The following is a 70,293-nucleotide window of genomic DNA, read 5'->3' on the forward strand; positions in this document are numbered from 1 at the left end:
CATTGCACTGGTCAGCATAATGTTGACTAGAAGTGGTGAAATCATACATCTTTGTCTACTTCACCATTAAGTATGATGTTAGCTATAGATTTTTTTGTAGACACTCTATCAGATTGAGGAAATTCTCTTCTATTCCTAGATTACTGAAAATTTTAAATCATGAATACATGTTGAATTTTATTAAATGCTTTTTTTCTCATCTATTGAAATGATCATGTGGTTTTGATTTTCTAATGTTATATCAAACTTGTATTTCTGGAATAAAGCTCACCCATAAAGTGACTTCTCTCTTTTATATATATCCCTAAACTTTTCTTAGAGACTTCTGTTGTTTATGTTCATGAGGGGTATTGACCTGTAATTTTTCCTTCCTTCCTTCCTTTCTTCCTTCCTTCCTTCCTTCCTTCCTTCCTTCCTTCCCCCGTCCTTCCCTCACTCCCTTCCTTTTTTTTTTTCTTAGAATCTCTTTATCTGTTGCTTTTATCAGAGTAATGCTTGCTTCATAAAGTGAGCTGGTATATATTCCCTCCTTTTCTATTTTCTGGAAGAGTTTGTGTAGAATTGTAAATATTTTTTCCTTACATGTTTGGTAGAATTCACCAATGATGTCATTTGGGTCTGGAGGTTTTTGATTTTTCGTTTTTTTTTGGCAGGAGGATTTTAAACTACAAATTCTATTTCTTTAATAGATATAAGGCTGTTCCTGTTACTTCTTTCTTTTTCTTCTTCTCCTTCTTCTTCTTCTTCTTCTTCTTCTTCTTCTTCTTCTTCTTCTTCTTCTTCTTCTTCTTCTCCTTCTCCTTCTTCTTCTTCTCCTCCTCCTCCTCCTTCTTTTTCTTCACCTTCATTTAATATATTATTTCTTGTTTATTAAAATGAAAAAAATTCAAGACCCAACAAAACAGCTAAATGATAAGTTTAAATGATATGTTATTTAGTGAATTGAGAATCTGTCCAAAAATATTTTCTGAGAAAAACAATACTTGATACAAATGTGAGTACAAATTTGTCTCTTTTTAAACTTTAAAGCATATTGTTCAAAGTTTTAGCTTGTGTGCATGATAGAAAATCCATATCAATGACAATAAAAAGCACACTTTATTAAAAACTGAAGTAAAAATAAAAATAGCTTTTTAAAAAATTGGTCAGTTTTATCATTGGTATATGGAGGTTGTTCCAGGGACCCATCCAAAGCTCCTCATCATCTGAGTGTCTGTGGTCACTATAGAATTCCAAAGTCTCCTAGATGTTCTTACTGTCAACCACAGACTCCTGTTCAACTGTGCTTTTCAGCCTGTGGCCCAATGGCTTCCCTACTGTACTGTCAGTCCCCAAAGGGCAAAGGACAAACGTAACCAGAGTTGGTCTCGTGTTCATCTTCTCAGTAGAAATTGGCCCCTTTGATAATGTGTTCAGGCGGACATTTTCCTCATGTGTCGCTAACAACTTCTCAACTTTCTTAAAAGGCCTCCCCAGTCAGACAGGAGAAGTAGTTTTTAAGGTATCAGTGAGGCAGACACAGTGGGTTCTCACTATGGAAACGTTCTCTCTCTCTATATATATATATTGCAGTATATATATTGCCATTGATGTTACTGTGTGTTTTTGGATGGTGAAGACATTTTCTCTGACATTCTGGAGCAAAGTCTTCTCCAGTGGAGCTGGTTTCATACTCATGATTGACAACCAACCTGATCATTCTTTATCTTACCCACTGCCAAAATAAAAAACAATGAGTCACTGTCAAAGGAATTAAAAGGGCAAAGATTACAAGAGGCCTGTGAAATTCAAAACCTTCCATAGAAAGCTATCAAAGGTAAAAAAACTCAAAAGAGGTAGAGAAAATCAACTCTTCATTAACATCAGATTCTTTCCCGATAACTGTCTACTGGTTTTAGTGCTCAACTTCTGAAGAAAGTGTTGCTTAGTTAAGAAGCAGACATTTTAGGAAGCACTTATATATTTGTTTCTTCTTGAATGTTCTTTGGTTATTTGTGTCTTTCAAGGAACTTGCCCATTTTATCTGAATTGTTGAATTTGTTGGCATGAAGTTGTTCATAATATTTCTTTATCATTCTTTTAATGTTTGTAGAATCTATAGCGGTGACCACTCTTTCATATTTTATATTTGTGATTTGTGTCTTTCTTTGATCAATCTTGCTGGTTGTTTATCAATCTTATATGTTTTGTTAAAGAACCAACTTGGTTTCATTGACTATTGTTCATCTATTCTCTAGTTTTGTGGACTTCTGTTCTTATCTTTGTCATTATTTTTTTTTTTTAAATTTAGATTCACTTTGGTCTTTTTTCTAGCTCTCTAAAGTAGAAGCTTAGATGATTAATTTTAGAACTTTTCCTTTTCTAATAGAAGCATTTACATCTATCTATTTCTATCTAAGCACCATTGAGCTGCATCATAAAATTTTATGTTGTGTTTTCATTGTCGTTCAATTTAAAATATTTTCTAATTTTCCTTGTGACTTTTTTTACTCCAGGCTTATTTATAAGTGTGTTATTTTCCAAATATTTTGTTTTTTTTCCAGGTATCTTTCTTTTTTTTTTTTTCTTAAAGATTTTATTTATTTATTTGACAGAAAGAGACACAGAGAGAGGGAACACAAGCAGGGGGAGTGGGAGAGGGAGAAGCAGGCTTCCCACCGAGCAGGGAGCCCGATGCGGGGCTCGATCCCAGGACCCTGGGATCATGACCTGAGCTGAAGGCAGATGCTTAACAACTGAGCCACCCAGGCGCCCTGTCCAGGTATCTTTCTATTGTTGATTTCAAGTTTAATTCCACTGTGAAGAGAACATATTTTGGATGATTTCAATTCTTTAAAATTAATTCAGATTGGTTTTATAGCCCCAAATATGATCTGTCTTAATGATGTTTCATGTGAACTCAAAAAGTGTGTATTCTGTTCTTGTTAGGTGGAAAGTTGTATAAACGTCAATTGGGTCAAATTGGTTGATAGTATTTTTTTAAGAATTTATTTGTTTGAGAGAGAGAGAGCACATGAGCAGGGCAGGGGCAGAGGGAGAGGGAGAAACAGACCTGAGCAGGGAGCCCAATGCGGGGCTTGACCCCAGGACCTCCGAGATCATGACCTGAGCTGAAGTCAGATGCTTAACTGACTGAGCCACCCAAGCACTCCAGTTGATAGTATTGTTAAAGGCTTTTATATCCTTAATAAATTTTTTGGTCTATTTTTTCTATCAGATTTACTGAAAGAAGGGGATTGAAATCTTTAGCTATAATTACAGATTTATCTATTTCTTCCTTTAGTTCTATCAGTTTTGCTTCATGTATTTTGAGACTCTTACTAAGTGCATGCATATCCATTTAGGATTGATAGATCTTCTTGAATTGGTGCCTCTACATTATGAGATGCCTTCTTATCCCTGGTTATATTCCTTGTTTCAAAGTCTATCTTGTCTGACATTAGTATAGCTACTCAACTATCTGTTAGTATTTGCATGGTATATTTTTTCCATCCTTTTTACTTACAAAAAAATATATTTTTACAGCAGTTTTAGGTTCACAGCAAAATTAAGCAGGAAGTACAGAGAGTTCCCATATACTTCCTGTTTCCTGCCCCCACCCCCAAACCTCTCCCACTATCAACATGTGGCACCAGAGTGGTACATTTGTTATAATTGATGAAACTGCACTGATACATCATTATCACCCAAAGTCTATAGTTTATGTTAGCGTTCACTCTTGGTGTTGTATATTCTATGGGTTTTGACAACTGTATAAGGACATGTAGTATCATACAGAATAGTTTCATTGCCCTAAAATCATCTGTTAGTTATTCATCTTTGCTCTTCAGGGTTATTCATCCCTCTCTCCCTCCTAATTCCTGGCAACCACTGTTGTTTTTATTATCTTCATAGTTTTACCTCTTCCAGAATATCATATGGTTGAAATCATACAGTATGTAATCTTTTCAGATTGACTTATTTTACTAAGTAGTATGCATTTAAGTTTCATCCATCTCTTTTCATGGCTTAATAACTTGTTTCTTTTTAGTGCTGAATGATATTCTATTATTTGGATGTACCACAGTTTATTTATCTATTTACCTATTGAAGGACATCTTAGCTGTCTCCAAGTTTTGGCAATTATGAATAAAGCTATAACCATCTATGTACAGGTTTTTTTTTTTTTTTAAAGATTTTATTTATTTATTTGACAGAGAGAGACACAGCGAGAGAGGGAACACAAGCAGAGGGGGTGGGAGAGGGAGAAGCAGGCTTCCCACCGAGCAGGGAGCCCGATGCGGGGCTCGATCCCAGGACCCTGGGATCATGACCTGAGTCGAAGGCAGACGCTTAATGACTGAGCCACCCAGGCGCCCCTACGTACAGGTTTTTATGTAGAAATGAAATTTCAAATGTGGGTAGATACTAAGGACCACAATTGCAGGGTCATATAGTAAGAGTATATCTAGTTTTATAAGAAACCACCAAACTGTCTTCCAAAGTGGCTGTACTATTTTGCATTTCCACCAGCAATGAATGAGAGCCTTTGTTACTCCATATTCTCACCAACATTTGGTGGTTAGTGTTCTGGACTTTGGGGATTCTAATAGGTGTGTAGTGGTATCTCATTTTAATTTCCCTAAGACATCTGATGTGGCATGTTTATTTGCCATCTATGTATCTTCTTTGGTGAGATGTCTGGTAAGGTCTTTGGCCAATTTTTAAATTGGTTTGTTGATTTCTTATCACTTAGTTTTAAGAGTTCTTTGTATATTTTGGATAACAGTTCTTTATAAGATGTCTTTTGTGAATAGTTTTTCGCAGTCTGGGGCTTGTCTTTTCATTCTCTTGACCATGTCTTTCACAGAGGAGAAATTGTTAATTTTAATAAAGTCTAGCTTTTTAATTACTTCTTTTATGGATGTGCCTTTGGTGTTTATTTAAAAAGTCATTGCCAAGCCACTCTGAAAAACAGTATGGAGGTTCCTCAAAAAGTTGAAAATAGAGCTACCCTATGACCCAGCAATTGCACTACTGGGTATTTACCCCAAAGATACAAATGTAGTGATCCAAAGGGGTACATGCACCCCAATGTTTATAGCAGCAATGTCCACAATAGCCAAACTATGGGAAGAGCCTAGATGTCCATCAACAGATGAATGGATAAAGAAGATGTGGTGTATATATATACAATGGAATATTATGCAGCCATCAAAAAAATGAAATCTTGCCATTTGCAACGACGTGGATGGAACTAGAGGGTATTATGCTAAGCAAAATAAGTCAGTCAGAGAAAGACAATTATATGATCTCACTGATATGAGGAATTTGAGAACAAGACAGAGGATCATAGGGGAAGGGAGGGAAAAATGAAACAAGACGAAACCAGAGAGGGAGACAAACCATAAAAGACTCGTAATCTCAGGAAACAAACTGAGGGTTCCTGGAGTGGAGGAGGGTGGAAGGGATGGGGTGGCTGAGGGATGGGGTGGCTGGGTGATGGACACTGGGGAGGGTATGTGCTATGGTGAGCACTATGAATTGTGTAAGACTGATGAATCACAGACCTGTACCCCTGAAACAAATAACACATTATATGTTAATAAAAAAATAGTCATTGCCAAACCCAATGTTATCTAGAGTTTCTCCTGTGTTATCTTCTAGGAGTTTTATTTTGCATCTTATATTTAGATCTATGATCCATTTTGAGCTTATTCTTGTGAAGAGTTTAAGATCTGTGTCTAGATTCATTTTTTTTTTTTGCATGTGGATGTCCAATTGATGGAACTACATTTGTTGAAAAGGCTATCCTTTCTCTATTGTATTGCCTTTGCTCCCTTTTCAAGGATTGACAATATTATATGGGTCTATTTCTGGGCTCCCTATTCTGTTTCACTGATCTACTTTTCTATTCTTTCTCCAATACCACCTTGTCTTGATTCCTACAGCGTTATAGTAAGTCTTGAAGTTGGGTAGTGTCAGTCTTCCAACTTTGTTCTTCTCTTTCAATATTATGTTGGCTCTTCTGGGTATTTTGCCTCTACCTATAAACTTTATGTCTGGTTTGTTGGTATCCACAAAATAACTTGTTAGGATTTTGATTTGGATTGCATTTAATCTATAGATCAAGTTGGGAAGAACTGACATCTTGATACCATTGAGTCTTCCTATTCATGAACATGGAATATCTCTCCATTTATTTAATTCTTTGATTTCTTTCATCAGAGTTTTGTAGTTTTCCTCACATAGATCTTGTACATATTTTTTAGATTTATACCTAAATATATAATTTGGGGGGGTGCTAATGTAAATGGTATGGTGTTTTTAATTTCAAATTCCAATTGTTCATTGCTGGTATATAGGAAAGTGATTGTTGTATTTTAAACTTGTATCCTGGCAACCTTGCTATATTGCCTGTTAGTTCTAGGAGTTTCTTTGGTTGATTCTTTTGGATTTTCTACATAGATAATCATGTCATCTGTGAACAAAGACAGTCTTATTCTTTTCCTATCAATATCAATATCAACTAATCCAAATCCACTTTCCTATGATATTATACCACTTCACAGGTAGTGCGAATAGCTTATGATAATGAAATAATCCCAGTTCTTTCCCACTGTCCATTTCACTTATATAAACACACACACACACACACACACACACACGAATAGATATTTGCTATTAATGTTTTTGAACAAACCTGTTAGATCAAATAAAAATAGAAAAAAATAAAGGTTTTTTATTTTATCTTTACTTATTCCTTCTCTGATTTCTTTCTTTATGAATTTCTGACATATATAATTTTCCTTCTCTCTAAAGAACTTCTTTCAACATTTCTTTCATGGCACGTATACTGGTAAACAATTTCCTCAACTTTTGTTTGTCAGAGAAAGTATTTCTTCTTTATTTTTGGTTGGTGACTTTTTCCTCTTGACTCTTTAAATATCTCACCCCATTCTCTTCTTTCTGAGAAAAAAATTGGATATAATTCTAAGCTTTGTTCCTCTATAGGTAAAGTGTTTTTTTACTCTAACTTCCTTCAGGATTTTTTCTTTATTTTTTGATTTCCTGCAATTTGAATATGATAGTCGTATCATATTCAAATTGCAGGAAATCAAAAAATAAAGGTTTGAGTGGTTTTTTTTTGGAGAGGGGTATTTATCTTGCTTCATGTTCTCTGAGACTCCTAGATCCATGGCTTGGTGTCTGATTAATTTGGGGAAATTCTGAGTCATTATTTCTTCACATATTTCTTGTGTTCCTTTCTTTCTTCTTCTAGTATTCCCATTATGTGTATATTACACCTTTGTAGTAGTCCCATAGTTATTGGATATTCTCTTCTGTTTTTTTCTTTTTTTTTTCAGTCTTTTTTCATTTTGTTTTTAATTTTGGAAGTTTCTATTGAGATATCTTCAAGCTCAGAGATTCTTTCCTCAGCTGTGTCCAGTCTACTAATAAGCCCGTCAAAGGCATTTTTCATTTCGGTTACAGTGTTTTTGATCTCTAGTTTTCTTTCTGATTCGTTCTTAGAATTTCTGTCTCTCTGCTTACATTATCCACCTATTCTTGTATCCTACTTTATCCATTAGAGTCCTTAGAATATTATTCATAGTTGTTTTAAATTCCTAGGCTGACAAATCTTGTCATATCCATGTCTGGTTCTGGTATTTGCTCTGTTTTTTTTTCAAACTGTGTTTTTGCTTTTCAGTATGCGTTGTGATTTTTCTCTTGATAGCTGGTCATGATGTACCGGATAAAAGGAGCTGCTATGAGTAGGGCTTTAGTAATGTGGTGGTGTGCAGTAAGGTGTGGGTGCAGGGGAAGTGTTCTATAGTCTTATGATTAGTCTCAGTCTCTTAGAGCCGTGTTTCTGGATTGTGAACTTCAGTGCTTCTCAGCTATGTCTACACCTCCCCTCCTCCCCATTAGGTGGGACAAGTTGGCTAGAGGGGGCTAGGGTTGAGTATTTTTCTTCCTCCAGATCAGTTTGGCTCCCATAAAATGCCGGTAGATTAGGTTCTGGTTTAGTAGTTTCTCTGAGAGCAGACCTTATTCAGAACAGAACTCTCTGATGTATTTCAAAACGGCTACTTTCCCCTCCCATTGCAGGAAGCATCAGGGGATTTTTCTCTGATATTCACTGTGAGAACTTAGTTGAGCCCTTGAAGTTAAAACTCACAGAAGTGTGGAGACCTTCCCACCCCATGACTCTGTCCCCCTGGAATTTTGGACTCAGACTTGTCCATACTGAGTTTCTAGGAATTTGTCAATTATTGTTTAAGTTTTCCTACCCTGGCACTGGTTCTGTCAGAGGTCTCAGTGGGTGGGTCTCATCTGTTGTGATTTTCTTTTTCTTTTTCTTTTTCTTTTTAAAGATTTTATTTATTTGACAGAGAGAGCACAAGCAGAGGGAGAGAGAGGGAGAAGCAGGCTCCCTGCTGAGCAAGGAGCCCGATGTGGGACTCGATCCCAGGAGCCTGGGATCATGACCTGGGCTGAAGGCAGCCGCTTAACTGACTGAGCCACCCAGGCGTCCCCTGTTGTGATTTTCTATATTAACCTCTTGGCCTTTCTTTTTTGGGAGCAGCAGTTTGTCTTGTGACCTCAATTCTCTTACAGATCCAAGGAAAGTTGTTGGTTTTTCAGTTTGTTCAGCTTTTTACTTGTTGTTAGGATGGAATGGTGGCTTCTGAATTCCTAATATGCTGAACTGGAAACTGGAAGTCTTACTTTCATTTTCAAAATCTATTTTCCCTTAGTTTAGAGTTCTAGATTAATAGTTCTTTTTATTGTTGTTGTTTTGTTTTTATTTATTATTACTTATCATTCTTTATTAGGAAACATTTCAAACATTTAGAAATATATAGGATAGTAGAGTGCCCGGGAATCCATTCCCAGTATTTAACAAATGTTAATACTTATGTATTGTAGATAATTAAAAAAATATAACAATTTCTTGATTCAGTTGAAATGGACCTGCATACCTTCCCCAAACCAATTCCCTTTTCTCTCTCTCTCTCTTTCCCCATCATGATAAGTGTACTTCTCAATGGGTAAAATAAGTGATGGGGACTAAGGAGTACACTGATATTTTTTTTTAACTTTAAAAATATTGTTCCATTTCTCTTTGGCTTGCTTAGTTTTTGATGAGAAATTTTCTCTCCTCTTTTGTTCTTTTACATGTAATGCTTTTTAAAAAAAGTTGTGGATACTATTAAGATTTTCTCTGTATCTCTGGTTTTCAACTATTTGATTTTGATGTACCTTGGTGTAATTATATTTATTCTTCTTGTGTTTCATTGTGCTTTTTCATTGAGATGTTTATGGCTTTCATCAACTTCAATTTTTTTGGTCATTTTTTTCCTTCAATATTTTTTCTGTCTCCTTTCTTTCTACTTCTAGTATTTTCCCACTTCTTTGTTAGACTACTTGATATTATCCCATAGGTGGTGGGACTCTGCTCAATTTTTTTTTTCCAGTGTTTCTTTTGTACTTCATTTTGAATAGTTTCTCTTGGTATGTCTCCAGTTTTACTCATAATTTTTACTACAATGTCTAATCTGTGTAAATCTCATCCAGTGTATTAAAAAATTTCAGATTTGCATTTTTTCTATATAAGTTCCATTTTGATCTTTAAAAAATATTTTCCAGGGATGCCTTCAGCTCAGGTCATGATCCTGGCATCCCAGGATCGAGTTCCGCATCAGGCTCCCTGCTCAGCAGGGAGTCTGCTTCTCCTTCCGACCCTCCCCCCTCTCATGGTCTCTCACTCTCTCTCCCTCAAATAAATAATAAAAAACCAAAATCTTAAAAAAAATTTTTTTCCATTGTTGTCTTCAGTATGTTCATGTTTTCCTTTATATCCTTTTTTTTTTTTTTAAGATTTTTTTCTTTTATTTATTTGATAGAGAGAGACACAGCGAGAGAGGGAACACAAGCAGGGAGTGGGAGAGGGAGAAGCAGGCTTCCTACTGAGCAGGGTGCCTGATGCAGGACTCGATCCCAGCACCCTGGGATCATGACCTGAGCCGAAGGCAGACGCTTAACGACTGAGCCACCCAGGTGCTCCTTCCTTTATATCCTTGAGCATAACTTTATATATATATATTTTATCCTTGAGCATAACTTTATATATATATATTTAAACATCCCTCAAGAGTGACTTTATATATAAAATAACTCTTTTAACTCACTTTTTTGGGTAATTCTTTCATTCTATAATTATTGGGGCTGTTTCTATTTATTAAAAGTTCTCCCAGTTATTGGTTACATTTTCATGCTTCTTTGCATGCCTGGTAATTCTTATTGAATTGTATTCCTTTAAACAAAGTTCAAATTGTTCTACCATACAACTAAATTACTTGGGATTAGTTAGATCCCTGTGAAGCTTACCTTTAAGTTTTGTTAGGGTGGGTCCAGAGGACCCTTTAGTGTGCAGCAAATGTAAATCCACTACTATGCAATGCCCTTGGTGGGAATTTTTTCATTGCCTCATGATTTATGTGGTCTCTCCAATCTGGTAGGTGGAAACGTGAACTGTTCCCAGACCTGTGGAGGTTTCCAGGATTTGTTCAGCTTAGAGTTTTCCAGTGATTCTTGACTTGTCTTCATAGGATGCATGGACTCACCATGGACTCAAAGGACCCTTCTGAGGATCTCTGGAGTTCTTTCTCTGTGAAGCTCCATCTTCTGTGGTACTCTGCCCTAGACAGCCTACCTGTCTTGGCTTCCCTTAACTCTGGTCTCTTTCTCTTCAATTCAGCAAGACTGTTGGTCTCCATCTGACCTGCTTCTCTGCTCTGAAGCCTGAAAACTGTTTCCACACAGTGAACTGGGGCAATCATAGTGCTCACCTTGTTATTTCCTTTCTCTCAGGGATGATAATCCTTTACTGTCTCTTGCTCAAAGTCCAAAGGAGTTATTCATATATTTTATTTGAGTTTTCTAGTTGTTTATAATGGGAGGGGTTTTTTCATAGCAGTTGATTCTTTGTGAGTAGAAGCACAATTCTCCATTAGTTTTAAATTTCAATAACTTCTAAAAATTGTTCTGTAAGTTTGATTTAGTTCTTTAAAATGTGTGGACCTTAATTTCTTAACATTATCTTTTTTGCTCACTTTTTATTTCTTTTTGTTTTTTTTCTTAATCATTTTAAACATATTTATTTGTATAACTTACCTATAATATTGTGTAAGTTATCACCCCAAAACTTAGTGGCCTTCTTATGCATCTGTTGATTGGCTGGGACAGCTCTGCAGAGCGAGGCTAGGCTCAACTGGGTGCCTCTGCTTAACACTGTGGTGGCTGGCATGGCTCCACTTCTCACTGAAGATCTGTGGTCAGCTGGGGCAGCTTTGCTTCTAGAGTGTTTATTCAGGGCCCTGGCTGAAAGGGCAACAGCCACTGAAGGGAGGAGTTTCTCATGATGATTGAAGAGACACAAAAGGACAAACAGAAATATATGAGGCTGCTTAAGGCTTAGTCTGGGAACTGATCCATGGTTACTTCCTCCACATGCCATTGGTCAAAACAAGGCATCTACTTAAGCTCTAAGTTAAGGGGTGTAAAAGTACACTCTGCCTTTGATAAGGCCATTGCAAGGGTGTAGATGCAAGGAGGGATAAAGTACTGGGGCCAATAATTCAATCTATCACAATTCAATCTGTTGAACCTATCCAATGGTTCAATGACTCGAAGTTTTGGGGGGTCATATTCTTTTGTATGTTGTTTTGCTTATTCTAATTCATAGTGCATTATTTTCTTGTGTGTTTTGTAATTTTGGATTGTGTGTTCATATATAGTGGGGCTTTTTCTATGGGATTTCCATGTGGCTTTGCTTGAGGAAACATCCCTCAAGAGTGACTTTCAGTTTCTTCCGGGTGCCCTAAGGCTCATATTGGTTAAAGACTACTCATCATGTTAATTTCTGAGCTTGGGGTATCTGGCTGTCACAAAGAGCAGAAATTGAACTCCATACTTGTGTGAGAACAGGTTTGTGGTTACTAAATCTCAAGGGAGGCATTATCCCCCGCTACTAGCACCAGGGCTGAGAGAGAGAGATTGAGAGAGATACTATTGGCTTTATCAGGAGTCTCAGTTCCAACTCTGCCACAATTGGGCCCAAAACCTTGTCTCCTGTTCCCATATCATTATTAAAGAGTAGGCTGGCCCTCTGACCTCTGACTTGCTGGCCTCCAGAACTGTGAGAAATAAACAATTGTTTAAGCTACCTAGTTTATGGTATTTTCGTTATAGCAGCCCACACTGACTAAGACATCATCATACCACTGGGCTCATCTCTACCTGTCCTGTGTCTAGGCAACCCTTCCAGGAGGGTCCTGGGCAGAAACATCTGATTGACTGAGCTTAAATTATGGTCTCTGGTTGCTAGGTTCCAGGGAAAAAGTGTTTTCTCTTCACTTCAGCTTCCATGATGGGAGGTAGACCCAGTCTTCAGTTTCTCCTAGGGCTCCTTCCACACTGGGAAGGGTTTGGTTGCCTGTTCAGAGGTGGCTGAACTTCTCTTATCTGCCTAGATCTCTGCCCCATTTCCCCCTACCTCTGCCCCATGCTCCATGGATGTAGCTTCCTTTCCTTTCCTTTTGTGACATTTACCTGCCTTCATGCAATATCTTGGAGTTCTCTTAAATTGGTTGTAAATCTCTTGCTCTCTACTTCTTCATATATTGCAGATAAGCTCATGGACTTTACTCTTTTGAAAGTGTTCCTGCTGTGCCCTGTCAGAATCTCTGAGTTCAGTTCAATTAAATTCTATAAACCTTAATGAAGTCATTTTTTTCTGGTTCAGAAAATGTATACTTTTTGTGGGAATTTCCTGATTGCGGGTTTTGTAGATGCATAGTACAGGCCCTCAGGGATCTCATGGTCTAGTGGAGGAGACCTAGAAACTCAGATTATTTAAATCCTTAGTCCAGGTTTCTCTTTTCAAATCTTTTCAGGAGTTGAAAATCCCGGGCTACTTTTACTTCTTGAGGCTCTTGCTTATTAGATAGTAAATAATTGTATATTACATTTGTGGTATGTTTCAAAGATGTAAATTTTGAATGTTTTTGACAGACATGCTAAAGCACAATTGTATGTATAATCTCACTTGGAAATAGTGTCAAAACTTCTACTGATGTTACTGATGGGTTGGTGTTCTAGGCTTGTCCCCTCATTGTCTCTACTCTAGGTATGTCTGGCTCAGATACAACCTGCTCTTATCTCTCAGTTCCTCTGGGGGCCTCTTTCAAGCCAATCACGGGAAGCTACCTGGGCTCCCTGCCATACTGTGTTTTGTTCTTTGCAGGGACTGACTGCTGTAAGGCTGAGAATGATTTTTCCTATAGCTAAAGCTTGGGTTGGGCACCTGTAGTCCTAACCTAATGCCTGGGCATCTGGTCTTGAGAAGCTTTATGGGTCCTGTGCTGAACTTGACTTTCCATGTCTGTCCCTCATTCCCCTTGTAAAAATCCACCATCCCCCAACCCTTGAGTTTCTGTTTCTGCTCTTAGAGATCCTCTGGGTCACAGCCAAGCTGGGCTGATTGAGATTCTCTGAGCTCAGGACATGGCCTAGGTAATCAGGTCTCCCATACCCTCAGATTCTCTGTGATACTTTGCTGTTCTGTGCTGCCTTCCCTCCTGTAGAGTGGGGTGGAGCAAGGGGTATGGTCTTTTAGAAATAGTACTTTGCACTTAACAAAGACCCTAAACATACAGACCCAGGAAGAAATGTTGACTGCACCAGGGAAAGCCACTTAATTGTATTAAACTCTCAGACTTACCAGATGAAGGATAAATCGGATTTATCAAAGCGAAGAGTGGCTAATACTCTGGATGAGAATCCAGATTTAAGAGGATGGTTCTTGTCAGTTGGCATAATGGGCTGAAGTGGACATGCTGACATTTTGCTGTTGTAGATTTCAGATGTGTCACTTTTATTGCCCAAATTCCCAATTACATAAGCTCATGGTTAGTAATAGCTTAGTGGCAGCCCACCAAACTAGTATAACTCTGATACAAAATTTCTCCACATGGCACACAAAGAAGCCAAGGAACAATCTTATTTAGGGCTTTTAGTTGAAGTGTAAGCAAAGTGAAAATAGATGGCATGATTACCTAAGGCTGCCCAAGCACCTAATTCAAATAGCATTTTCTTTTCTCTTTTTCTTTTTTTGTGGGAAAATATAAAGTACTAAGATTCATGAAGAAGGTAATCTGAGTAGGCAAATAGTTGCTGGAGACAGTAAAAAAAAAATTTAAAGAATGACATAAAAAGGCATTGAAAGAAGAGTTACTTATTCTTCTCAACTGTTCCAAAAAATAGAAGAGGAAGGACAACTTCCAATTCCTTCTATGAGGCCAATATCACCCTAATACCAAAATCAGATAAAGACACCACAAAAAAAGATAACTATAGGCCAATATCTCTGATGAACATAGATATAAAAATCCTCAACAAAATACTAGCAAACTGAATCCCACAATACATTGAAAAAATCATTCACCATTGAGCAAGTGGGATTTATTCCTGGACTTCAAGGGTGGTTCAATATTTGCAAATCAATCAATGTGATACATCACATCAATGAGAGAAAGGATAAAAACCATATGGTCATTTCAATAGATGCAGAAAAAACATTTGACAAAGTGCAATGTCTGTTCGTGATAAAAATCTTCAACAAAGTAGATTTAGAAGGAAAATACCTCAACATAATAAAGGCTATATATGAAAAACCCACAGCGAACATCATACTCAATGGGGAAAAACTGAGAGCTTTTCCCCTAAGGACAGGAACAAGACATGGATGTCCACTCTCACCACTTTGATTCAAAATAGCACCGGAAGTCCTAGACACAGTAATTAGACAAGAAAAAGAAATAAAAGGCATCCAAACTGGTAAGGAAGAAGTAAAGCTTTCACTATTTGCAGATGACATGACTATATATAGAAAACCTGGGGGTGCCTGGGTGGCTCATTCAGTTAGGCATCTGCCTTCGGCTCAGTTCGTGATCCCAGGGTCCTGGGATCGAGGCCCACATTGGGCTCCTTGCTCAGTGGTGAGTTTGCTTCTCCCTCTGCCTGCCACTCCCCCTGCTTGTGCTCTCTCTCTCTCAAATAAATAAATAAATACATACATACATAAATAAATAAAATCTTAAAAAAAAGAAAACCTGGGGCCCCTGGGTGGCTCAGTCGTTAAGCGTCTGCCTTCAGCTTAGGTCATGATCCCAGGGCCCTGGCATCAAGCCCCGCTTCAGGCTCCCTGCTTGGCGGGGAGCCTGCTTCTCCCTCTCCCACTCCCCCTGCTTATGTTCCCTCTCTCTCTGTGTCTCTCTCTGTCAAATAAATAAATAAATAAATCTAAAAAAAAAAAAAAAGATGAAAGACCACCAAAAATCTATTAGAACTGATAAACGAATTCAGTAAAGTCACAGATACAAAACCAATGTTTAGAAATGTTTTGTATTTCTATACACTAATAATGAAGCAGTAGAAAGAGAAATTAAGAAAACCCTCCCATTTACAATTGCACCAAAAATAATAAGATACCTAGGAATAAAGCTAACCAAAGAAGTGAAAGACCTGTATTCTGAAAACTATAAAACATTGATGAGAGAAATTGAAGATGACACAAAGTAATGGAAAGAAATCTCATGCTCATGGATTGGAAGGACACATATTGTTAAAATGTCTATACTACCCAAAGCAATCTACAGATTGCATGAGCAATCCCTATCAAAATACCAACAGTGTTTTTCAAAGAACCTCAACAAACAATCCTAAAATTTGTATGGAACAACAAAAGACCCCAAATAGCTGAAGTAATCTTAAAAAAAGAAAGCAAAGATGGAGATATCACAATTCCAGACTTCAAGTTATATTACAAAGTAATATAATCAAAACAGTATGATCCTGGCACAAAAATAGACACATAAATCAATCGAACAGAATAGAAAACCCAGAAATAAACCCACAATTATATGATCAATTAATCTTTGACAAAGCAGGGAAGAATATCTAATGGGAAGAAGACAGTCTCTTCAACAAATGTTGTTGGGAAAACTGGACAGCTACACGCAAATGAATGAAACTGGCCTACTTTCTTACACTATACACAAAAATAAACTCAAAATAGGTTAAAGACCTAAATGTGAGATCCAAGACCATAAAAATCCTAAAAGAGAGCACAGGCAGTAATTTCTCTGACGTCGGCTGTAGCAACATTTTTCTAGATTTGTCTCCTGAGGCAAGGGAAATAAAAACAAAAATAAACTATTGGGACTACATAAAAATGAAAAACTTCTGCACAATGAAGGAAACAACAACACTCAAAAGCAACCTACTGAATGAGAAAAGATATTTACAAATGACATATCTGATAAAGGGTTAGTATCCAAAATATATAAAGAACTTATACAACTCAACACCAAAAAAGCAAATAATCCAATTAAAAAATGGGCAGAAGACATGAATGGACATTTCTCCAAAAATGACATACAGATGGCCAACAGACACATGAAAAGATGCTCAACATCACTCATCATCAGGGAAATGCAAACCAAAACTACAATGAGATACCACCTCACACCCATCAGAATGGCTAAAATCAAAGACTAAAGATGTAAGAGTTGGGGAGGATGTGGAGAAAAAGGAAGCTTCGTGCACAGTTGGTGAGAATGCAAACTGGTGCAGCTACTGTGGAAAAGAGTATGGATGTTCCTCAAAAAGTTAAAAATAGAACTACCCTCTGAACAAGTAATTTCACTACTGGGTATTTATCCAAAAAGTGCAAAAACACTAACTCAAAGGGATACATGCACTCCTATGTTTATTGCAGCATTATTTACAATAGCCAAATTATGGAGGCAGCCCAAGTGTCCATTGACAGATGAATGGATCAAGAAGTGGTATAAATATAAAATGGAATATTATTCAGCCATAAAAGGAATGAAATTTTGCCATTTGCAATGATAGATGGATCTAGAGGGTCTAATGCTAAGCAAAATAAGTCAGTCAAAGACAAATACCATATGATTTCAATGACATGTGGAATTTAAGAAAACAGATGAGCAGAAGAAAAAAAAGAGAGAGGGAATGACAAATCAAGAAACAGACTCAACTATAGAGAACAAACAGAAGGTTACCAGAGGGGAGGGGGGGTGGGGGGACGGGTGAAATAGGGGAATGGGATTAAGGAGGGCACTTATTGGGATGAGCACTGGGTGATGTATGGAAGTGTTGAATCACTCTACTGCACACCTGTATGTTAACTGTACTGGAATTAAAATAAAAAAATAATAAGTGAAGGCAAAAAAAAAAAAAAAAAAAAAAAAGACATCGAGTCCAACTGGCTTTAAAGGCAAGTTTGTTCAAACCTTCAAGGAATCATGCTATTAAAACAATTGCAGAGTGTATAGTCTACCTAAATCAGTCGTTGGCCTGGGTATAGAATTCCAGGTTGAATTTTCTTTCCTCACTTGCCTCAGAACTTTGAAGACATCCATCGTCCTGTAGCTTCCAGTGTTGTTGCAAAGTGTGATGCTATTTTGATTCTTGAGACCACATATAGAACTCTGTTATCTCTCTGCAGACTTGTAGGCTCATCTCTTTGTCTCCTGTGTTCTGAAAATTTCCACCTGTGTGGTCCTATATTGTCCATTGGGCTGGGCACTCAGTGGTTTGTTTCAGACTCTTTCATATAAGGTGTTTTCCTCGAATGCTTGGCATTCTTGGCTGTGTGCTCATATTAAGGAAGGGTCACCAAAAAAATCTGGGATGCTCAGAGTGAATGGGTGGGGCTTTCTGACTGCTCTTCATCTCACGGCCATGGAGTAGTCTGTTTCCTTCGGCAACCCTTACTGACCACATCTTTAGGTCTTTTCTTATGGGTCTGTCAGATTCCACTGAGATGATCTTCCAAACAGCTGCCTAGAGAATTTATACATGGATTTCAGGATTCTGAAGAGAAGTAAAAAAATAAGAAAAGAAGGTATTCTACCAGATTTTAGAATGTGTTACAAAGCTACACTAATGCAAAGAGTGTTAGTATCATATAAATTAATAAATCAATGGAATGACATTTTAGGTAGTCCAGAAATGGATTGTTTCATGTATACAAATGTAGTGTATGGTCAAGCTGGTATCACAAATTAGTGTAGGAAGGATCATTCAGTAAGTGCTGCTGGAATCATTAGTTAGTGGGGGAAAAAAGTTAGCACCTCACCTTATATGCTAAAATTAATTTATTTGTTCATTCTTTATATTATTCAACAATTATTTATTTGTCTCCTATTATGTTCCAGACAGGTCAAACATTAGAAGCTGAAAAATAATTCTAGAGAAGGGAAACAGTATAAACTTGAAATTATTATACAGAAAGAAATTGATAAATTTGACTACATAGAGATTAGAAAGGACAAAATAACACACTAAGGAAATTTTTTATAACCAACATGCCCGATAAAGAGTTGATATCCTCTCTCAATAAAGAGCTTAAACAAACTGATCAGAAAACACCAAAACCCGAGAGAAGAATGGGCAAAGAAAATCCACAGAAGAAACATAAGTGCTGAAGAAGTAGTTTTAAAATGTCCAGCCTCACCAGTAATCAGGGCTTATGTGTTAAAAGGTGATATCATATTTTTTTTCTGATTAATAATTAACAGAGGAATTAAAAATTTTTAATAATGTTAGTGCAGGTGCCTTGCATTGGGCACTTTCATACAATGCAATTGAATATATAAAACTTTTTTTTTTTCTGGAAAGGAACTTGCAGATCATATAAAAAAAGTCCTGAGCAATGAATAATATATCAAGCCCCCTTCTTTCAGAGCCTGGAGAATGCTGTTCCCTCTGCCTGGGATGCTCTCCCCATCTCTTCCCTGAGCATCCCTCCTCACCTTTCGGGTGCTGAGGCTCACTTCCTCAAGGCAGCCTTCCAGGGCCTGCAGTCTAAATCAGGTTCTCTTTTTATAGCCTCATCTAGAACCAGCATTCTGGGAGCCAGCTGTGGGGGGAAAGAGGGTCTCACCGTTGAGTATGTAAACTTCCATTCAATTCCCCTGTGTCCTTTATGCTACTCCCACCCTGCACTCTGCATGGTGTCTCCCCCTGCACCTCTGCTTTGTTGTCTCCTGAGAACAAGCTCCCATTTCTCTAAGGATGGGGGAAGGAGGATCCTCTGTGCCCTGGGCCTTCAGTCAGCTCTCCTGTTTTCAGCTCCACCTTCTCCCCCACGCAGAGGTGGCTGGTGCCTTTCCTTCTTAGGATTTGCTTGTGCCTTTCTGCATTTCTGAATCATCCACAGTGAATTACTTCCACAATCAGAAAAAAAGCCCCTAACTTTTTAAAATGAAAATGGACCTTTAAAATTACTGGACCTTTGACCCAGTAATTTCACTTCTTGGAATGTCTTTCTTTTAAGGAAATAGGCAATTTGGAAAACACTTATGTTCAGGCGTCTACATCACAGTACAATTTATAGTAGAGGATAATTAATTGCAAACAACTTAAAGATCCAATATCAGGGTCATGGTTAAGTAGATAATGATAAAGCGATTAAGTAGTGTATCCAACTTGATGACATGGGGGAAAAGGCTTATGATTTATGTAAAATGAAAAAAGAATACAAAACTGTAGGTACACCTTCATTCAGATTTTATTTAAAAATATTCACGGAAGAGCCTGAAAGGAATTATTTCTGAATATTAATAGTTATTATGCCTGCATGGTGGGATCTCATTGTCTACAATGATCATGCATGCTTTTATAATCTGAAAAAAATTTCTATATATGGAAAAGAGAAGAAAATAGACAAGTTTATATAATCCTACATTGCATTAATAGCGGTAGAAGTTTTGAGTCAAGAGAGGTGATAATCTGGACCCTGACCACCTTGACCATCATGTCTAGCACCCAGGAGAGTGAGGCGCATTTTAAGAGGAAAGTAGACAGATTGCTGATTGGCCAGGGACTTCGGGAAATCAGAGTCAGCTAGAAGAATAGGAGAAGAGCAGACTCAGGACCAGCCTGGTGGCTGTCTGTCTGTGGTTACAGTGCTTGCACGGAAGGACAGAATGGTTGAGCCTGGTGTGGCACTGGGGTCAGAGCCAGGGCTGGTGGGGGAAGTTGTAAGGTAGAAAAAGAAGTTCTAACGACCCGTGATGGAGATCCCTTCCTACAAACGTCAGCGGTCATGCTGAGGTTAGTGTAGAACGGAAACGAAGGATCCTCAGCGGAGGCACTGGAGGCTGGTGGTAGAATCATGAGGTCAGCACCCCAGTGGCCAGTAAGCCAGGACGTTAGAGCCAGCACGTTAGCTTGGGAAGGGGTTTGACATCACCCAGCCCGACAGCTCTGTTTATGTGCAGCCCATGATGTTCACATGCTCCCGTGGGTCATAGATAAGATGACCTTGGGTTATGCAAAATTCCCACTGCACTCCACATAACCCCGTCCCTTTCTTTCCTACTCAGGAAGGCAATGTGAATTCAAGTGACTGGAACTGATCTTATATAGGAACAAACTGGAATCCGTTCTGATTGATGAAAATAGCACATCACTCACGAGCTTTAGACCAGTGATTAGTCACAGGTTACTTCCTGCAATGCTCCTCATACCTAATTGCCACATACCTGTTTTTCAGCTGAGGCCCAGAGAGGGACAAGGGCCAGAGTCAAGTCAGTGTGAGGAGTGGGAGGCGGGAGTCAAGCCTCCTATGACTCTTTCTGTGACTGAGAATTGCCTGTTACCATCTTAGATTTTGGTGGTGGTGAGGAATAGGCAGGTGGGAGGAAGAAGCGACGTGGAATGTGCTGGGTTCCATCCAGGCCCACATCACCAAGGAGATGCCCGAGTCCAGTACATACTGAACATTCTCCTTGGCCTCGCCCCGCTAGTGCTTAGAGGTGAGGTGGGGCTGGTGGGGTGGCGGTGTGGGTTGTGTTCCCCCCAAAGAGGTATGCTGAAGTCCTAACCTCTAGAACCTCAGAATGTGACCTTATTTGGAAATAGGGTCTTTACAGAGGTCATCAAGCTAAAATGAAGTCGTTAGAATGGCCTTAAAATCCAATATGGCTGATGTCCTTATGAAAAAATGTGGACACAGAGACAGACACACACAGAGGGAGAATGCCATGTGAAGATGAAGGCAGAGATGGGGGTGATGCTTCTATAAGCCAAGGAATGTCAAAGGTGGCCAGCAACCCACCAGAAGCTGGGAGAGAGGCCTCGAACAGACTTTGCCTCAGCCCCCAGAAGGAACCGACCCTGCAGACACCTTGATATCGGACTTCCAGGCTCCGGACTGTGAGAGAATAGGTTTCTGTTGAAGCCACCCAGTCTGTGGTGCTTTGTGACGAAAGGCCTAGGAAACGAGTACAGGTGGGTTGGAGCTTATAGCCACTCTTCCTCCATAACTCTTCAGCCTACTGCCCTGCCCCCACCCCACTCTGTGTGTGTCCCCATTCCCATGACAGTGTTCTCATCCTTAAACCACAGCCCATTTGCCTTTGTGTTTATGTGGCCACAAGCGTAGGACCCAACCCCAGTCTTGTCCAAGAGCCAAGTCCCTGGCCTGACCTCAGACCCCAGACCAAGCTCAGAATGGATGAACTTCGAGGGAAGGGAAGGAAGGATACCCTCCTCGCTCATCTAAACCTTTCTTCTCTCACCTTTCCAAGCTAGGACAGGTAGGGAATACCTACTGGAAGCACAGGCTTCTAGAACCTTCAGGTTGGGCTGGCTATAAGAGACTACCCTCTAACCCACAGATCTGCCCTTTCACCCTGGCTGGGGGAGAATCTCTTGGAAGAGGACCTCAGCCTCTTGGATCATGCCCTTCTTATGCACAAACAGCCTACTTTCTGCCAAGTCTAACTCAGTCCCTCATTTCATAGACAAAGTGAATGATGGGCTAGGCCCATGGGGAATAAAAGTGACTTCCTGGTGATCCTTAGAGACTCACTGGGGAGATGAAATAGGCTCATACTAAGCAGTGGTTCAGTTTCCTGAGGTAGAGATCATCAATGGGGACTGGCTGGAGAAATCAAGGAGGGCTTCCTTGAGGAAGAAGGACGTATGATAGCCTTGCTGGAGGCTGAGCTTAATTTTATTGCATGACTGCTAGGATCCAGGGACAGTCTTGTGCTTTCTCTTGTTTTTATGTCTTGTTGTGTGGCAGGCAATGCCGTCTGCATATTATAGATGATAGAACAGAGACTTAGAGAAGTGAAATGATTGACTTAAGACCACATGGCTTTGTACATGTCAGAGGCAGCATTGAAATTGAGGACCCTCTGATGTCAAAGCTCATCTTTCTCTCCGCACTCAGGTACTGCCTTTTTCAGGGTGGTGTAGTGTTTAAAGGGCTGGTGGGGTTTGGAAGTGGGGGGAAGAGGCACTCTGGGCTGGCAGAGGACCAAGGTAGGAGCACACCCAGATGAGTCTGGGGAGCTGTGAGGAGGCTGGTCTAATAGAGCTCTGGGATTCAGAGGGAACAATGGGAACTAGAGCTGAAGGAGTTATAGGGCTGTAACTTTTCAGGCTGAGCATTCAGACTAGATGGGTAAGTAGTGAGTAAGTTAGTTCTGGGCTGAGGGATGCAGAGCTGGTGTTTTGGAGACCTGTTTTGATGGGAGTGGGGACAAGTTGCCAACCTGCTGCAAAGGCTCTCAAGGAGAGGTATTGGCCACTTGAGCTGGACCCAGTCCCCCCTCCAACCCCAGCCCCAGATCTCCCTGGGTAGGGGAGGACAACCAGCTTGTTTCTGAGGGCTACTAACTGAGTGCTCTCCTCCTCCCATGTCACCTTCCATGAAAAGTCAACTCTGCCAACACTGGGCTCATCCTCAGCCATACCTCCCACATCCTGGATGGCTCATCAAGCCCTGAACCCCTTAATCATCCCTCTTCTCCATGCTTTTGCAGAAACAATTTTCTCTGCCCAAATACTCTGTGTTCTCTTCACCTTCCCAGTGAACTCCAATCCACCTGTCAAGATCCAGTTCCACTGCTTCTTTTTCTGCAAACTTTGTGACTTGGGCAAGATTTGGTCCCTTCATAGTCCCTTCCACTTCTCTGTACTGCCATCGTCTGTTCTTACTGAGTTTTCAGTGCATGGGGAGGAGATATGATGCAGACCCGTAAGTTGCTCCTTCTGGTGGGCAGACTAGAAAGGGCCAAGGTAGGAGAGGGCAAGTGATCTAAGCCTGCCTCCCCAAATACCCAGGGGTCCAGGATGAGGTCGAATAGGAGTGCAAGGCCCATTTGAGCTGGACTGGGAAGGGCTGGCAGGCATGCTTGGGTAGCAGAGTGTCCAGTATGGGGGTGCACTGCACCCAGTGTGGCCAGGGCACTGAATGGCCATGGGGCGGGGTGGGGACTGACGCAGCTCTGGCTGTTTTGGGGGGCTAGGTAGTGGGGATGGAAAGAGGAGGACCATGGCAGAGGCATTTCAAAAAATGAGTGTTTAGGACTCAGGGCTGCTGAGAAGCAGGATGTAGGGGCGTGAGGGTTTAAGGTGCTGGGTGGAGTTGGGGTTGCAGAGGTCAGAGATCATGCATGACTGCAAAGAAAAGGGAGATGGGCAAAGCAACTGCCCCCCAGCCCTTGGAGGCACATCGCGACAGCATCGGTACACACCTAGCTTGTGATCAAGTCTTGTTTATTTTAGAAGCATAAACAGTGGAACTAAGAAGGAGTGAGAACGAGACACCCTGACAGGGCCAGCTCCAGCACAGGCTCTGTGCGTGTGATCAAGGCCGACCCAGCAGCCTCGACCAGCCTTCTCCTGTGAGGGCAACGTGGGCAGAGGTGAATCTCCCATGAGGGTGGGGTAAAATTGGCTCCGGGTTTGCTCTGAACCAGGTGAGAGAGTCCAGAGGTGCCACAACACCCTTGGCCAAGAGCACCCCAAGCTAGCTCGGTCCATGCCTGGGGCAAAGTCATGTTCTGGAGGGGAAACCATGGTGCCCTCTGCTCACCAGGAAGGCCCTAGGTGTTCAAAAACAGGCTGCAATGAGGCCCCCGTGGCCAGCAAGCATCTGCTTCCCCTGCCTCCCTCATCCTTGCAGTCTTCCAGGAGAGGACATCCAAGGCAGCCAGACTTCCCGGGGCCCCTCTGCTGGGTGACAGAAGCCCCAGGCCCCTACACATACTGCTTCTTGGAAGCAGAGCTGCTGGGGCGACTGGGGGATTTCTGGCCACTCTCGGGAGGTGGGTCCAGGAAGAGGGGCGCCCTGGAAGAAGCCAGCCTCTCTTCTGTCGTCAGATTGGCCCAGTTCTGCTCACTGGATGAGAGCCCATTGTAGGTGGGGCACGGTGGGGACGAGGGTCCCTCGCCCATGGGGAGGTAGAAGAAGACCTGGTCAGCGTAGGGCTCCGAGGAGGTGCGCTGGGTCAGGGGGCCATCCTGGCCGCGCTGGGCCCTCATCCCCCGGCTGAGGCAGCGGCACAGCAGGTGAGCCAGCTCCAGCAGGTTAAGCACCAGGGAGACGAGGCCGACCACCAGCATGAAGATGATGAAGATGGTCTTCTCCGTGGGCCGCGAGACGAAGCAGTCTACGAGGTAGGGGCAGGGTGCCCGTTGGCACACAAACACGGGCTCCATGGTCCAGCCGTAGAGACGCCACTGGCCGTACAGGAAGCCGGCCTCTAGCACGCTTTTGCAGAGCACGCTGGCCACGTAGGTGCCCATCAGTGCCCCTCGGATGCGCAGGCGACCGTCCTCCGCCACCGAGATCTTGGCCATCTGACGCTCGATGGCTGCCAGTGCCCGCTCCACGTGTGGGTCCTTGGCTGGCAGCGCCCGCAGCTCCCCCTCCTTCTGCCGCAGCCGCTCCTCGCGCCGAGACAGGTAAATGACATGGCCCAGGTAGACCAGGGTGGGCGTGCTGACGAAGAGGAACTGCAGCACCCAGTAGCGGATGTGGGAGATTGGGAAGGCCTGGTCATAGCAGACGTTGGTGCAGCCCGGCTGGGCCGTGTTACACTCGAAATCGGACTGCTCGTCGCCCCACACCGACTCACCAGCCAGGCCCAGGATGAGGATGCGGAAGATGAAAAGCACCGTCAGCCAGATCTTGCCCACCACGGTGGAATGCTCCTGGACCTGGTCCAGCAGCTTCTCGAGGAAGCTCCAGTCGCCCATGGCTCCCCGGCCTCCGTCTGCAGGGAGACAGAGGATGCTGTCAGCATGGCATCCTCAGTTGTCCTAGCAACAAGCCTGCGGGGAGGTTGGCCATGCCCATTTTGCCTACAGAGACACTGAGGCTCAAGGAGGGGGAGGGACTGGCCTGGGGGCTCACACCCAGCGGGGTGGTCAGGACTAAAAGCTGATCTTTGGATGATGGCTACTAAGCTCTGACAAAATACAGCTAGGGTCCTTGTCTTGTCATACACCTGTGTCCCTCTTGTTCCCAGCCATTGTCCCAGGATGACACAGCTCAAGAGTTGGATCAAGTTGAGCCTCCTGAGCTAATGGGAACAGAGAACTTGAGGAACTTACCTAAGGTCACACAGCTGTGCTATGCCCCTCCTTCCTTTGCTCATGACAGGCTGTCTGTCTCCAGATTGTGGGGGTGGGGGTGGTGCTATCTTCAACTTCTCAGGGGGCCCAAAGCCTCGGCTCCCCACTCTTCTGCCCATTGTAGCTCACCCAGCTGCCCTCACTCTAACCTTTGAGCTTGTGGGACGGGTGTTAGATGCTAAAGGCAGCATCTTGTAATAGTCCCACCTGTCAGCAATAGTGACCACCTGCCACTTAAGCATGGACACTGATACTATCCCCTTTCTCCATCCTTCCTCCATCCCCCAAGCTGTTGCTGCCATAGGCACAGGCCACAAAGTTCCCAGAACATTGGGGAAGGGAGGGAAGGGGAGCGGAGAACTGGGGGGAGAAATGCAGGGAAGGATGCAGAGGAGGTGCTTCTTCCTTGGAGCAAGGCTGTTTAGAGCCAGGCTGTGGAATCAGACCTCGGTCCTCACTCCCTCTTGTGAACTAACCTTGGGGAAGTGTCAACCTTAGCACCTGAGCATCCTCTCCTGTAAAATGGAAATAATACTCTTACCTCCTAGGGTAATAAGAACACACTGAAAGAAGGTTGGAACGTGGCTTAGCAGAGAGCCTGGCCACAGGCAGGCTGGGTAAGCCTAGCCCTTGGGGCTCCCCCCGGACCCCGCAGCCACCCTCAGCCCCTGGCCGGAGGCAGACGTGTCCCCCGCTCGCTCGCTGGCAGGTGGCGCCCCGGTCCGCCCCCCCCCGCCCCCCAACCCTACTCACCGCCTGCCTGCTTGCCTGGCGGCCCAGTGGCGGCGGGGAAGCGCGACGGCGGAGCGGCGCCCGCGGGAGCCCTGCTGGACGGCGCTGGGCGGCGGGGGCGCCTTAAATAGCGCGGAGGGGCGGGGTGGGGGCAGGAAGCGCGGCGGGAGGGCGGCGGGGCGCTTTTCAGAGCGGGGGGCGGGGGCGAGGAGGTGCAGACTCCGTGAAGCCGCGCTCAAGGAAGGGGCCCTGAGGTGGCACTGAGAATTCGGGGGGGTGGAGGGGGCTCGAGAAGCCTCTGGCGTCCCCTTCTTCGCCCTCGGCGCCGTCTTCCGGCCGGTAACCCTCCCAGCCTGTTTCTCCGGGGAGTTCAGGAGTTCTCCGGGGCCAAGTGTTTTCAGGGTGGCTGGATTTGAAAGGATCATAGCAAGAACTTTCTGATCCTGCATCTGACCTGAGGGCTGTGAGGGACGGGCAGACGGGGATGAGGGTGTGGGGGCCTCCAGGGAAGGGCCTTTCCTTGACTTGGGGGCCTCTTGCCCTCGGTGGGAAGAAAGGAGGGAGAAGGTCACTCATTTTTTAGGTGGCCTCAGTGTGCCCCGCACTGTGCCAGGACTTGGCAATGGAGGCTCATCAGGACCTGGGGAACCACACTGGGAGAGAGGGGTTATATCTGCCTTCCCTAGCATCTGTGGTGGAGCTGGGCTCTCAACCCAGCCTGAATTCTTGCCGAATTCTCAAACATCCCCACTCCTGGGCAGGCGATCAGAGGTCACTAAGCAACTCCCAGAAGTCACTGGAGACCGAAGAGGAGGGGCTCCCCACCTTCAGTTTGGATCCCATCCTCATGCCTCTAAAAGGGGTAGGGGCACCCAAAACAATTAAAGAGGTGGGCGGAAATCCCCCCCCCCCCCCCCCCCCCCCCCGTTCACTCAAGCATCACCCTGTGGATGAACATCGATGGGGGGCTGCTGTGTAGCAGGCATTCTAAGTGGAGCCGGGGACTTGACCATAAACCAGCCAGGTGTGGTCTCTGGCCTCCGCTCACACTGGCTGGTACAGGAGGCAGGAACTGAGCATCTCAGCCCTTGGGTAAGGGTAAAGTTGTGAATATGCAAGGTTTTCCTGAGAACTACAGGGTGACTCAGAGTGGACTTGGTTAGGAGCACTTCCTGGAGGAGACTCAATTAGCTGGTTGAGGGGGCTGGGGGGATCGTTCTAGTCTGAAGGAGCAACGTGAGCAAAGGCCAAGGGTTGCAAAGACCTTGGCCGCTGCCCCAGGGTGCTGAGACTTTGCTGGGCAGAGGCAGAAGAGCCTAGAAGTTGAGACTTTGCTGTTGACTCCTGTGCCTCAGTTTTTTCCTCTGTAGAATGGGGATAGTAATGGTTCCTATTGTGTAGGGTTGATAGGAGATCCAATCAGCACATAGCATAATATTGGTACACAGAGAGTTTTCAAGTGAGTGGTGGCTCAAAACGTGGCAAAACAGTTGTGGCCAAAAGGGGTCTGTGGGTTGGTCTTGGTGGGGGCAGACAGGGCTGAGGGGAAGGAAGCTCAGGGGTGGAGCATTGGGGGGACGGGGCAGCTAAGGAAAGGGAATGTGGGAGGTGGGGGCTGAGACCTGGGGCAGGTGGCAGAAAGGTCCTTGTTTTTCCACAACAGGATTCAGTCCTTGGACTCCCAGTGCCCCAGGGCTGGGGCCCTGAGGATCCTGCCTTCAGCCCTACTAGTAGGGAGACTTTCGGGGCAGCAAGTGTGGTGGGCTTGGCTCAGACCTCAGAACTTCAGGATCAGGCTGAACTGGCTTCTTCTTCCAGGCCGGTCCCTCAGGGCCAGGCTGAGCAGAGCCTCCTGGATTTCCAAAGCTGACAACTGCGCCCACTTAGTTCTGACCCCTGAGGGCATGAGAACGGAGGTCCCTGGAGGCGGCTTCTTACCACGCCCCCAAGACAGCCTAGGCTCCCAGAGTTCCCCTCCTGCTGCTGGGCCCAGGCTCTCCCAAGCCTTTCTGATCCCTTCTACTGGAACGAGGGAGGAGCAGGTAGAGACAGCAAGGCCCCTCACCCTATTCTCAGCCCTTCCTCAGGGACTCTGGGGATCAGGGTTTGAATGACCAGGCCCCTTTCTAAGGAAAAGCAGAGCAGAATCAGCCAAGACAGTAATCCCCACAACCTGGCCAGTCCACCTGGGGGACATCCCTGGAACGCCACACCTCCCTCTCTTCCCACTGCTCTGATCCTGTTTATGGGCCACTGTCTCAATGGCCTCCTAGCTGGTCTCTTGGCCTCCAGCCTCCACCTTTCCCCAGAGATCTGACTGCACACTGCCTTGCTTAGAACCCTTCTGTGGCTCCCCATTGCCTTCTCCAGCCTCATCCCTCTCCCCATTTCACTCTGTGATTCAGCTGCCCTCATTACTGTGGTTCTCCATGCACTCTGCCTGTGTCTGCATGTTCCCTCTGCCTGGAGCACCCTCACAAGCTGAACCTGGGAGTCTTCCAGGATTTTGCTCTATGTCACCTTCTCCCACAAGTCCGCTTGCTGGCCTCCGCCTCCACCGGCTTAGGTGAGCCTTTGTGCTGTCAGCGGCTCAGGTACTGCTCCTGGGTACATTGTTTTATTTTGGGAATTTGTTGTTGTTTTTTAAAATTCTTTCCTTAATGTTTTTTTTTTTTTTACCAAAAAACATGTAACATAGAATTTACTGTCTTAACCATTTAAAAATGTACCATTAGTAGTGTTAAGTACATTCCCACTGCTGAGGGACAGAACTCCAGAACTTTTCCTTTTCTTTTCTTTTTTTTTTTGAAGATTTTATTTATTTATTTGACAGAGGGAGACACAGCAAGAGAAGGAACACAAGCAGGGGGAGTGGGAGAGGGAGAAGCAGGCTTCCCGCTGAGCAGGGAGCCTGATGCGGGGCTCGATCCCAGGACCCTGGGATCATGACCTGAGCCGAAGGCAGACGCTTAACGACTGAGCCACCCAGGCGCCCCTCCAGAGCTTTTTCATCTTGCAAATCTGAAACTCTGTACCAGTTAAACAACTCCCTGTTTCCCCTCCTCCTACCCTAGGTGCATCATTTACCTGTGTCTACCCCCTCCCATCCTGCCGCATTAGACTGCGGGCCCCCTTGAGGGCAGGCAGCTGGGTCTTGCTTACATCCCCAGCACCTAGCAGGGCACCAGGCCCATGTATGAATTTACTAATTCAACAAATTTGGACTGAGCACCCACTGGGTGCTGTGGCACTGTCTTAGACGCTGGAGACCATCCAGGGGATGACAACCAATGTCCCTGTCCTTGTGGATTTTATACTCTAGCTATGGGGAGACAGAACACAGAACCTGCTCGATGGTGATAAATGCTATGTGGAAAGCAGGGAGGGAGGGAGGGTGGAGGGTGCAGGGCGTGCTGTTTTGATGTTGAATAGAAGAGAGGAGATACTCTCACTAAGGGGCTGACATCTGATGCATAATGTGAGGGAAGGGAGGGAGCCCTGTGGCTCTCCGGGGGAAAGAGCCTGTTGGAGGAGGGAACGGAAAGTGCAAAGGCCCTGAGACAGGAGCGTGCCTGGTGTTTCCTGCTTGAGGGACAGCAAGGAGGTCAGTGTGGCTGGAGTGAGGTGAGCAAAAGAAGCATGCTGGAGAACATGGAAGGTGTGGGGTGGGGCAGATCTTAGAGGTCCCTCAAAGCCCGTGTGAAGTGTCTCAGGAGGTTTGGGCAGGGGAGCAACATGGCCTGACCTGGGTTTTACAGGCTCACCAGGACTGTGGTCCGGAGAGTAGACTGAGGGCGTGAGTGGCGAATGCAGCCCTCCCCCTTCATGGCAGGTCTTGTTGCCCCGCTGCGGGAGTCTGGGCAGCTGACAGCCTCCAGCTGCTAGCTCTCTTGGGTCTGCTCCAGCTGTGGGGTGGCCCCAGGCAGGGACTGAGCCAAGCGGGGGTCAGGGACTCCTCTCAAGGACCATCTTTGTCGAATGGACACTGCGCCCTGCCACATGTCTTGTCGCTGCATCCTGCTCCCTCCCCTTCCCATTCTTCTGCTTCCCCAGGGTCAGGGCAGGAAGCAGGGGCCTTGTTGTAGTAATCCAGGGGTGAGATGATGTGGTTGTTTTAGCTCAGGCTGCTAGAACAGAATACCGTGGGCTGGGGGTGGGGAGCAGACCATGGAAATTTACTTCTCGCAGTTCTGGAGGCTGCAAGTCCAAGATCGGGGTGCCGGCATGGTTGGGTTCTTGGTGAAGACCCTCTTCCCGGTTTCCGCAGGGCTGGCTTCTCATGGTGTCTCACATGGTGAAGAGAGAAAGCTCATCCCTCGTGTGTCTCTTCTTCTAAGGGCACTCATCCCATTCTTGAGGGCTCCATCTTGAAAGGGTCCCACTTCCCGATGCCATCACATTGGAAATTAGGATTTCAATGTATGAATTTTGGGAGGACACAAACATTCAATCTGTAATAGGAGGCTTGGACCTGGGTGGTGAATACGAGACAATGTTTACCTTGGGCTGTGTAGTGGGGCAGCTTCCTGCAGTAGGTGGGGCTGTGAGCGCTGTGTATCTGAAATCTAAATCTATCCTATCCGTGATGGAAGGAAGCTTGCAAGTGAATCCTCATGCGATGGGGAAGGAGGAGATAGAAGTGTGGGCCCCGAGAAGAGAAGGCCGGGGGACATGAGAGCCACCTTGTGGTGACAGCCTGGTGTGCTGGGGACTCTGGATGGTGAACACATCCTGGATGGGAAGAGTGAGCTGCCCCGCTCAGAACAGCTCTCAGGCCACAGGTGGGACACACAGAGCAGGGACATTCCATCATCCACGGTCCTCGTCCACAACCTGGAGAAGATCAGTTGTGCTGGGATAGCTGATGACATCCTCCGGGTGCTCTGACCTCCAAGCCACTGGTGACCAGGCAGCTGAAACCATCCTGGAAGATGCTGGGATGTCTGGCAGCAAGTAGGAGACATCACCCTTCCCTGAGACCTTTACAATCATCCAGTCCGAGCTGGGTCTGACCTGTGCTGTGGCCTGGGCGGCGAGCATGCTGGTGTCTGGATATTTACTGGATACATTAGCACCGTAGTGCTGTGTTACCTACACTGTCTCCTTTTATCTCTACAACCATCGTAGGAGTAGGTGCTGTTCTGACTGCCAGGCTGAATATGGTCCCCTTGCCCCTTGGATCAACTCTCCACCCTGCTCTGTGCCCCGGGAGGCCGAGCCCTACCGCCTGCCTCACTGGGGTCCCTTGCCCTCCGGATTCTGGTTGGGCTGGGTCGGTGGGAGCCACTGGCCAGTGAGCAGGAGATGCGAAAGTGAAGTTGGGGGATTTATTTGGTCACCGGGTTGAATGCATCCTTGCAGCTCCAATGTGGTCCCTGTCTGTGGCAACCCTGTCACTAGCCCCAGGGCGCTGAAGTGGTCTTTGTGGGTTTCCTTAATTATGCCCATACCTTTCGATTTTTTTTTCTTTTGAGAGAGAGAGAGAGAGAGGGAGCACGAGCGGGGGGAGGGGCAGAGGGAGAGGAGAGAGAATCTCAAGCAGGCCCCATGCCCAGTGTGGAGCCTGATGTGGGGCTCGATCTCATGACCCTGAGATCATGACCTGAACCGAAATCAGGAGTCGGACGCCTAACCAACTGAGCCACCCAGGCGCCCCAATCATGCCCATACCTTTAAAAAACAATCCCTCAGGAAAACTCTTGAAAGTTACTGGGTTTGATTGTGCCATCTGTTTCTTGTTGGACCCCTGACTGATGCAATTCACTGTTCTGATGACAAGACTGAAATCCTGAATGCTTGCCCACAGTGCAGTGCAGTGACATTGGTCATGAAGTGGTTAAGCTATGATTCAGACCTGGGGGGTGGGTGTCAGCCCAACCCCGGGCCCTTGAAGCTTTGCTGGCTTACCCACCCCACTAATGACCGCACGTAAGAACAAAGGTGAACCACAGCAGTTCTGTGGACGCAGTGATCTGCCCTCTCCTTGCCTGCCTTGGCTCTTGGCTCACTGCTCCTAGATTTCTGGCTCCTGGCCTCTGATCACTAAGTGTTTTTCTGGATTAGTAGAGCCCTGCACCCCCTTTTGCTTCCCACTCTGGTCTGGCCTGGATGTTGGTATCCTCTAAATTGCAGGTCACCACACGGTGCTGGGAGTGGGGCTGTGAACCACTCCAGCAGTTGGTTAGTGCAGAAGACGAGTGTGTTTCTGCGCCGCCCCCCGCCCCTGGCTCTGGGCTGTTTGAGCTCAGCTCCTATTCCCTTGTGCAGCCTCAACATCCTGCCAGGGCCCTCATGTGCCGAAAATGCTCAGGGAAAGTGGAAGGAGCTGACTAATGTTCGAGTGACGCTGAGACTCACGTCTTTAGAGGAGATAACCGGGCTGTTGTGAGCATATATAAGGAGTGAGAGTGTGAATAACCGGGATTTTGTGTACACAGGGTGGGGATGTGGGTTGTTGATGGCAGTGATTGGGTTATAAAGGTGGAGGGGGTGTGACTTGTCCACAGAGAGGACAGTTGATCCTGTGCGCGCTCAGGTCAGGGTCTCGCTATAAATGCTAGAAGCTCAGTTGCAGAGGGAGCACAGCGCCCTCTTGTGACCATACCTATAATCACAACATATATATTGGGAGGTTCCACCCCACATCCCCACGTGGATCAACCCCCGCCCCAGCCCAGCTTCTGCTCCAGCCTTGGCCACAGCCCCATCCTAGCCTCACCCACAGACATATAGCTCTCTCCCCTCCTGAGGGCTACCTTCCCTGCCCTCAGGGTCTCGTGGGTGGGAGTGGAAAACAGAGGACGGAGCCAACCTGTATAAAACACAGCCTTTATTGATTTCAAGAAATATCTACCTCGAGTCTCTGGGAGCATGGTCTGGGAGGCTGGCACCAGGTTGAGCACATTTGTGGGGAGAAGATGGGAGCAAAGCTGTCTGAACCTGCGGGGAGGAGGATTGGGCAGAGGGGGGCTTCTCCTGAAGGCATTGGGGACCAGGAGGATCCCTGCATATCTCAGGCAGGGGCTGGTGTCACCTCCCCCTGCTCCTCGTCACAAGCTCACTCTCAGGCCTCAGACCTCCCACTGCTTAGAGACTACTTCCTTCCCTCCCCAGAAGTCTCCAAGGAAATGGAGATTCCCTTTGATCTGGTGCCTCCAACCAGGGCAAGCGTCTCCCTCTTTGTGGCCTCCAGGCCTCTGCACCTGCTGCTGTCTCTGCTGGGAAGTGCTTCCCACCTCTCTCAAACATTACTTCCTCAGCAAAGCCTTGCCTGAGCACCCCCTCTTGGGTTAGGTAGAAGCCCCCTCAGTGTCCCCTTGCATGCAGTAGCTAATTTGCTTATTTCAATGTCTGTCCCCCCCAGGGCTGGCCGGCTCTGGGGTAGGAGACTTACACCCAGGCAGACAGCACAGTGCCCAGTGCTCAGGAAGCCTGCCAGAAATGAAATTGGATAGATTAGGGAATTCAAAGGGGGGGGCACCCAGCACCTGTCGGACCCCTCCACCAGTGCAGTCCTGCCCCACCTGTCCCCAGTGGGAGCCCCAGGGCCGCTCCCCAGCCTGTGGTCAGATGGGGGTCATGGTGGGTGCTGACGCGTGCCTCTTGTCGTCACCGGAGTCGGAGCCCAGCTCCCCAGCCTCCACCAGCTTGTGGTGGCAGCGGCAGGTGGAGGCGCGGCTGGTGGAGGATGGGAGGCTGCGGCTTTTGGGGGACTTGTTCTTGTTCATGCCCCGCAGGACCCTGTGGAAGATAAGGTAGCAGATCTCGCAGATGGTGAGCACGATGCAGACCGCAGAGGCCCCCACCATGAAGTAGGTGAAGACCTTCTTCTCGGTGGGCCGGGCGATGTAGCAGTCCACGACATTGGGGCAGGGCGCCACGTGAGCACACTGCACCAGGCGCGGCATGCCAAAGCCGTGCCAGAGAGTGTGCAGCACGTACAGGAAGAGGAACTCGATGACGAGCTTGAAGATGAGGCTGAGCAAGTAGGTCCACCACAGGCCGCCATGCTTCTTGCCCGCGTTGGCGTACAGCTTGGCGCACTGGTCCCCGTGCTTCTGGCGGTGGCGGCGCTCGCGCTCCTCGCGGTAGGCCACGTGCAGGATGACCAGCAGCGAGGGGCACGTGACGAAGATGAGCTGCAGGGCCCAGAGGCGGATGTTGGAAATGGGGAAGAAGTTGTCGTAGCAGACATTGGTGCAGCCCGGCTGCTTGGTGTTGCAGTCAAAGTCCTTCTGCTCGTCCCCCCACACGCGCTCTGCGGCCACCACGTACACCAGCACGCGGAAGACAAACACCACCGACAGCCAGATGCGCCCGAACGCCGTGGAGTACTTGTTCACGCCGCTCAGGAGGGCCTGGAGCGTCTTCCAGTCCATGGTGCCCGGCGGGGGTGTCGGGGGCCGTGCCCGCCTGACAGAATAAAAGGAAAAGCTGTATGTTCATGACCAGGTGACATTTGTTGAGCATTGCCTATGTGCCAAGTGCTGTTCTGAGTTCTTTACGCGGATGGATTCATGTGATCATCCAATGACCCTTTGAGATCAGGACTGTTACTCTGCCCGAGCAGGACATAGAGAGGTTAAGTAACCACAGAGCTTGTATGCGGGAAGGAAGGGTTGCTGATAAACAATGGCCATTTATGCAGCATTTACTGTGAGCCAGCCACCAAGCTAAACGTTTGGTGCAACATTATCTCCTTCAGTCCTTATAATGACCCCACGAGGTAGATACTATTATGCTCCTCATTCATAGATGAAGAGAACAGTTGTAAAGCACTTAGCACAGAGTAAGTGCTCAATAAATGCTGGCCACTCATTGTGAAATCTAGAGAGGGCAAGTCACTCATTTAAAACTACAGTTGGATTCTAGGTCGGGCTGTTGGTGCCAGGGCTGTGCTCTCCACCACCTCCTCTCCCCTTCTCTGCTGGATGCCTGTCCCAGGCCAGGGTCTTGCAACTTACTTCATCCATGCCTTGCTACTGTCTTGTGACGGTGGGGTTATGGGCCTGTAGGGGCCAAGGGCAGGCCACCCCCAAATAGGCCACTTTGGCGTGAAGATTGCTTTGACTTAAAAGCAATCAAAACCCAGCAGATTCAGGAAAAGCTCTTTACCTCTCTTTCAACTGCCTAAAAGAATTCATATAGAGGACCGGCTCCAGGAAGAGAGCTATCACCACAGATAACTACATTTTTATATGAACTAGGTATGGTAGACAGGGGGGAACCTAGCAAGGCTTGTTTGATCAAAGTCCTCTACATCCCATGGTTTCTGAGTGGCCTGGCAAACATTTGTTTCCTAAATATTTATTCATTTTCATCTTCTGTGAATTGTATTCCTTCCCTTTGAAGTCCCTGACCCCTATTCCCTTCTCTTTAGTTCAGGATGACATATATACCTCATTTTGCCTGTCTTTGGAATTTCCTATCTGTGTGGATTCCCCGTACATATGAAATTAAACTCCTGTTAATTTGTCTCATGTCAATTTCATTCTTAGTCCAGCTAGAAGGAGTTTGGAGGGCGAAAGAAATTCTTCCTCCCCGATAAGCCCCATTCTACGGAGAGGAAACAGGCTTGGAGAGAAGAAATAACCTCCCCAAGGTCTCACAGTCAGTAGGTGGTGGAGTTGGGAGACCAGCTCAGGTTGGGGGTGAATGGGGGCTGTAATAACGGTCTGGCTCCTGGCACACCAGATCCAGGGAAACTCTAGAGACAACTTCCACTCCCTGTGCCAGAGCTGGGGGGGGGGGGCCCAGCTCCCCCAGGCATGCCGGATGCCAGGGCTTTATGGTAGAGAGACATACTGTATTCAGGCCCCCGAATCACACATTTTTCTCCCAGTGCTGGAATGACTCAGAGGGTGTGGATGGGTGGGTCTCCATGAGTGTATCTAGTGTCTGGGTGCTGCCATGGGCGTGGGAACACGTGTCTCCCCATGTGCGTGTGTGGGCCTGTGTGCACATGTGGGCGCTCTTGGAGCTGGGTTTGTGACTCTGAGCAAGCATAATGCCTGTGGGTCCAAACCCTGCATGACTGCTTCTCACCCCTCCACTGCTACCACCCTCCTTCAAGCCCCCATCACTCTTGCTGGTATTATTACCACAGCCTCCTCACTGGCCTTTCATCATCTGGTCCTGGGCCCTTAGAGTCCATGAAATTGGATCATGTCACTCATTTGTTTAAAACTTTCTACTAGCTTCACGTTACACTTAGAATTAAACCCCAGATTCTACATTCTTGCCCTCCTCTCTTATTTTCTCACCCCGATTCTCTCTGCTCTGGCCGCACTGGGAGATTTGGGGGTTCTGCAATTATTCCTGCTGCCTGGAATGCTCTTTCTCCAGAACCCTGTATGGCTGGGTCTTTCTCATCACTGAGGTCTCTGCTCAAACATCATCTTAGTGGCCTCCACAGATTACTCCAGATCTAGGAGCCCCTGCCCTCCAGGTCACTCCACTCCTGTCCCGTTTATTTTCTTCCTTGAATTTAATCACCATTTGAAAGTAAAATACTTGTTATTTTTTTTTTTTTTTTGTTCTTATTTATCATCTGTCTCCCTTACTAGAATGTCAGCTCTGTCTTGCTTATTGCTTTATACTTAATGCCTAGTGCTTGGCACATTGGAGATACTCAATAAAGGCTGGGTGAATAAACAAATGCATGCTGAATTCTCAGAGAGGCAGCTTGGAGGGAAGGGCTGTGAGGTGTAGGCAGGAACGACCTGGACAAGATAGCTTGCTGGAAGGAATCCCCCCTCCCCCACCCCAGAAGGAGAAGGCACAGTTGCTCCTCAACACCTCAGCTCTCCTGATGCCTCTTCTCTGGGAATCTCCAACAGAACGGTGTGACTGAAGAAGACCTCATCCCAGGAGACCCTCCTCTTCTCCCCCACTTGCCCCTCTGAGACCTGGCCTTTGGGGAGGGGCAGTGGAATGTGCATTGAGCTCGGAGTCATGGTAGGATTCTAGCCTCAGCTCTGCCACTTGCTAGCCTGGTGACTTCCAAGAATCCCTTGATAGTTTTAACCTCCATTCCTTATCTCTGAAAGGAAGGAATTCCTACTTTCTTGAGCTGTTTTAAGAATCATAAGACCAGGGTGCCTGGGTGGCTCAGATGGTTAAGCGTCTGCCTTAGGCTCAGGTCATGATCCCAGGGTCCTGGGATCAAGTCCCACATCGGGCTCCCTGCTCCTTGGGAGCCTGCTTCTCCCTCTGCCTCTCTCTCTCTCTCTCTGTCTCTCATGAATAAATAAATAAAATCTTTAAAAAAAAAAAAAAAGAATCATAAGACCATTTCCTCCCCAGCCCCCACTCACCTGGTGGGAGTTCAAAAAAACTGAAGTGGTGGTTGCAGCCCTGTCTGCCAGCCCTCAGGGAAGAGGGGCCCTGTCACCAGACACCCATCGGGGTGCAGCCCACTTCTGGGTCCTCACTTTCCACCTTCCGGTCCCGTCTGTCCAGTCCCGCCTGACACACCCCAGGGACTCGACTCACCTGCAAAGAATTTCCCTCCAAGCCCAGAACGGGGACTGGTGGAGCCAGTCTGATCACCCCCAGCTGGCCCCCAACACCACCTCCCAGCCATCCGCTTTTTCCTAGCCCGGGGACCAATTCTCGCCGAGCTGCCGCCACACTCCAGAATGACCCCGCCGCGACCACCCCCCTCAACTTACCTTCCTCCTCCACCCGCCGCACCCCTTCCCCAGTTTCCCCTCCATCCCCGGCAGCTTGCGAGCTTGCGGACGTGGGAGGGGAGGGTGTCCCGGAGCCTTCCAGCCCCTGGAGCCCCGACCCCGCCCAGAATCGAGCGGCGAGAAGGCAGTGGGGGTGCTGGGGGAGACCCCTGCACCCCCCCAACCCCGCCCGGGGTCGCCCGGGAGCGCTCGGGTCCCGGGGCCCCCGCCCCGCACTCACCCGGAGCCCGCGTCCGGGAGCCCCGCGCGGCGGCGGGGAGGCGGGCGCAGCCGGGGAAGGCGCGGAGAGGGGAAGGTCGGGGAGGAGCCTGGGAGCCCGCCGGGCCGCTGGGGGGTCCGCGTCTAGTGTCGCCGCCACCCGCTGCCGGGGCGGCCTTCCGAGGGCCCCGTCGCTGCTCCGAGCCTCGGTTTCTTCATGTGGGAAATGGGGGCATCGGTGGCCATGGGCAGGGCTGTGGCCACTGCTCCAATGAGATCAGGGGCGGGAGGCACTCTAAACTGTGAAGTGCCGTGGCCCGGGACGGCCTGCAATCCTGACTCGCCCACACGCGTTCCCACTGCTACCGAGCCCGCGCCCTGCCCGTCACTGTCCCCGCCCGGCGCCAGGGCCTGGACCCGGCTGGCGGGGGGTGCGGGGAGGGGGCACTGTGGGGATCTGCCCTCCCGGCACGACGGCCCTCCACGGCGGCCCCGGCTCAGGCGCTGTGTCCTCCAAGGAAGCACGCGCCCTTTGGAGAACCAGGTGGGGCGCAGACTCTGCGTCCACAAGGGAAGGGGCACGGCGAAGCCGGTGCCTGGAAAGGAGATGGGGTGGTCCTTTGTCTAGGGGTGAGGGCGGGTAGGGAGAGCTTGTTGCCTGAGTTATGCCCAGGGGCAGATCCTGTGGGGGTAGGGGTGGGGGTGTTGGGGGCAGAGCGATCCCTTGCCCTAGACACTCTGCCGAAAGAGGCGGGCCTGCAGCTGGGCTGCAGGGGGCTGGGCTCTGGGGACAAGGACGCTTTGTCGTGGTTATTAGTGTGCTATGATAAGGAGCCTTGCCAGCCTCCTTGGAGAAACCCCAGCGTTTCTGGCCTCCCTGGGAGTCCTGGGATCTTAGTCACCCGAGGGCCTGAGCCCTCACTGTCTCCATAGAACTGTTATTGCTAACACAAGGGTGACTATACATGGCATTTTTCCAGGACTGTTCCGGTTCACACCTGTGGCCCCAGTGTAATTAACATCACCCCCTTACTCTCAAAAGTGCCCCCAAACCTGGGAAGATCAGTCACATGATCACCCTACCTACTACTCATTTTGATAGAGAGCTAACCCTGCGTTGGATGCTCAGAGACGTCTTTGCGCCAGGCATGGCCTGAAGACTATTTCATCCTCAGAGCCCCGGATGAGGAAGGCATGATCCTTCCCGATTTTAAGATTGAGAAAACCGAGGTACAGAGAAGTTAGGTGACTAGCCCAGGATCATACAGATGATAAGGAGCAGAGCCAGCTCTGGAGGTCTCAGCCATGTGGTTTCTGGATAGGGCAAAGCCACAGGGCAGACACCATCTTTTACTCATTGGGTCCTGGCCCCTGAAAATCGTTGCTGAGGCTCAGTGCTGGGGTGGTCCGGGTGCTTCTGTGTATGGGTCAGGGCGGGGGGATGTGTGAGTTTGACAGTGTCCCGTGAGGGTCCAGGACTCTGCCATCTGCCCCTTACCACCTGTTGCTCTCCAGCATTTCAGAGCAAACCCGCTCCCCACTTTCTTATTTTGAACGTTTCCATCCCTATAGCATGTCACAAAGGTGGACCTGTCAAGGTCACCATGGATCTCCATGATGCTAAATCCAACAGTCATGTCTCTGTCCCCACCCTCCTGGGTCTACAAAAGCACCTGACACCATTGACCATGGCTTCCTTCTCAAAACACTTTCTTCCTTTGGCTTCCTTGACACCAGTTTCCTTGCTCCTTGGAGGCCTCACACGCTAGTGTCTGGGGTGGGCATGTCCCAGGACTCAGCCTCTTTTCTCCTGCGTGAACTCATCCAGTCTGGGGGCTTTCCATACTCTCCACCACTGACGAGTCCCGCACTTCTAGTGCTACTCCTGACTTCTCCCCGAACACCAAACTGCGTGACCAGGGCTGCCCATCTGACCACCAGGTTTCCAGTTACTCGTTTTTCCTTCCTGAGGTCAACTATCCATCTTTGACTGCATAGATACTCTTCTTTTGACATTTACCCAAGGAAGATATGCTATGCACATGGTTCTGCTCTTTGCTGTTTTTTAAAGCTATTTTATTTGTCTATTTATTTGGGGGGAAGAGGCAGAGGGAGAAGGAGAGAATCCCTAGAAGATTCCACACGGAGCATGGGGCCCTACGTGGGGTCCGATCTTGTGACCCCGAGATCATGACCTGAGCCGAAACCAAGAGTTGGACGCTTCACCGAATGAGCCACCCAGGCGCCCCCTTTGCTATTTTTTTTAACAAAATATAGGATATTTTTCCTCTATTGATAGACATAGAACTACCTCATTTTTTTTCATAAAACAGTTGACTAGTATTCCATTTCCCCCATCAGTAGATGTAGAGCTGTCCCTTTAAAGAAAAACAAACAAACAGCTAAATAGTATCTATACTATAATATATTTAATCAGTCCCATATGGTTGAAAATTAAGGTGGCTTTAATCATATATTTCCTTCTTTCTTTTTTATTTTTTTATTTTTTTATTTATTTTTATTTTTTATTTTTAAAGATTTAATTTATTTATTTGACAGAGAGAGACACAATGAGAGAGGGAACACAAGCAGGGGGAGTGGGAGAGAGAGAAGCAGGCTTCCCGCCGAGCAGGGAGCCCGATGCAGGGCTCGATCCCAGGACCCTGGGATCATGACCTGAGCCGAAGGCAGACGCTTAACGACTGAGCCACCCAGGTGCCCCCCTTCTTTCTTTTTTAAACACCAGGGCAATAAATATGCTCGGACAAACATCATTTAACACATTTTAAAATTAGGTCTATAGGATATATTCCTAGAAGTGGAATTTTTGGGTTAAAGTTGTAGGCTTATTTGTAATTTTGATAGATAATGACAAATCTTCTCCAAAGATGTTTATGCTGCCACCAGACATGAGGGCCTGTTTCCCCATCTCCTTGCCAATCTGTGGAGTGTTACCCACGTGTGCTATCTTAGCTGGTGGTATCTCATTAGACTTCTGTTTTGCATTTCTCTTATTATGAGTGAGGATGAGCATCTTTTGATATACTCAACATCCATTTTGTTTGTCTTTCTGTCAACTGTCCTTTGCTTTGGCCATTTTTCTACCGGATGGTTACCTTTTAAATTATTGATTTCTTGGGAGCTCTTTATATATTCAAGAGAGAAGCCCTCTGTCTATGATACAAAAAAAAAAAAAAATCTCTCCCTCCCAGTTTCACACTTGTATTTTGACTTTGTGTATGGAGTTTTGGCTGTGCAGAATTAAAACGTTTTTGATGTAGTCACATGTATCAATCTTATCTTTTATGGCTTCTGGGTTTGATCCTAATTAGAAATGCCTTCCCCACTCTGAGACCTGAAAAAGTTTTCCTCCCATGGTTTCTCTTAGCTAAAGTAGTACTTTAATGCTATAAATCAGATCATTTTCACTCCCTTATTAAATCCTTGCAGTGACTTACCATTACTTTTATACTAACACCCGCTCTCCTGACATTGGTCTACAAAGCTCCAAACCACCTGCTTCTGTTTTGCCTCCTATCACATGTCCCCTTGGTCGTTATTCTCCAATCACACTGGCTTTCATTCTATTCCACAAACACGCCACGTCCAGTCCAGCCTCCTGGCCTTTACAATTGCTTCTCCCTCTGCCTGGACAGCTCTTCACCTGGTATTCCCTGGGCACCCCCTCTGAAGCCACCTTGCCCACTTCCTCAGCAGTCGCGCTCAGAACATTCCCTGACGTTCTCTCTAAGAGAGCAGCGAGCTTGCCGGGGACACTCCTGCGGCAGCTCCAGGACTGACACTCAGTGCTTGTTTGCAGAGTTAATCTTGGGTGCACATAAAGGTATGCGTGCGAACTGTCTGTTTGGTGTGTGCGATTGGGTAGTTGGGTGTTAGCGGGGTAGAGTGGGGAGTAGGTAGGTATGTTTGGTGCATGTGGTTGTGAATGGATATGAGTTTGCAGAGGGGGCTGGTAGGGTTTTGTGAGGCTGTGTGCATGTGTGGTTATGTATGAGGTGGTGTCTCTGTGTGTGGTCGGGTGACTGGGTGATTTTATGGCCTGGGTCCTATCGTTCTGACCTGGCCTTGTCCCTTGCTCCTGACGTCAGACAGCGCCTCCATCAACTGGCCTTCGCTTTTTCTGGAGGGATCTGGAAGAGACTCCATTCAGAAAGGGGCTGTGAAGTGGCTGTCCCACTTCCAAGTTCTGCTCCCTGAGCAAGGGAATGTGTGGGAGGCCATGTAGGCCATCCCCTCGCCTCGGGGCAAGGCTGTGTTGTGCCAGGGCTTGGAAGCTGCCCGGGCCACCCACGCCCCCTTCAGGGCCTACACCTGTTCTCTGGGGGTGGTAGGCCCCAAGCCTGGCCCTGTGCTTCTTCCAGCCCAGGCCTTGGCACAAGCTGGTCTTATTCCCAGGTTGCCCCCTGTGTCTGAAATTCTGCCCAGGCCTCAGGCAGGGGCTTCCCTCTCTGGCTGGGGTTTTCCGCATGTTTGTGTATGTGCAGTAGGAGCTCAGGCCCTCCCTGGGCCTCAAGGCCCTCCCCTCCCTTGAGCAGAGTGGGGTAGGCAGAACCCACTGGGAAGCAGGTCAGGTGGACGGATGGGGGCTTTCCAGCCAGGCTCCAGCATGTCTGGGGCTATGGGTAGGAAGGAAGAGATATCCCAGGATCCAGGCTAGAATGTTGCTTTCCTTCCAAGATGCCGAGAGTTGCTTGGAACTTCTGCCCACACATCCTCTAGTGGAGGTAACACATGGCTTTTCTGAGTTGCTGTTAAGCTTCAAGCATTCTACATGTGCCCTGAATCCCACCCCTTCTCACCCACCCTGGACCTCACTCCCTCTCTCTTTCTCCTCTACCTTCTCCCTTCTGCTCTTTACTGGATCTTTCCCTTTACAATAAATGTGCTGGTATTTCCCTGTCTTCAAGAGCAAACAAGCCTCTCTCCCCCCACTTCTCCAGCATCTGCCTCATCTCTTTCCAGTCCTTTGTAGTCAGACTCCGAAGAGTTGTCTTGATGCCATATCTCCAGCTGTTCCCTGAATCCCCCCTTTAGCTCACTCTCCTCGGGCCCTTGCTCAGCACGGTCCGCCTGGATCCTCTTGCTGGGGCACCCACAGCTAGGTCTCTGCACTCCCGGCAGCATTTGGTCGCCAGGACTTCACACTCTCCTGACTTTTCTTCCTTTCTCTGTCTCCTTCACTGGACCCTCCAGATCTCCCTGACTTTGAAGTATTGGGGTGCCCCGGGGATCAGTCCTCGGCTCTTTCTCTTCTCTGTCCCCACTCACTCTCCTGGCACTGTCATCCAGTCTCAGGATTTAAAATATTAGAATTAGGCTGACAACACCTAAATGCTGATCTGCAGCCAGGCCATCCCTGCCGAACTCTGGGCTCACGGGCTCAGCTGCTACTCCACCTGGCCTATGGGCGCCCGGTAGGTATCACAGACTCACCAGGTCCCCCATTACACTCCTTCGTTATTAGGATTGTCAGATTTAGAACCAAAGCAAGCAAGCAAAAACCCCCGAAACCAAACCAAACCAAACCAAACCCCAAAGCACATGCTTGGTTAAATTTAAATTTCAGATAGTATATGGGACTTACTTCTGCTAAAAAAAAACCTTACTTATTCTTTATTTGAAATTAAAATTGAGTTAGGAGTCCTGATTTTATCTGACACCCTGCTCCCTACATATGTCCCTCTCCATCTTTCTCCATCCTTTACTCATCCAGATGAGTAAATAGCAACTGTACTCATCTACTCGTTAAGGTCCCAAACATAAGAGTCATTGTTGAGGGGCACTTGGGTGGCTCAGTTAAGTGTGTGCTTTCGGCTCAGGTCATGATCCCAGGGTCCTGGGATCGAGCCCCGCATCGGGGTCCCTGCTCAGCGGGAGTCTGCTTCTCCCTCTCTTTCTGCTCCTGCTTGCTCTTCTCATTCATGCTCTCTGTGGCTAACTCTGTCTCTCTCTCTCTCTCTCTCAAATAAATAAATAAATAAATAAAACCTTAAAAAAAAGAGTCATTTTTGACTCTCTTTTTTGTTTATACCCCATGTTCACTGCCACTGAATCATTTTGGTGCTATTTTCAAAATGTTTTTGAAATCTGGCCACTTCTCACTGACTCTATTGATGTTATATCCTGGTAACATCAAAGCCACAGATAATTTCTTTCCTGCATTATTGCAGGTGTCTTATAACTGATCACCCTCTTTATCCCTTGCCCCCGTGCATCTTTCGTGAACGCAGCCATCAAGGGGATCATGCCCCCCTTCTTTTCCCCAAAGTGCTCCCCTGGCTTTTGGATCACTCAGAGTGACAGCCAGAGGCATAGGAATGGCTTATAGGACCCCGTGTCAGCTGGTCCTTCTTGGGCCTCATCTGAACACTCTGGCCTCTTGGCTCTCTTGCTGCTCAGCCTCAGTGGCTTCTTTGCTGTCCATGGGTGTGCCTGGGCTCTTCCCCAGCCTTTGTGCTCGTGGGTGCACCTTTTCCTCTGGCACATTTCCCCCCGTCTCTGCACGTCCCTGGCCTCCTCACCTAAAATTGCTACAAGTTTCCCTCCCCACACTCTCTCACCTGCTTCATTTTTCTCCTTGGCAACTATGATCATGTAATATTGTCTATATTTTGCTTATTCTTCTTATTAATTGTCTCTCCCATCACTAGAATCTGTGAGGAAAGCCATTTTTGGGGGTCTGTTGTGTCCACTGCTATATTCCCAGCACCTAAAACAGTGCCTGGCACTTTGTAGACAAAGTATTTGCCAAATGAGTGAATAAACCCATCACACAGAATAAGCCCCCGTCCCATGCTGACACAGAGTGACTGTTTGATCAGTTCCTTCTAGCTTAGCATCCCACCCACCACCCTCTAGAAGTCCCTCCCTGACCATCGGCCTCCTCCAGGAAGCCTTCCCTCACGGAGCCTCATCTCTTTCCCCTCCCTTCTGCCACCAGGCCCAAATCCCTGGTCTGGTACTCAAGGGACAAATGGGCTGTCTGTGTGGCTGGGTCTGTCTGTCTTTACCCAGCCTCTGTTCTCCCATGGGCAGAGGCTCTTCGCTTGAGCTATCCTTTGAGCTGCAAGGGTGTGGGCATCAGGGCAGCTGGGGAAGCAGCCTAGGGTGAGGCGTGTGCCAGATTCCTGAAATCAGCCTGCCACCTGCACTGTGGGAGCTTCCAGAGCCTTGATTCTGGGTCAAAGAGGTGCTGAGCACTGGGCATCAGGGAGTAGAGCCTAGATGGGTTCTGGGCTGCAGGGTTGTGGTTCCTGAACTCGCTGTTTGGGGGGGTCCTGACATAGGCACCTGAGTAGGTGATTTGCCACTGGCTGAGCTGGGAAGCACAAGAAGGGAACCAGGTTGGGAGAAGCAGAAAGAAATGAAGGAATCTCACGTGCGCTCGGTAAGGGCAGGGAACCAGGTTGGGAGAAGCAGAAAGAAATGAAGCAGAACTGCATTGTGTCTGGAGTTGGCTAAGTGGTGTGCGTGCTTGTAAACGAGATTCCAGTGCTGCCATTTTGACAAGGCCATCAGAACACTCTGACATGACTTGTAAAAGCCCCTTTTCTATGATGCAAGGGCGCATCAGACAGTGTCACTCCATCCCACACTCCATCCCTGAGCTTCACCTAATGCCCAACACAGCCCATCCCAGAGCCTCGGGGATGGGATGTGGCTCAGTGCTGGTTGTTTTCACACAACCGAATTTTCCTCTGCATTCAAATGCCCTGCCGGGTTGTCTGTGGAACACACATGTCTGGATGTGCAGGGCAGCAGGGTGCATGGGACAGGAAAGAGAAGAACAATGGGTACCCTGTACGTTGCTGGTGCCCATGCAAAATGGTGCGGCTGCTATGGAAGACAGTTTGGCAGTTCCTCCAAAAAAAACGTAGAAGGACCACATGAGCCAGCAAGTCCACACCTATGTCTATACCCAGAAGATCTGAAGAGAGCGACTCAGACCCGTACGTGAATGTTCATAGCAGCACCATTCACAATAGCCAAGACAAGTGTTTGGAAACAACCCCAATGTCCATCAAAAGAAGAATGGATAAACAATATGTGGTATATCCATACAATGGAGTATTATTCAGCCATTCAAGGGAATCCAGTCTGATACATGCTACAATGTGGATGAATCTTGAAAACAGTATATCAAGGGAAATAAGCCAGACACAAAAGGACAGATATTGTATGATTTCTAGGATACCTAGAATAGGTAAATTCAGAGAGATAGCAAGTCATTGGAGGCTACCAAGGGCTGGATGGAGGTGTGAGTGTGGGTTATTATTTAGTGGGTACAGAGTTTTTTAGGGGTAATGAGAAAGTTTTGGAAATAGTGGTGTTGGTTGTACAACATTGTTAATGGAATTAACACTACTGAATTACACACCTAAAAATAGTTAAAATGGCACTTTCGTGTTCTGTATATTTTATCACAATAAAAATATTCAGGAAAATTAGGGATTTTAGGGGAAAATAGGAGACAAGGGAATAATCCGTGAGGAGATAGGGATTTGGGAATCAGCAGTGACCAGATGGTAATGAAGGCCATGGGAGCGGAGGAGCTCACCCAGGGAGGGAGTGGAGACTGGGAGAGCAGACAGCCTGGCAAGAGCCCCAAGGACCCCCCCAGTGGTGGGGGGCACTGAAGGACATTGACAGGGCATGACTGGAGCATCAGGAAAACTAGAAGAAGCCTGGGCGCAGTAGTCAGTGCTCTTGATTGCAAATGACAGAAATCCAATTTGAATTAGTTTGGGTACAGAGGGGAATTGATGGTTTGTAGAAACATGGGGAGGGCAGGGATGCCTAGGAGCCCCAGAAGCACCAGCTGGAGCCAGGTCTGGCTGTGTCTCTCCTGCTTGCCTCACCTCTGCTCCTCTCTGACTGTTGGCTCCTCTCTCCACATGCTGACAGACTTTTGCACAGGGTCACCAGCTCCAAGCTCACACCTTCCCAAGTTTTCCTTAGAAAGGATTCAAATAATCTGGGGAGGAAGCTTGAGTGGCCCCGCCTGGAGCCCATATCCACCTGAGGTCCAGGCGCCGGGTTGCATGACTGACAGTCGCCTACAGCTCCTCCATTTGGAGCCACGCTGGGCGGACAGCACATACAAGGGACGTGTGGTATGGGATGAGGTACAGAGGGAAGGCAGTTTACCTTGTGAAATGGCTCATGGCACAAGGACTGGTAGCATCCACTGGGCTTGGTGGTGAAGGAATCTCACGTGCGCTCGGTAAGGGCAGGGCCGCTTGGGTGCGGTGATGGGGCAGGGACCAGATCATAGCTGGTGGGAGGGAGTGGGAGCTGAGGAAGTCCAGATGGTGAGTGCAGACCTGTTTTGGGAGGTGCAGTTGGGAAAGCCAAGGGAGAGATAAGGAGGTGGTTGTGGGAGACATGGGGTCGAGGAAGGGTTTTGTTTTGGCTTTTGGATGGGAGAGATATGAGTCTGCTGAAATGCTGGGTTGCCAGGTGAGAGCTAGAGGTTGAAGAAGCAGGAGGGCAGGAAGAGGTGGGAGAGCAGGGGTCCTGAGCATGGGGTGTGGTGGGGTAAGGGAGGTTAAAGCAGTAACAGGAGTGGCCTCACCTCTTTTACTATGCTGAGGGAAGGAGGGAGGGCCGGTGTGGATGCAGGTTGGTCTGCAGGTCTGGGGGCAGTCAATGGGAGAGCATTCTTGGAAGCTTTTGCTTTCTCTGAGACATGGGATGAAGATCAGATAGAACTGGCTAGAAGTTTCGAGGAGAGTGGAGAAGCCTGAGAAGGCCAGACACCACCATGAACAACGGCAGAGAACCGAAGCAGAGAAGAAGGAGGGCTGTCAGGTGGGGCTAGAGAACACAGATTTGCAGTGACCTCACTCTGGTTGGCTCCTGGGTTCACTGGAGCAGAGCCCAGCACAGGGTGTAGCCATGGCAAGTACAGTTGGACTGATCTGGGCTAAGCAGGAAGGGCAGAGGGATGATGGGGATATTGGTTGGACAGCAGTTCATTCCAGTCATTATCTCAGCAAATATTGATTACCCTTTTATTGTATACCAGGCACTGTGCAGGGCCTGAGGATACATTGGCAAACCAGTTGGATACTGTTCTGGCCCTCAGAGAGACTGCAGTCTAGAAGGAAGGAGACATTAGTCTAAGAGCTCCCATGTGACATGAGGGTGGTGGGAGAGATTGCGGATCCCAAGCCTAGGCTCGATGCAGAAGGAAGGGAATGCAGGAAGGGCTGAGAGATTGGGAGAAGGGCAGGGGGTCAGGTCTGGAGGTGCCTATGTGTCCCCCTGTGGGTCTGTTGAGCAAACATGAACAGATGCTGAGGGAAGAGCTAGGTGAGACAGCTGCGGGGAAGCTGTGGTTAGAGATGGGGGTGACCTGCACCTGTCTCACCCTACCCTCCTTCCCTCCTGTTACAGTAGCTGACCTGTCCTTTTCCTGTTGAAGTCTGAGCCTCCATCTGGGCTCTGCATCCCATTCCCTCTGGCTCTATGGGGACTTTGACCTACTTTCCCCTCTACTGGATTCATTTCATCATTATTTAAATATTCTCAAGTCTCTCTCACTATAAAAATAAATTCATGACTGCTCCTATCCTTTGGCAAAAATACCCTTTCATTTTCTATTCTTCTCCCAGCCACCATTTTCCAACCAGTTGTCCACACTTGCTATTTCCATTTACTTGGTCCTCGCTGTTCTCCCCTCCCCACTTCCCTGGGATCTGGTTTCTGCACCCCATTCTTTATAGATGATGCTAGATCATGGGTGCCAATGATATCTATGTAAATTGAATCAACACTTTTCAGTCCTTATCTAATTTGCCCCATGGCAACGTTTGGCCCTGGTGATCACTTTCTCCTTCTCTAGAGAGTCCTCTCCTAGAAAATTCTAGAAGTTCTAGAAACTTCTCTAGAACATTCATCTCTTGGCTTCTGTGACTTCATCTTCCTTCTTTGTGACATCATATTCCCTTGGCTTCTATGATATCAATTTACCCTGCAGTCCCCTTTGCTGGCTTTTCCCCATTCTATTTGGCCTTTAAGCCTTCATCCTAGGGGATCTTCTCATCTCTACCCCCACAGACTCTGTACAGTATCAGCCATCCTCACGGCTTGAGTTACCACCTACCATAGAAGCCCAGATACAAGATGACTCCAAATAAACAGCAACCCCTTATATTCCCAGTGAGGAGACCCTCAAAAGTTTGGGACCTGATTTGAATACATGAACTTTCAGTGTGGTTGAAATAATAATTTACTTTATTAACTTAGTTTGCTATCTATTTTTTTTCTTTCCAAGTTTTCATTTAAATTCCAGTTAGTTGGCATACAGTGTAAATTTAGTTTCAGGTGTAGATTTTAGTGATTCAACACTTACATACAATAGCTGGTATTCATCACAACAAGTGCACTCCTTAATCCCCATCATCTATCATCTAATCTATCTATCTATCTATCTATCTATCTATCTATCTATCTATCTATATCTATCTATCTATCTATCTATCTATCTATCATCTATCTATCATCTATTCCCATCCCCTATTTGCCCCATCCTCCCACCCCCTCTCCCCTCTGGTAACTTTCAGTTTGTTTTCTTTTTCTTTTCTTTTTTAGATTTTATTTATTTATTTGAAAGAGAGTGAGAGTGAGAGAGCACAAGCAGGGGGAGTGGCAGAGGGAGCAGAAGAAGCAGACTCCCTGCTGAGCAGGGAGCGGAAGCCAGAAGTGGGGCTCAATCTCAGGACGTCAGGATCATGAGCTGAGCTGAAGCCAGACGCTTAACCGACTGAGCCACCCAGGTGCCCCCAGCAGTTTGTTTTCTATAGTTAAGAGTCTGTTTCTTGGTTTGTCTCTCTCCCCACCCCCATGTTCGCTTGTTTCATTTCTTAAATTCCACTTAGGAGTGAAATCATATGGTATTTGTCTTTCTCTGACTGACTTCTTTCACTTAATATAATACTCTCTAGAGTTTGCTACCTATTTTAAGATCACATATTATGTAGAACAATGTAGTAAACCTATTATTTTTTCCTCCCCTGAGCAGTTTATGAAGCAATTTTATTTAAACTTCGAACATTTTTCCGTAACACCTGGGTTAACATCGTTAGAGTTTTGTTTGTTATCACTAACCTTTTACAGAATGCACAAACTTTATTTTTGCCCAAGTTATTTGTGACATAGTGCTTTTTAAATCTGTGAATGATACTGGAAAACTTTATTCTCTGCCTTAAAAGCCTGGTTGCATAATACTAGGTTGCGTAACTTAAAAAAAAAAATCATCTGGTAGGTGTGTATTTGTCATCGCCACAACATAACCACTTCCTTTACTGTTCTTAAAGTGTTTTTTTTTTTTGTTTTTGTGTTTTTTTTAAATAAAGGGCTTGCCTAGAAAGACAATACTCGCTATTGTAAGGTCATAGCACCAGGAGTAATGATTGAATCTGGGTGAAATGTCTTTCTCTCCATCTTTTTCTGATTCCACCCAGTGACTGCCACGGATATCCAGGACTTCATTGATTGGGGTTATTTCAGGCTAATGAGTTTCCCCCAAAGAGCATTCTGTTGTTCAAAATGCAGTAATTGAGAGCATGCGCCACAACCTGGGAGACTTTGTACGGACTTGGGTATAAGACAAATCCTTCCTACTTGAGGGGTAATTTTGGAGCAGAATCTTATGCTGTGTTCAGGCGTTTTGCTGACAATTCCCAAGTCAATATTTCCTGACCAGTCCTTCCCCCCGACCCCTCCCCGGCATCCAGCAGCCTACTAGACATCTCCACCTGGCCGTATTTTTATTGAGTGCCTACTATGTGTCGAGCACTCTTCTAGGTGCTGGTGGATAAATGGGTGGACATGACAGAGTCCCTGTTCTCAAGAGTCCATTCTAGTGGGATGATACTGAGAATAGACATGTAAACAAATAACATTTCATTTACTAGTAAATGCTACAAAGAAGATAAAATGGGGTCACGTGGTAGAGAGTGACTGTGGCGCACGTGCTTCAGCTGGGGAGGGCAGGTCAGAAGTGGCCTCCTGGAGGAGAGGATTTCTGAGTTGAGATGTGAATGATAAGGAGACAAGTCATGTGAAGCCCTGGGGAGGGGGAAGAGTATTGCCCACAGAAGCCAGTGCAAAGACTCTGAGATGAGAGAAGACCAGTGTGGGTGTGTGTGTGCAGAGGGGAGAGCCAAAGAAGAGGGGTTTGCAGAGGCAGCCAGGGTCTATCCGTGTAGGGCTTTGCAGGCCACAGCAATGAGTTTGGTTTATTTTCATTTTTATGGCCATTATGGGAAGCCACCTGGAGGGTTTTAAGCAAGGGAGTGACTTGACTGATCTTGGCAGAAGATGTCTCAGGCTGCCATGGGCAAGGGAGGAGGCAGGGAGCCAGCTACTGCAGCTATCCAGGGGCTCAATGAGGTGGCTTGGCCCGGGGGACGAGGCACTTGGAGATGATTGGAAGGGAATGAACTTTGAACCTGGAATTATACCCAGTATAACTTACTAGTGGTGTGGATGTGCTTATGAGGAAAGAGGTACCTAGATTTTTGAACTGAGCAGCTGGGTGGGTGGGGGATATCATCTTCCAAGGTGGGAAGACTGGGAGAGAATGTAAATCTGTTCTCTGGTAGGGGGGTTAGGAGTTCTGTTTTGGATGACCAATAGGAAGTTGGATGCATGAGTCTAACACTCGTGGGTGAGGTTAGGTCCGAACGTATAAATGTGGGAGCCATCACTTTATAGATGGTTTTATAGATGGTACTGGACAAGATCACAAAGGGGAAAAGAGGCTAGAGAACTGGGCCCGAGGGCACCCTGCATTTAGAGATCAGCAAGAGGAAGAAGAGGCATTGGTGGAGATCAAGGAGGACCCCTCAGCAAGGTGGGAGGGAAGCCAGGAGAGCATGCTGCTTGGAAGCCACAGAAGATGGTGTTTAAGGGGGCGCCTGGGTGGCTCAGTCGTTAAGCGTCTGCCTTCGGCTCAGGTCATGATCCCAGCGTCCTGGGATCGAGCCCCGCATCAGGCTCCCTGCTCCGCGGGAAGCCTGCTTCTCCCTCTCCCACTCCCCCCTGCTTGTGTTCCCTCTCTCGCTGTGTCTCTCTCTGTCAAATAAATAAATAAAATCTTAAAAAAAAAAAAAAAAAAAGATGGTGTTTAAGGAGGGAGCTCTCGATGGCCAAATGTCGCTGAGGCAGTAAGACGAGAATGAAGAACTGACCACTGGATTTGGCAACTTGTTGGCCATTGGTGACCTTGACAAGAATAGTCCTGACTAAAATGGGTAAATGCGATAAGGGAGTGGAGACAGCAAGTGTAGACAACCTTTAGAGAATTTTGTTTTTTTGTAAAGGGGGTGGTAGCTGGAGAAGGATGTGGTGTCAAGAGGGAATTTGAAAAAGAGAGAGGACATTCTAGCATATTTACAGAACTGTGGGGCAACAACGGTGGAGCACAGTCCAGAGTAGGTGAGAGGTGAGGGCTCCAGTGTCCAAGTGGAGGGTGTGCCAGGAGCAGGGATGCTCATCCGTGTCCCAGCGGAGAAGGCAGGGCGAATGGGCACCTAATGTCTGCCTGTCAGCCGAGGAGGTATAGGGGAACGGGGACTGGAGCCTTGGGGAGAGAGGAGAAGGTATGATACAGTCCTCTTGGAGACTAGGGTTAGAGTTTTAGGAAAATGTAGAATTTGCTAGAGGGGCTGAGTGCCCACCTGAGGTCTGTGGTCAGAAGTTTCCATTGAAACCAGTCAGTCCAGTTGTGTTATTCTCCAGGTGCTCTGGAATGGGTGCCGCATGGAGAGTGGGGTTGTACTGGGGTTGGGCTCTTGCCTGCTGAGTAACTATAGCAGCAAGCAAAGGCAACGGAGCAGAGGATACATCTACGAAGGGCCCTCGGAGTCTAAGCTGGGGAAAGAGGGACGGGAGGTCATCGAGGGGGTGATGGACAGCGACACGGGGGAGGACCCATAGGTGTAGCAGAGGGAGGGCTGGAGCAGGAAGCAGATGGGTAGGAGGTGAGGAGCTCTTGGTACTGACCAGGTCTGGGGTCTGACTGATACCCCAGTCAGTATCAGTATGAGTTCCAAAGCCTGAGCACGTATGTGGGTGGGGTTTCACAGGTGAATAAAGATCGATGGAAACAAGGAAGTCAGGGCACAGAGAGGTGGGTGTTAGAGGTGAAGTCATCAGAAATGGTAATAAGTATAGTATTCGAGAGAGAGAGAAAGAGAGAAGGCGATCCAGGGGCTGAGCTGGTCCCGCAAAGAGAGGGGATAACCAGGATATCTTATGTACCTCTCTGACTCCGCATGTCTGTGACTGAAGTTATCTGTATCTCCCGCAAACTCGCTCCTCCACTGGGGAGATGGCACCACCACCCAGAGCAGAAACCTGGGTGTCACTCTGGTGCCTCTCCACCTGATCCCCACACCTACTCAAATCACCAAATCGATCTGATTCTATCTTGTAGGTCTTTCTTAAATCCAGCTACTTCTTCATCCCCACTGCACACACCCTTGTTGAGGCCATCGTTGTTTGTCACTTGGACGCTATGTCAGTTTCCAAATAGGTGACCCTGCCTTGGCCCCTCTGCACGTTAACCAGAGGCACCGTGCCTTAGATCACGTCACTTCTGTGCTGAGTCTCTCCAGTGACTTCTTGTTGTCCTGAGGATAAAGTCCAAGATCATTAACAGGGCTTTACCAAGAAAGTGCTGCATGACAAAGCCCCTGTCTACTTCAGCCTGACTCTTCCCACGAGCCCCCGCGCCAGGCTCCAGCCCTGCTGGGGTACTTCCCATCCTTGTCATCAGGCTTGCTCTCCCTCTGCCTGGCCACTCCTCCTGCTCAGCTTGGCAAAATTCTCTTCTTTCTCTAGGTGTCACCTTAAGAAGTCTCAAGGAAGGGGCACCTGGGTGGCTCAGTCGGTTAAGCGTCTGCCTTCAGCTCGGGTCATGATCCCGGGGTCCTGGGATGGAGTCCCGCGTTGGGCTCCCTGCTCAGTGGGGAGCCTGCTTCTCCCTCTCCCTCTGCACCTCCTTCCCCACCCTGCAAGTGTGGGCTCTCTCTCTCTCAAATGAATAAATAAAATCTTAAAAAAAAAAAAAAAGAAGCCTCAGGGAAGCATTTCCTGCATTCCTGGATGTTGGCTCCACCTTCCCCCTCCCCTCAGCACCCCGTGCTCCCCAGCATGCCATGAGCTGTCCTCTTCATGGCATGTAAACTCCATGAGATCGGGGACTATATCTGATTCTTCCCAGATGAATCCTCAGCACCTAGCATGGGGCTTGTCATGTAAAAGTGAACAATAAATATTTGTTGATTTGAGTCCAATGGGAGATTCTCGAGGTGGAGCAGTTCTGGGTGAAGACAAAGTCCCAGGTGTGGTCCTGTGAGTGGGTAGCTAAATGGAGCAGAGGAGGAGGTCATGAGAGACACAGAGGGCATGGAATGAAAAGGACAGAGCGACACCCAGATGGTCCCCGCAGCCCAAAGACTCTGACTCCTCAAGTCTTTCATGAGCGGAGGAGCAATGAGGGGGCAGCAATGGGGGCGGGGCCGAAGGTGGAGGGGACAGATGGCAGGGGCCCAGCTGAGCGAAGAGATTTCAAGAAGGGGGAGGTGGAAAGTCTGAGAGTGGTAGTGAGGGTGGGGGGGGGGGGGTGGGGGGGGGGGGGGGGGGGGGGGGTCTTGAGGGTGTGGGTGGGACTGAGGATAAAAGTGTCCCAGCTCAAGTGTTTCCCAGAGGATTCTTCCAGCTCCTCTGGGGCCTCGGGCTGCTCAGATGGTGTTCCGGCTCTGTCTGGCTCACCGGCTCGGGACTTAGGACCTCTGGGAACAGCTCCCATGAAGAGGGCTGCCACAGGAGTAGTCAGGTCCCCGGATGCCCTCACCCTACGCTGGCCCTGCAGCGGACACCGGAATGGGGCCTCTGGACTCCCACAGGGAGTGGGCTGTGGCTGCTGGCCTGCACATGGGAGCTACGTTGGTCTGAGTAGTGTGGGGCCATCTGGTTCTGAACGGGTTGAGAGCCAGCCTGTTTTCTGGGATTGGGTGGTCACAGCTCTGGTCTGGATTGGAGGTAGAGCCACCCTTATTTCCTGGGACCAGGAGTTCAGTGGGTGGTATTGGTGCCCTGCCCATGTCCCCTTTACCGGGGGACACCCATTCCCTAGCTGCTATGAATACAGGGTGCTCGTGGCTTATAGCTGCCCCTGGAGAATTGACCTTGATTGGATAGGAGTCACCTACCCCTTCCTGCCAGCCCTCCTGCCCATGCGCTGGCCTGAAGCCAACGACTGACTGATACGGGAGTTCAAAGCCTGATGCCCTCTCCTCCGGCGGGGACGACTCAGCGGTGGGATGTACGGTCCAAAGGCCCCTCACCGCACCAGGGTCAAGGCTAAGTTTCCCTGAGCCCATACCCAGCTCGGCCTCCTCCCTAGCCTGCTTCCCTCGCTCCTTCCTCCGCATGCGCATGAATTCCGGCTACTGGCCCCACTTCCAGGGCCCTGACCTAAGATGCACGTGATGCCCGATCTCGTCCCATAGCTGGGGGAGGGGGAGGCACAGAGGCTCTCTAGGGACCACGGGAGACACAGCCACCTGTAGGCTCAGTGCATCTCTAGGCCAGTTTCCTCAACTATAAATGAAACATGTAGGCTAGATTTAGTGAGAACAGCAACAACGATGCAACTTATAAACAAATGGGAGGACAGCTTATCCCTGGCCGCCGTGCGGTGAAGGATTCAGGTAAACAAGATAAGTCCCTTCCCCCAAGCAGCTCATAGGCCATTTACTCATTTACCAAACATTTATTAAAGGTAGCTGGGGACCTGGGTGAGTCAGTGTCCTGCTCATGAGGGGCTCACGGACCGATGGGGAGAATGGCAGAGGCACAAGCTAGGCTTAAGGGTTCTAACCTTAGGATCTGAGGAGGGGTCCCAGGGGAGGAAGGAAGGGCATTCCAGGCAGAAGGAACCCATATCCGAAGGCCCGAGCTGTGACCCAGTGTGATGTGTCTGGTTGGGGACGCATAAGCCCTTTGGTTTTATTGGTGAGCATAAGGAGGGAGGAAGCAGGGGTGACGTCGGGGAGGTCAGCAGGGACCAGGTGGAGGGGCAGTGGGGAGTCGTGGTGGTAGCGGGAGAATTTTTGAAGCAGGAGGGACGCCACAGTCAGGTGCATGTGTAGAAAGACCACTCTGTCCCTGTGGTGGAAGAGCGGTGGGAGAGGAGGGGCAGACTCGGGGAGGTTTAGGGTTGGAATTGGCCGGCTGTGGTACTGTACTGGGTTGTGCACCCTGAGAGGCTGGAAGATGGGAGGGCACGAGGAAGTCAGGCCAGCTCCCGGCTCGGACAGCTGGATGGCTGGTACGCCATTCCTGGGGGTGGGGGTGGTGGGTGATGTGTGAGGAGGGTGGGTGCGGTCCGTTTGGGAGCTGCTGACTGGAGGAGACCTGGGGGCCTCCTGGAGGGTTGGTCCCTGGGCAGATGGTGGGAGGCTCGGGGACTCAGGGGCAGGTCCAGGCTGGAGGTGTGGTTCTGGGAGTGGTCGGGGTCTGAGTGGTGGGGGAGGGGTGGGAGGATGAGGGGATGTGTGTCTGGGGAAGAGAAGGGGAATTCCTCAGACTTGAGGCTCTGTGAGGGACCCTTTAGCTCGGATGCTCTCAGCAGGTCCCTGGCCTGTGGGGATAGCCCCCCTGGACATCCTGGCAGACTCCCCATCCTGGGCTTGCTCTCAGCACCGTGCACCCCCTCCAGGCCTTCTCCTCCCACCCTCAGAGAAAACTCGCCTCCCTGAGACCTGGGCTGGACAGGGTGACGGAGGCTGGAATGGTGGAGGCAGAGGCCTCCTTAACTACATGCATTCACCTGAGGGACTCTCTGAGAACTGAGCCACGCTGGGCCCAGGGTCTCCTGGGGTCTCACTCCTCCTGCCTTGGCCAGCTGCTTGCAGAGTCCAGAGACCCCTGGAGCAGCCTCTTGGCATTCCCACCAAGTCCTGGGGGTGCACTGTGTGTGTGTATGTGTGGCGTATGTTATGTGGCGTGTGGTGTGTGGTGTGTGTGTGTGTGTGCGTGTGTGATGGATGAGCTTGGATCTGAGGTCCCGGGGCTCAGGTGCTCACTGAGTGGTTGTGGCCTCCTTTCTGAGGTCCATGGTGAACCCCCCTGACACTTCTACCCGCCACGCCCCACCTGGTCTACAACATACTGGGAAAATCATATTTATTAACGGTTTTCACATATTCCATTACCATATACAAAATTCCCACCAGCCGTCAACCTCCCTCCCCTGGCGCTCAGGACCCAGAGACCAAACTGCTCTCAAGCACTGGCCCCCGGGTGGGCTTCCTGAGCGCTGCAACCGTCTTCCTCACCTGCCCTGCCGCGGAAAAGATGCCACCGCCCTGCCGTGGCTTTAGGGAACAGACCACGGCCCTGGTGGTCCTCGCTACCGACCTCACAGGTTATGGAAACCCACCTGCATCCACGGTGGCCGACCCAGCCTTCATTAAGACAGAGTTCCCATCTTGGGGGTGCTCTCCCCGGGAGAGGACATACGGGGGGCACGTGTCAGGCAGGTGGTCCCGGTGCCGAGACCGCTTGCGCCTCGGACTGAAGATCTCCAGGCACCTCTTGCCCACCAGGTAGGTGACCTCACTGAGGTTGAGCAGGATGCAGATCACAGCTGTGGCCACCATGAAGTAGGTGAAGACCTTCTTCTCTGTGGGTCGGGAGATGTAGCAGTCTACCGTGTGGGGGCAAGGTGACTCGGAGCAGGCCACCACCCGGGGCATGTCATAATCCTGGTAGAGGCAGTGGAAGATGTAGAGGAAGCTGATGTCGACAGCAGCCTTGAAGATGAGACTCAGCAGGTATGTCCACCAGAGCCCGCCCCGCTTCTTGCTTGGGTTGTCGTACAGGGTCGGGGCGTTGGGCCCGTGCTTCAGGCGGTGCTTGCGCTCGCGCTCCTGGCGGTAGGCCACGTGCATGACCACGAGCAGCGAGGGGCAGGTGACCAGGATGAGCTGCAGGGCCCAGAGGCGCACGTGGGACACGGGGAAGAACTCATCGTAGCAGACGTTGGGGCAGCCCGGCTGCTTGGTGTTGCAGACGAAGTCCTTCTGTTCATCATCCCACACCTCCTCGGCCGCCACCACGTACACCAGCACGCGGAAGATGAACACCACCGACAGCCAGATGCGGCCCAGCGCCGTGGAGTACTTGTTCACGCCGCTCAGGAGGGCCTGCAGGGATGCCCAGTTCATGCTGACAGTGTCCTTGCTTCCTCACGTGGACCGTCAGCACCCGTGAGCACCCACTCGTGGCGTGGGGGCCGCGAGGCTGGGAGAGCCTGGAAATGGGCGCCCTTTATTAAAGGTGCAATTGGCAAAACGCTTTCACAAACACTCTGTCATCACGTCTTCACTTGCAATGACTTGGTGGGGTCGGCATGGCCGTTACCCAGTTTCACAGGGGAGTAAGCTAAGGCCCAGGGAGGCACCCACCCAAGGCTCCCCAGCTGGAAGTGGCAGAGCTGGTCTTGAACCCCCACTTTCCAGTTCCAAAATCAGGGAAGATTTTATTCTATGAAGTGATAAATGGGACAATAATCATCTTGCACCAATGCACCCGCCAACTTCTTTGACCCCAAGTTTGAGCCCTGCGGATCACACGACTTCTACAGAAACAGCAAGAAGGTGTGGATTGGATGACTTGCCCTCCCTTTAGCTGCAGGAGGGGAGGGAGGTGTGTCTTTATTGTCCTCCAACTTCTACCGAGCACCCAACAGGAGCCGGGTCCTGTGCTGGGTGTGTTCCTATCGGCCTCTTTGGCGGACCCCTGAGTGATATCCGTCCTCACCGAGAGGCCCAGGACATCCCCAGCCCTGACATTTCCTCCCAGACTAAGCAGGCTCTTTGGAACCGTGGGGGTTTGGCACCATCCACCACCCCTCCCCCGCACTGGTGCTGAACGTCCTGACCACACTGGGTTCCTCTGGAATTCCAACCATTTCAGCTTTAGGGAGGGACTGGGGAAGGGACAGAGGCAGGATTCTGGCTTGGTCCTCCCCTCAACACTTGCTTTTGCTCTCAGGAACACCGTCCTTCTCTGTTTGCTAGCCAGCTCTCTTATTATTCCCGGTCAGGCCCCTGTCCTGTGTGCTCCGTCCTCCACAGCCCCTTATCTGGGGCGCCATCAGGTTCCATCTCTGGCCCCGGCCCCTCCCCTGTCCCTGACTCAGACCTCATCATCTTCAGAGCTTGTGACCATGAGACATTTTCCGAGTACCCTCCTCTGCAGAATAGATCACTGGTACTCAGATGGTCTGTTTTCCTGTCTCCTGTACGACTGTCAGCACCTGGAGGGCAAGCCTCTACAGCTCATCCAACCGTTTCCCCCGCACTCAGCACCTGGCCTGGCCTGGTGAACACATGATAGATTTTGCTGAACTGAAACTCCTTCTTCCTGGTCCCTCCTCTTCCTTGTCTCTTCTCTGGTCCTCTGTCTTCCCTTTGGTCTGGCAGTACATCCCTCCCCCTCCTTGGGGTTTCTCCAGGGATCCTCTGTCCCCTCTGCTCCTCCCAGGAGCCCAGCCTGCAGCCCGAGTTCCCAGGAATCCTCAGCCCATCTGGTCCCTGCTTCCCAGCCCGGTCTCCTGCCCGATTCGGTCCTCACCTTTCCTGGGTCTAGCAGCGACTCTCCGGTCCGTCTGCCTGGGGGCCTCCCGGAGGCAGCTTTTGTTCCTCACTCCTCTGTTGGGTGGAGCTTTCTGAGCCAATGAGCCAAGGGAGAGTGAGCAGGTGGGCAGGGGGGTGGACTTCCCCGGGCACAGATTCAGAGCAAACACCTGTGGCTCTTTACCCCTGGCCCACGCCTTCTCTCCAGCCTGGATGGGCAGGGTTGGGTCTGGCTCCCTGGGCTGGCAGGTATGTGGGTGAAGTTGTCTTTAGGGGACGGGCAGTGCAGGAGCCTGGTATTCTTATGCTAGGGCCCAGGTCAGCACCAGTGGCCCCTATCTGTTGCCCCTAGCCCCTTCCCATTGCCTTATTGCCCCTGGTCCCTCCATCCCCAGGCCTCTCTCCTGCCCTTTTCTTTGGAAGCACGGTTCTAAGGTCCTCAGTAGCTGACAAGTATGGAAAGGGGCCACCTTGATCCAGCCCAGGATCACATCCCACCCTGGTGGGGACATTTCTGGGGACTAGAGCTTGGGCTGTTGGTGAGCTGTGTAGGGGATGAGAGGGACGATTATGGTTCTTTTTGACAAGGATACCCGCTGCCCTGGCGGAGATGAAGAATGCAGGTCAGCAGCATGAAATGCCCAAGTTGGCACGGGGCCAGGCGCAACCTCGCTGTCCGTCCTTTATTGGCCTGGGCCTCTAAGGAAGTCAGGGTACCTCCCAGTGGGCATGCAGAGGGGCCTTGGGCCTGCGTCCTGGCTGTCCTGGTGGCTGGGATAGTGAAGGTTAATGTGCAGCCAGGGAGGGGCTCCTCTGCTTCATTTCCCACAAGCATTTATTGAGCACTTCCTAATACCAATGATTAACATTTATGTGGCCTTTTACAGCTGGCTTACCCCATCCACAGCCATGAGCTCATCCAGTCCCCCCCACCCCCCCACCCCGGTCTCCGTATTATTAACCCATTTTTGAGAGGAGCTGAAGTCCCTTTCCTAGAGTCCCAGTGGAGCTTGGGTTCAAATCCAAGTGTTCTGACTCAAAAGTTCATGAACTTTCCATTGCAACACACAGCTCCCCACAGGCTAAGCCCCATTATGTTTGCAGATAGCCCTCGGACCTCAATTTGCAACTGGGGATAAAGGCTTGTTTTGAGCATGAGCAGGTGGCATGACCCCCAGAAGTGCTGGGGACCCTTTTCCAGGGGAGGGGATGGTCCCCTCACCTGGCTGGATCAGGTCCAGCCCTTTGCAGGGGCAGAGAAGTTGACCCAGTGATCTGAGAAGGGTCGCAAAGGCTGAAGGACCAAAGGGCACCTTCAATCAAGTGGATGAGTTGACTTTTATTAAGCCTTGACCGTGCCCCCTCCCCTGAAGGTACCTGCACATCCATTCTCTAAATAAACCCCTCCGCACAGCAACCACCCTGTGACGTGGGCTTCACCTCCATTTTACACAAAGGGAAATGAAGTTTCGGCTCAGAGGGGTCACTTGCCCAAGGCCCCACAGCTGCGGCAGGGGCCGGACCCTCCCTGCTGCCTGCCCCCAAGGCTGTACTTATGGGACATGCTGGGCCCTCTCCACCAGGTTTGACCAGGCGGCTCTCACAGGATGGTCTTCTTCACATGGTCTCGAGGGAGGTCTGGTAAGAGAGGAGGGTGAGAGTCTGAGCCCAGAAAGATGAGGTCGCCTGAGAGGAGGTCTTCCCCCTTGCAGGACGAGGTGGCCCAGTCCGGGCAATGGCCCACGCCAGTGGCCCTGGCTCTCCTCGCTGCCAAGCCCTCATGGCACCTCTTGCTCACCAGGTAGGTCAGTTCTATGAGGTTGAGCAGGATGCAAATGGCAGCTGTGACCACCATGAAGAGCGTGAAGATGTTCTTCTCTGAGGGCTTGGAGATGAAGCAGTCCACCATATTGGGACACGGAGCTATGTGGCACTTGACCACATGAGGGAGGGTGTATTTGGGGTAGAATGAGTGGAACACATAGAGGAAGGCAGTATCCACGCCGGCCTTGAACACCAGGCTGCAGACATATGTCCACCAGAGCCCGCCCCGCTTCTTGCCGGGATTCGGGTAGAGACGCCCGCCATCCTCCCCCACTACCTCTCGGTGCTTCTTCTCCCGAGCCTCCCGGTAGGCCACGTGCATGACCACGAGCAGTGAGGGGCAGGTGACCAGGATGAGCTGCAGGGCCCAGAGTCGCACGTGGGACACGGGGAAGAACTCGTCAAAGCAGACGTTGGAGCAGCCCGGCTGCTTGGTGTTGCAGTCAAAATCCTTGTGGTCGTCACTCCACACTCGCTCAGCCGTCACCAGGTAGACCAGCACGCGGAAGATGAAGACCAGAGACAGCCAGATGCGCCCAAAGGCTGTGGAGTACTTGTTGACCCCGCTCAGGAGCCCTTCAAAGATTCCCCAGTTCATAGTGGACCCAGGTGTTGGCTGTTCCTGCTGGGAAATAATCATAATTTCCCACATTTCTAGAATACTGACTCTGAGCACCTATGGAAATATATCATCTGTATTCAATTCTCACAGTCATAGAGGAGCTAGGTTCTGTTATTGTCCCCATTTTACAGATGGAAAGGGGGGCTTGGGGGGTTATAAAGGTTGCACAACTATTAGGTGCAGAGCTGGGATTCGAACCCAGGTAATTAAATCCAGAACCCATAAAAGTGGGGGAAGGTGGGTCCAGGGAGCCACTCTTTCCTCCCGGGGCCAAGGCTCTGGCCTTGCGGTCCTGCAGAGTGAAGGCTCGAGTAGGTGGGACATTCTGCCCTCTCCCTCTGTTTCAACCCTGGCCCTCCTCCTCAGGGCGCGGAGCCTTGGGAAGACTTCTCTCCTTTTGAGCCCCGCTCTCTCCTCTTAGCCCCTCCTAAGGGGAACCTGCTCCTTGCCCTTTACTTGGCTTAGGGGATTGGGCAGGAGAGGCTGCTGGAACTTTGTCCCCAAACTCCCGTCTGGTCTAACACCCAGTAAATATCCAGGTGATGTCTTGCTCAGGTGCAGCGCACTTGAAGCAAGGCCAGTGGCAATCCAGCTGAAAGATGAAGTAGGGGACAATGGTTCTCTTTATCCTTTACCCTGGTATTCTGGGGATTCCCAAACTGGTGTTCTTTGGAACCCTGCCCCATGGTTTGGCAACAGGAGCAGTGAGAGAAAAGGATTCTGTGTTCAAGAAAGGTAGGCAAACATAGGTTCAGCAAAGTTCAATAGGTCTCTTTCCTTGACCAAGCTAATACATTGACACTTGAATCCCCCAAACGGAAGGAAAATGTAGCATTGTCTGAACTCCTTTGACCCCAGAACCCCACCCCCCCCTTTTTTTATCATTGTGTGGAACAGTCTTGTCAAAACAGCAAATTGGGAAATGCTGCTCTGGTCAGTTTTGCTGGTGAGTTTCGTGCAATGAACACATCAGATTAGGGAATGTGACTACCATTCAGAGCAAGAGACTCCCACTTCCTCTCTTGGAATTCTTCTGCCTGGTTCCTGGCGGGGCTGTGGGGAGGTTGGGGTGTCCCCTGAGACCCAGGCACTGTGGTCTCACCTGCTGGGCTCCCCTGGGACCTCAGGGAGCCTGCACAGCCTCTTGCTCTAAGGGGTTCCTGATGCCCTTCCCAGTGCCCGTGTAAGCACTGGTCCCCGTGCCGTCCTGACCGCCGGTGGGATCTGCTACAGATGATCAGGGTGGTGGTAAGGGCCAACGGTTCCTGGGTATTTATGCGGCACCAGGCACTGTTCTCAGCACTTTGCATGAACCAGTACAGCAACTGTATGAAAGGGTATGATATTTTTTAATTCCCAATTTACAGATGAGGAAAGTGGAGCACAGAGAGGTTAATTAATTTGCTCATAGTTGCACAGCTGGGAAGCTGCAGAGCCGGGATTTGAACCACACTCTGGGCCTGGGCCCCTTTCTTTAAGTTGCAGGAAGCTGCTTGCCCATCTGGTCTGTGCCCAACCTCTCCTTCACCAGGTGGATGCCAGGTAAGAGAGGCTGGAGGTGTCTCTGCTCTCACCCTGTCTCTCCACTGTTCTGTCTCTACCACCTACCGCTTGGTCGTGAGTCATCAGCTTGTCTTTGCTCAGTCCTGCATAAGGTGGGCGGGACTCCTGGCAGCTTGACAGGGAACTGCCCAAGAGGCTCCAGCCCTCAGTCCCCAGAGGCTCTTGGCCCAGCCCTCCTGGGGTGTGGTGGGTGGGACTCCGCAAGCCCAGGCAGAGCTGCTTTGCTTGCTCAGCTCCTGGCACCCCTGTGAGCCCTTCTTGCACTTGGTCCCTGGCTCCCACCTCTGCTCAGCTGGGGAGAGCAGGAAGAACGCAGAGCAGAGGAGGGAGGAGCCCTCCGTTCCTGTCCCATCTGACCCAGGGTGGTAGATATGTCCAGGCCACCTCTGGCCTCACCACCAGAGAAGTCTCCCCCTGCCAGGTATGCCAGGGTCCATCTGGACCCAGGGGACCTTACCTGGGTGGCTACTCCTCAGGGCTCTCTGTGTAATGGCTCCTGGTAGCTGGAAGTCGGACTCAGCAGGCAGCTGGAACTCATGTCAGAACCAGGGAGGGCGTCTGGGCAGCGCATTCCCAGGACAGGGCCTGCAGAATCTGCAGGCATCCTGGGTGTGCCTCTGGCCTAGGAGGAGGAGTTGCTGCGCCTGACCCTGCCATTGGCTGGGCCCCAGCCTCCCCAGCCTGCCTCTGCTGAGGCCCAGAAACTTAAGGGTTCATGGTTCACTCTTCCAGGGGCACTGAGCCCAGAATCCTGGCATCCTCTGAGGGGAGAACCACAGGTCCACTCTGAGCCCCTGCTTGTCCTCTCATCCCTGGCCTTGTGTGGGAGGAGCTGAGGTCTGTCCCGCCCTCTCATCCTTCTCCAGAAAGTCCCCATGCTACTTCTTGGGACTCTAGGGGCTGCTCTCTGGCCTTCCATTCTTCTGGCTTCAGTTATTTTCCATAACGCCGTGACTCCCAGACTCTGTCTCCAGCCCACATGCTTTTGCCCCATCCATTGCCTACTCTTGGATGCCCTTCTCTCGCCTTTCTCATCACCTGGTACTCCTCCAAGAAGCCTTCCCTGACTGCCACTCCAGGTGGCTTAGAGCCTCACCTCTGGGCTTTCATGGCTCGAACTTCCACATCATCATGACTGTATTGGAATAGTTGATCTTAACTGAGCTTGTTCCAGGTAGGACCTATCTGTTGATTAAACAAATCAATCCACACCAATAGGGACTTGTGAGCAGGGCATAAAGCAGACCAGCCCCTGGCCCGCAGGAACTCACCCACTTGGCCTTTTTGACCTGCTGGGAAGTCTAGTACCCACTGCACGGAGCCTCTCCTGACTGCCGCGGGGCCACGAAGCAGGTTTCTGGGCCCAGGCTCCCCTCCCCCTCATCCCGTGGCTGCTGGAATCCAGCTTAGTCTTTGTACCCCTACACTGGGTTCGTGAGGGATTGGGCAGAGAGCCGCCCCCTCCCCCAAACAGACACATACACGGAACACCCCCCCCCCCCCCCCGCAGTGCCGCACGCACTACTGGCCTTTCCACCAACCCTTGTTTTCAATTCAGGAATCATTGCTGAGACACTGCTGTGTGCCAGGTGCTATGTTTGGTGCGAGGCTACCCAGATAAAGAAAGGATCCGGAGAGCCTGGGCAGGCACACAGTTGGGTGCCCGGAGATACCCTGACGTCAGAAGGGCCTCCAGGGTGAGCCCCAGCAGGAAGGGCTTGGGAATGGACAAGTCCTGTCCAGAGCAAGTACCTCGCTGTCTGATGGGGGAGGCATTTCAGGGAACTGCCTTAAGGCAGGGGACCTCTGCATCTGGACCCCACATGCCTGCATCTGGAGCCCATATACCCCCATATCTGGAGACTACACTCCCACATCTGGGCCTCACACCCCAGCATCTGGGCCTCATCGCCCTGCATCTGGAGCCCATACACTCCTGCATCTGGACCCACACCCCCGCATCTGGAATCTCACACCTCTGGTAGTTTTAGATCTGGGCAATTTCCCTCTCCTCCAAAGTACAGAGAGACGATTTGTGCCCATGAGGGGTGCCCTGTGCACACCCTGAGCGCGATGCAGCATGGTGACCGAGCACAGCCCGCGTGGCCTGAATCCCACTTCTGCCTCTTCCTCTCCACGTGAAGCCTCAGTTTCTTATCTGCATAGAGGGACAGTAACATTGCCTACCTGGGAGGTGTGCTGATTAACCCAGCTCATAGAGGTACGGCCTAGAACGGTGCCTGGCACAAAGGAAGCCTTTTTTATGACTACCTCTGATATATGTGAACTGAACTGCGTCCCCCAGGCCTGGCACATGGTGGGCACTTACAAAAAGTGACTTCCGCCTCTTTCCCTTATTCCTAGGCCTTTTCTCTCTGAGACGTAGGGAAGGCAGAGAAGAGAGAGAGAGACAGACAGACTCACTAGAGAAAGTCTCATGTGGATGAATGTTGACTTGGGGTTGGAAAGGCAAAACCCAGGCCGGGCAGTGACCGTCAGAGAGGTGGGCGGGGGGGGCAGGGAGCACCCCACTGAGTTTCTCATTAGTGCAGAGACACAGCCTGTTGTCCTAATGAACTCCTAAGATGCCCTTTATCAGCAGGTCACACAGGGTCAGAATTCCATGGACTGTGTGTGTCCAGGAGCCACAAATACCACAGATCCACAGCAAGCACAATGCAACCCCCCACACACAGGCCACACCGTACAGCCACAGTGTTGCGTGCATCGGGTAGTGCTTTGTTTTGTTCACTGCTATACCCCTGGGACCTAGGATGGTGCCTGGTACCGAGTTAGGCTGCATTTATGTTTATGGAATGAACGATGTATGAAATGCGTGCACCCTGCAAAAATTCACACACACCTGTCCCTCTCTACATTCTTCCCCCAAAATGATTACCAAGTCCAGGAGAGGGGAGACACTTGGATGGATTAGGTACAACATTGTGAGAGGGACTATAAGGGGCATACAACAGAGAAGGGAGTGTCAAATTCTGCCAAAGGGAGATCCAGACAAGGTAATGTTTAAGTTGGGTCTTGAAGGATGCATAGGAGTTCACCAAGAAGAGTCGAGGAGGAGAGGCCTCTGAGGCAGAGGGCACAGAGTGTGCAGAGGAGCTTTGTGAAAGACAATGGAAGATGGGTGCCTCGTTGGCTCGGTCGGTTAAGCATCTGACTCTTGGTTTCCGTTCAGGTCATGATCTCAGGGTTGTGGGATCGAGCCCCGAGTAGGGCTCCATACTCAGTGGGGAGTCTGCTTAGAGAGTCTCTCTCTCTCTCTCTCTCTTTCCCTTTGCCCCTTCCCCCACTCTCTCTCTCTCAAATAAATAAATCTTAAAAAAAAAAAGGAAGATAATGGAAGAGACTTAGAGAGTGGACTGGGTGGGGGGCAGTGGGTGCCTGGAAGGTTGGCAAGGACAGTCTGGACCATAAAAGATCTAGAACACCATGCTAAGGAGTTTGGATCTATCTTGTGTGCAGAGGGAGGCATGAGGGAAGGAAGGAAGCTACATGGTCATATTGGTACAGTCAATTCTTATTATTCGTGGTACTTACGTTCTGTAAAGTCACCACAAACAGGGAATTAGCAAATACTGCACCTTTGCCAGTGGGAGAAAGGCAGGGTTAGGTTCTGCAAGGTTCTGGTTGCAACATGTTCATCAACTGATCAATATATAACCTTGTTTTATATGTGTTTCTTCTTAAAGACACCTTATCTAATATATATTGTTGAGTCATTAACATTGAACTCACGGCTAAGGCACCGTAAGTCACGCCAGAACGAAGCTCATCGACCGCACGGCTGTTCTCCCTCATCCCAGCCTCCCTGCGCTTAGGAACTAGACAGCTCTTCTAGTGCTACCCTTGGGGGCCCATTTAAACAGCAACATCACCAACAAAAAGCCCCAAAATGAGAAAATGTGGAAATAAATTGCCCTCAAATAGGACATTTATTCAAAGTCTCAGAGCTGAAAGAAGACGGCAAAGTGTTGCTTGTTCAACCTCAATGTCGGGGCGGGGTGGGGGGACTCAAATTTTCAGCTGCTCTGTGCACGTCCAAGAATGACTGCAAAAGCACTGGGTATATATATATATATTTTTAAAGATTTTATTTATTTATTTGAGAGAGAGAGAGAGCGAGAGAGAGCACATGAGAGGGGGGAGGGTCAGAGGGAGAAGCAGACTCCCTGCTGAGCAGGGAGCCCGATGCGGGACTCGATCCGGGGACTCCAGGATCATGACCTGAGCCGAAGGCAGTCGCTTAACCAACTGAGCCACATACATTTTAGTGAATAGACGAACTCATAAATATGGAATCTGTGAATAATAAGGATCGACTGTATGTTTAGAAAGCTCCCTCTGTTCAAGAGGAGAGACACGCGAGACGTGAGGTAAAAGTTATCACAATTGATTTAAGCAAGACAGGAGCCAGAGGGAAGGATCTGGGAAGTAGTTGATAAGCACAGCCAGTGTATGGGGTCTGACTGGATGCAGGGGGCAGATAGGAGGAAGACCCCGGATGATTCCCAGGTTGCTAGTTTGGGTGACTGGGCAGGTGGCGGGTCCACTGACGGAATGGAAGGAATCTAGGAGGAAAAGCAGGTTGTTTGGGCAGAGGGAAAGGTGATGCATAGGTTCTTTCCAGATGTTTGGGAGTTAGTGAGTTCAGCGCTCCGTGTGCTGAGTGGGACGGGTTGGAGGACAGCCCCGTGGACTGTCCACAGCCAGCTGATGGCAGCAGCGGCTGGAGATGTACTTTGGGAGTCCTCAGCCCCAAGGGGACAATGGGAGCCCCAGGACGTGGCCTTGGAGTGCGTGCTGGGTGACAAGAGGAGGGTCCCGGCAGAGCTCTGGGGAGCCCTGACATTTTAGGAAGCAGGTGGAAAGAGCGTTGTTTGTGGAAGGATAGACCGATGGAGGGGAGGAGGCTGGAGGGCCGTTTGACCTGCAGATGGCTCCTGCCTTGTATCTGCCATCCTTTCCCCTCTCATTCTTCTCTTTCCCGGTTCTCCAGCCCCACTTCCAGGTCCCCCAGTCTTCAGCCTGGGCATTCCTGATCCTCCTCGTTGTCTTTGACAGGTCCTTCTGGCTCAGACTGACCCTTCCCTCAGCCCTAACTTCAGGAGACAGTGCTGGCCTCCCTGCGGGGTCAGCTCTGCCTGGTTCCTGCTGTTCCCCTGTTAGCGGGTGTGGGGTGGGTGGGAGCTGACTCTCTTCTGGAGACCAGCCACCTCCCACCCCCAGGCTCCCTTCTAAATGCAGCAGGCAAAGGGCCGTATAGGCACCGTGGCCTCCTACCCCACTAGTGACTATTGAAGCCACTGTTCCCAAAGGAGAGTAACGTTTTGGTCCTTTTGGCAAGAGAGGCCAGCCTGTGGGGCCAAGGTGGTGCCTAGTCCCTCCACTCGGGAGAGGTGGAAAAGCTGGAAAATGGAATAATAATGCTAGCTTAACTATTGAGCTCCTCCTCTGTGCCAGAAAGTAGGCCAAATGCTCTACGTGCACCAAACACGTAACCATTCCCCGTCCTCACATTGCCACTACAACAGAGTCTTCTTTGGAAAACACAAGTCATGTTTTCAAAAGTCTGTTCAAGACCTTTCGGTGGCTCCCACTGTCTTGAAATAAAATCTCATATTGCTAAGATGGTCTGTAAAGTCCTGCATGCTCAGGCCTCCCCCACCCTTTGTTCTCAGCCTCTTCCCTTCTACCTTTGTGCTCCAGCTGCGTTGGCCTTCTCTCACTTTTTAGAATATAGGAATCTCTTTCCCACCTCAGGGCCTTTGCACATGCTGTAATGCTCTTTCCTCATTTTCTCTGAGCTGGCATCGACTCAAGTTCCAGATCTTGATTGTAAGGTCCCTCTCAGAAAAACCTCTCTTGATCCCTGGAACTAGATCAGGTTCTCTGTTATCCATTCTTTTGGCACGTGTTTCTCTTTTGTGACCATATCACAACTGCACTTGTAGTTATGGGGGTGCTTGTGTGTTTCATGTCCTCTCCTCCTTACGACTGTCGTCTTCGAGAGGACAGGCCCAGAGGTTGGGTCATGGGAATCGTGCTCACTCTTGTCTCCACCATCTGGCACAGCACGGCCTGTGGTAGCTGCCTAATGAGTGTTTGATGATGGATGAATGAATTTATTTATTTCCATTCCTCTTTATTAAGAGGAAAGGAGCCAGGAGAACCACCGAATCAGTGGGCAGGAGGGTGTTAAAGAGATGCTGTCTTAAGAGTATGGGCTCCGGAGCTATGCTGCCCAAATTCCCACCCCAGCTCTCCTGCGTACTGGCCCACAACCCTGGGGAATTTTCCTAGCCCCTGTCGGCCTTACTTTCTTCATCTGCGATATGGGGACCACGGTTGCACCTACCTTGTAGGCTTACTGTGAAGGGTAGACGAATAAAAATATATAAAACGTGTGTCTGGCACGTCATAAATCCCTAATAAATCCCAGCTGCTGTTCTTC

General features: G+C 48.9%; 4 protein-coding genes across 5 annotated transcripts; all 4 read right to left on the minus strand.

The window, feature by feature from the left end:
* Positions 1-23,638: 23,638 nt before the first annotated feature.
* On the minus strand, positions 23,639-26,345 carry GJA4 (gap junction protein alpha 4). The gene is made up of 2 exons (XM_032417551.1): positions 26,266-26,345; positions 23,639-25,151 (listed from the first exon to the last, which is right to left on the minus strand). The coding sequence occupies exon 2, from the start codon at positions 25,132-25,134 to the stop codon at positions 24,133-24,135; it is 1,002 nt and encodes a 333-aa protein (XP_032273442.1). The 5' UTR covers positions 25,135-25,151; positions 26,266-26,345; the 3' UTR covers positions 23,639-24,132.
* Positions 26,346-33,076: 6,731 nt separating this feature from the next.
* Positions 33,077-38,189, minus strand: GJB3 (gap junction protein beta 3). Of its 2 annotated transcripts, none has more exons than XM_032417560.1 (2): positions 38,158-38,189; positions 33,077-34,656 (listed from the first exon to the last, which is right to left on the minus strand). In XM_032417560.1, exon 2 carries the CDS (start codon positions 34,620-34,622, stop codon positions 33,810-33,812), a length of 813 nt encoding a protein of 270 aa, XP_032273451.1. In that variant the 5' UTR covers positions 34,623-34,656; positions 38,158-38,189; the 3' UTR covers positions 33,077-33,809. The 2 variants fall into 2 exon arrangements, with proteins under 2 accessions (XP_032273451.1, XP_032273453.1); XM_032417562.1 differs by lacking the exon at positions 38,158-38,189 and adding an exon at positions 37,917-37,994.
* A 19,412-nt stretch (positions 38,190-57,601) lies between these two features.
* Positions 57,602-58,402, minus strand: GJB4 (gap junction protein beta 4). Its single transcript, XM_032417569.1, has one exon. The coding sequence runs from the start codon at positions 58,400-58,402 to the stop codon at positions 57,602-57,604; it is 801 nt and encodes a 266-aa protein (XP_032273460.1).
* A 3,013-nt stretch (positions 58,403-61,415) lies between these two features.
* Positions 61,416-62,237, minus strand: GJB5 (gap junction protein beta 5). Its single transcript, XM_032417581.1, has one exon. The coding sequence runs from the start codon at positions 62,235-62,237 to the stop codon at positions 61,416-61,418; it is 822 nt and encodes a 273-aa protein (XP_032273472.1).
* Between the last annotated feature and the right edge of the window lie 8,056 nt (positions 62,238-70,293).

This window comes from Phoca vitulina, unplaced genomic scaffold (assembly GCF_004348235.1).
Source record: "Phoca vitulina isolate PV1807 unplaced genomic scaffold, GSC_HSeal_1.0 scaffold2, whole genome shotgun sequence".
Lineage (NCBI taxonomy): Eukaryota > Metazoa > Chordata > Mammalia > Carnivora > Phocidae > Phoca > Phoca vitulina.

Coding starts and splice junctions, on each gene's coding strand:
- GJA4 (XM_032417551.1), bottom strand. CDS start 25,134: ATGGGCGACTGGAGCTTCCTCGAGAAGCTGCTGGACCAGGTCCAGGAG.
- GJB4 (XM_032417569.1), bottom strand. CDS start 58,402: ATGAACTGGGCATCCCTGCAGGCCCTCCTGAGCGGCGTGAACAAGTAC.
- GJB3 (XM_032417560.1), bottom strand. CDS start 34,622: ATGGACTGGAAGACGCTCCAGGCCCTCCTGAGCGGCGTGAACAAGTAC.
- GJB5 (XM_032417581.1), bottom strand. CDS start 62,237: ATGAACTGGGGAATCTTTGAAGGGCTCCTGAGCGGGGTCAACAAGTAC.